Genomic DNA, 71,365 nt, shown 5'->3' with positions numbered 1-71,365 from the left:
TAGCGTTTGCTCCGTTTGTACTACTCCCATTGTATTGAACATTGCTTGTAACAACAACTTTTCAATATCACACTTGATTTTTTGCAACGCCACTTTACTTTGCATATGCTTCATGTACTGCGCGCTTTCCTTTCGTCTCGTTCTTCCAACGATGCATGTCTTCACTTGGGCGACGCCTGCTCAGGGCAACGCCCTTATCTAGGTGGCGCCTTCTTTCTGGGCGACGCCATGACCTAGGCGACGCCTTCTTTCTTGGCGATGCCATGGCCTAGGCGGCGCATCACATAATATAAGTCAACTGAAATAAAATTTTAAGTTGGCTGCATTCCAACTGCGCGGGATGGGCCCTCCATCTAAAGTCTCCAGGTTGTACGAACCGTTGCCCTTAGCCTCAGTAACTCTGAAGGGCCCGGTCCACTTGGGAGACAGCTTATTCTCCAACTCGTATGGGTGAGCTTTCCTCATCACTAGGTCGCCAACCTGAAACTGTCGCGGCTTTACCTTAGAGCTATATTGCCGCTCTACTCTTCTCTTCGTCGCTTCAGCTTTTATTCTGGCTTCTTCCCTGGCTTCTTCTAGCAGATCCAGGTTTACCCGCCTCTCTTCATTGGACTCCTCCACCCCAAAGTTTTGAAAATGTGGTGAGCTTTCATGTATTTCTACTGGAATCATCGCGTCTGACCCGTACTCCAAACTGAAGAGCGTCTCCATAGTAGAGGATTGGGGCGTGGTGTGATATGCCCATACAATCCTTGGCACCTCTTCCGCCCACGCCCCTTTGGCTTTCTCTAACCTTCTTTTTAACCCCCTCAGCAGAACTCTGTTTGCCGACTCTACTTGTCCATTGGTCTGGGGGTGTTCAACCGACGCGAACACTTGTTTGATTCCTACTTCAGCACACAGATTTCTCAACTGCTGACTGGCAAACTGGGTCCCGTTGTCAGATATCAGGCGCCTAGGTACGCCAAAGCGACACATAATGTTTCTCCACATGAAATGCTGAACCTTATGCGCAGTGATTTGTGCCACGGGCTCTGCCTCTATCCACTTAGTGAAGTATTCGATGGCGACGATCAGATACTTCATCTGCCTGATTGCCAGTGGGAAAGGGCCCAGGATGTCAACTCCCCATGTATGGAAAGGCCACGGGCTGTATATGGACCGCAACTCTTCTGGCGGCGCCTTGTGCCAATCGGCGTGCTTTTGGCATTGCCTACACCGCTGGGCGTGCCGTGCGCAATCCTCTTTCACTGTTGGCCAGAAGAAACCTGCGCGTATTACCTTGGAGGCTAAGGATCTTCCCCCTACATGGCTTCTGCAGATGCCTTCGTGTAGCTCCGCCATTATCCTGGTGCACTCATCGCCACTGACGCATGTTAGGATAGGGTGAGTGAAGCCGTGCCTGAACAGCACCCCATCCACCAAAGTATATCTTGCGGCATTTCTTTTGACTTTTTTACCCTCTTCAGGGTCCACTGGGAGAGCCCCATCTGCCAGGTATCTCTTATAGGGCGTCATCCAGGTGTCTCCCTTGGACAAGACACATACCTGCATCTGCTCTTCCTCAGGCACACTCGCGAGCATGCTGATGCGGGGCGCCCTCTGCGTATCTTGGGTCAAAGAGGAATGACTCCTCGGCCTTCCCCTTGATGTATAAATCTGGAGGACATCCACCCTGTTGTCTTCCACGAATCGACGCGGAGCTTTGAGAGTCTCCTGGATCACTGTCCTCTGTCTACCCCCCTTGCCTGAGCTGGCCAGCTTTGCGAGCAGGTTAGCTCTGGCATTCTGCTCCCTCGGGACGTGTATCAACTCAAGACCGTTGAACGCCCCCCTCAACAACTGGACATATTTTAGATACGCCGCCATCTGTGGGTCCTTCGCCTGGAATTCACCCGACACCTGCCCCGTAATCAACTGAGAGTCGCTCTTCACCAGGAGGTTCTGTGCGCCCATCTCCTTGGCCAAGAGCATTCCTGCTATCAGGGCTTCATATTCTGCCTGATTGTTACTTGCCTTGAAGGCGAAACGCAAGGCCTGCTCGATCAGTATGCCGTCGGGTCCCTCCAAGAGTATTCCTGCACCGCTCCCTTGTTGGTTTGAAGAGCCATCAACCGAGAGCAGCCACTGCGAACTCGCTTCCACCTCTTGCTCACCTCTGGGCGAAAGTTCTGCTACAAAATCTGCGTACACCTGCCCTTTGATGGATCCTCTAGGCTCGTACTGGATGTCGAATTCTGACAGTTCCACTGCCCAGCGTACCATTCTTCCTGCCACATCGGGTTTCTGCAGCACTTTCTGTATAGGGAGATTGGTCATCACCACCACCGTAAAACCGTGGAAGTAATGACGGAGCCTCCTAGCAGAGAACACTACCGCCAACGCCGCCTTCTCTAGTGCTTGGTACCTCGTCTCAGCCCCCTGTAAGGCCTTGCTTACGAAGTAGATGGGCTTCTGACTCTGGTCCTGCTCTTGGACCAACACAGAACTGATGGCCCGCTCCGTTACAGTAAAATACAACCGGAGGGGCACGCCCGTTACCGGCTTGCAGAGGACCGGTGGCGTCGCCAGGTACTCCTTCAGCTTAATGAAAGCCGCTTCGCATTCATCAGTCCATGCAAAGCGACTGTTTCTCTTGAGGCACTGGAAGTACGGGTGCCCCTTTTCTCCTCCGGCGGAAACAAACCTCGAGAGGGCCGCGATCCGCCCTGTCAACTGTTGCACCTCCTTTACCCATGTCGGGCTCCGCATGGCGATAATAGCCGCACATTTGTCGGGGTTCGCCTCTATCCCCCTCTCGGTGAGCAAAAAACCCAAGAACTTACCGGCCTCTACCCCGAAAACACACTTCTCGGGGTTCAACTTGAGGCGGTACTTGGATATTGTGTGGAACAACTCCAGGTCTGCCATGTGCTGCACCCTATTTTGCGACGCCACCACCATGTCGACTACATAAGCGTACACATTCCTCCCAAGCATTGGCGCCAGGACCTTGTCCATTAGCCTCTGGTTCGTGGCGCCCGCATTTTTCAGCCCGAAGGGCATCACCTTATAGCAGTAACTGCATGTCTCAGTCATGAATGCAGTCTTGCTCTCGTCTCTTGGGTGCATCTTGATTTGGTTGTACCCTGAAAAGGCGTCCAGGAAACTTAGCACCTTGCTGCCGGACGCACTGTCTACTAAGGCGTCGATGCTAGGCAGCGGATACGAGTCCTTTGGGCATGCCTTGTTCAGGTCCGTGAAGTCAACACACATCCTCCACTTTCCGTTTGCCTTTTTCACCAAGACGACGTTGGCGAGCCACTCAGGGTACTGAATCTCCCTGATGTGGCCAGCGCTCAACAGCTTCTGCGTTTCGTCTTTCACCACCTGTTGTCGTTCCTCATTGAACTTTCTCCTTCTCTGACGCACGGGGCGGACCGTGGCGTCCATGCTGAGGTGGTGACACAGGAAATCGGGGTCGATGCCTGGCATGTCCGAGGCGGACCATGCGAAGGCGTCCAGGTGGCGCGAAATCACTTATGCCACCCCCTCCTGTTCTTCTGGGCTTAGCGAATTTCCTAACTTGAAAGTCTTGCCGCCAATCTCCCTTTCTACGGCGCTAGCCGCAGGCTGCTCCCTGCTATTATCTTCGACAGGCGCCGCCTCTTCCACGGGCGCCGCCTCTTCCATGGGCGTCGCCTCTTCCACGGGCGCCGTGTCGTCAGGGCCTCCCTCCATTTGCACATCTGCTTCGGGCATCACCCTCTCCGCTATGACCTCTTCAGGCGTCAGCCCAGCGGGCGTCACCTCAATCATCGTCGCGTCCACGCTCGGCGGACGTTCATACACCATGAATACGCCTCTCTTCGTTTTCAGGCTGTTTTCATAGCATTTCCTCGCCTCCTCCTGGTCTGACCTGATGACTATCACCCGGCCACTGAGGTCCGGCAGCTTCATCTTCATGTGACGGGTGGAGGACACCGCGCTCAGACGGTTTAACGCCGGTCTGCCCAGCAGAATATTGTAGGCAGAATTAGCGTTCACGACGAGGTACCGGATGCTCTCGGTACGGGAGGCCTCTCCGTCTGTGAACGTAGTCCTCAACTCCAGGTACCCCCGGACTTCTACCTGGTTATCCCCGAACCCATACAAACATCCCGTATAGGGACTCAGCAGTTCGGGGGACAACCGTAACTTATTAAAGGTCGACAGAAACATGACGTCTGCCGAGCTTCCTTGATCAACAAGCACTCTGTGGACCTTCCTTCCAGCTGTGACGACTGAGATGACAACGGGGTCGTTGTCGTGGGGTACCACATCTCGGAGGTCTCTTCTTGTGAACACAATATCTGACTCCCAAGGCTCCCCCGAGAGCCTCTCTTCGATTGAATTCACCCCCCTCGCGTATTTCTTCCGCTGGGAGGCGGTGGGTCCTCCGCCGGAAAAACCTCCAGCAATGGTGTGGACCTCGCCAAGCACAAGCGTCTCGTGTGCTGGCTCATCTGCCGGCGGCGGCAAGGTGGCGGTCGTTGTGGAATCTGCGACATAATCTTTCAAAAACCCAGTCCTCACCAGCTCATCTAGCTGGTAGCCCAACGACAGGCAATTATCAATTTGGTGCCCGAAAGCCTCGTGGAATTCGCACCAAGAGTCTTTACGGGGCCCTAACACCTTGTCGGTCTTCGCCGGTCGCCTCAGCCTCTCAGCTATGTTGGGCACGGCGATCAAATCCTTCAACTCAACCACAAAGTTGTACCTCACCGGTCTTGCTCTTTCTCTGGCGGGGCGTTCGCCTCCTGCTGGGCCCCGGGGCTGGGGCTTTCTGGCCTCGTAGGGGCGTCTCGCCTCTGGCTTCTTTCTCCCCGTCGTGGTCTCATTGACTCTGACGGGTTGAACTCGCGCCGGTCCCCTCGGGCGTGAGGGCACGGCGCTGGTGCGCTTCACACATACCTCCCCTTCCGAAGCAATATGCTCTACCGCCCTGCGCCGTAATTCAGCGAAAGTCCTAGGGCGATTGCGGATAATGGATTCTCCGAAGGGGCCGGGGCACACGCCTTTCACAAATGCGTACACGATCATAGGCTCCTCTGTTGTGCCAACCTTCACGACCTGGGCCCCGAAGCGATTGATATACTCCTTCAGGGTCTCCCCCTGATACTGCTTCACATCGAACAGGTCGTAGGAGACCGGCGGCGGGGCCTTGTTGGCTAAGTACTGTTCTCGGAACAATCGCGACAATTGGCGGAAAGATGTGATATGACCTTCTGGGAGGCTAATGAACCAGTCCATAGCCATCCCGGTCAGGGTGCTCATGAAGAGCTTGCACTTGGCAGCATCAGAACCGCCTATCAGGACCATCTGCGTGTGAAATGCAGCCAGGTGCATCTCTGGGTCCTCCATCCTGGTGAAGATCACCTTGGGTCCCGCGAACGTGTTCAGGATCGCTGCGTCTAGGATCTCCTGTGAGAAAGGAGTGGAAAACTCCCTTGGTGGGGAATGGTTTTCCATCTCGTCATGCCCAGGCCGCCTCCTATCGTTTCTCAGGCCCTGGCGCAACTCCTCATTCACACGGTGGAGCTTTTCGTTCCGCTCATGCGAGGCGTCAAGGTCGGCCTGCATGCGTTCCTGCTCCATTTTCGAATCCGCCATGTCCTGCTGCAGCCCCCTCATTATTTCCAGGACCTGCTGCATGGATAGGTCTACTGGGGCTGCGCGTGCTGCTCTTCGTCTGGTGGGGGCCATTGTCACTCCAACCTCCTTCAGCGCTACTGTAACCTGGTAGATTTTCTCGAACTTGTGATGAGACTGATGTTTTATATCGGCCCCACGGTGGGCGCCAAATGTTCCGTCCGGTTGACCGGGACGTCTTCGTGCGCGACCTCAACCGTCAGCTAGGGACTCCTTCCCACTGGTTGCCTGTGGATTCCTGCAAAAAAGAGGACAAAAAGGCGCCCTAGCGGCCGTGTGCACTCCGACGCTCAAGTCAGCCAGCAAGAAACACCAAAAACTGTCCACCTACGTGTCTGAGCACCGCGTATGGCACTCTGAAGGTGGTAAAAGAACTGTGTATATGTGTGTTGTCTCCTTCAGGTAAAAATATTCCCCAGTCACTTGTACGTAACCTTGAAGCACGAGCAAGCAACTAGAGAGTTCTCTGGTAAATTTGCCGAAAGTTCCAACCTTTTTTCCAACATTCTCTGCGCTATTTAAACTACCCAAGCATTTAAAGCGCCTTAAAGCGCTTTTAATCACAAACGTAACGCACTCATTAAAGCGCTTAATTAGAAAACGTAGTGCATTTAAGACGTTGAAACGCTCGGGAGCCATTATAGTACCTGAATGCTCGAAAGGGAAACTGTATTGAATAACTTTTAATTACCTGGCACCTGACTAAAGGGTGTTTCTATTCTGGCATGGCTGTCGTACACGTGGAGGGCCTCACGACGCCATGACCCCATCTGGGGGCGCTTCGGCCCACCTGGGGACGTTTCTACATGTGAGTCCTCCTGCTGGGAGTGCTACTGCGCTAGGGGTGACTTTTTGGGTGCCAACTCATGCCCCCAAGTATCTAGTCACTTACTTTGAGAGCGTATCTGCCTTCCTTTTGTACTCTGCACCCGGTTGCCCTGGGCGTGACTTTCCTCTTGAGTCGTATCTGCCCCACGGGCGTCTCTGGGGCGGCAGGAGCACTTCACAAGTCAGGCTGCCCTTCACTGGTACTATTACTATGGCCTTGAAGCCACCTTTTCCTTCTCTTTATCGCTGCCCCGTGCTATTGGGACCTGAGGCCTTCCCACGGCGTCGCTCCCTCCATGGTCTTTCCTACCCATGGGTATCGGGGAACCACACCGTGATTACCTTACTTTAGCACTGTTTGATCTGGCGACGCCCTGGTTGGGCGACGCCTTCACCTAGGCTACGCCTTGCCTTGGCGACGCTTCCCCTTGGCGCCTCTCCAACTAGGTGACGCCTCGCATTGACTTTGACTCCACCGCCGTTGACTTTGACTTTGACTTAGTCAACGCCCGGATACGGGACGGTACACATCCAACCCTACACGTGTCGTCATTTGGGTTGGGGCAACTTGAACGTCATTTATGTGTAGTAACTAGTCGCGCGGCTAAGTCCTATACTCAAGGAGTAAACTAACACGCGACATGCTCTAGAACACCACCTGACAAGGCGAGTATCGGGTGCAGCAAAGTGCACCATCTCTGTGATATCACTTGTCGCTTAATGGCACCCTCCTTATCGCAGCGCCATGCATGTTCTGGCTGAGGAAACCTTGCCTTCAACGAATGTCCACTCTGGGAATCCTGTTGCTGATGGGCAAGCTGTCCCCTCAACCCAAACGCCCTTCACGCCCTATGCTGGCGCAACAATCGCCTCACTGGAGTTGTACACTTGAACTTACACTTCTGGGCCTTCGTCAACTTCAATCTGAGCTTGTCGGGAAATCTGGCGACGTGCTTCGTGCGGCGATATCAATCGCCAAACACGTTGATGACAGGAAAACCCGGCGACAACCGGCCATGTTCATCGCAGAATGCCAGCTCCAAGACCGGCGACTACACTCACCTCTGAACCGTCCATCTTTCCCTTGCTCACGTGCTCCGCTGAGCACGCCCCACATAGTCACGTGCAAGACACGTCATCACACTTGACGACCTGGTCGGTACACAAGCCCCCAGTCTCGAGCTGCGACTTGTTCAGCGAGGAGACTAAAGAGGTTTAAATCCGGCGGCTTACGTGGCTTTGCGCGTTGGCGCTAAACTGTTCACTAACTTGATATTTCACCAACTCCTTCGATCATTCGACACGTGGACCCATCAACGGCCATTGTTCACTGTCATTTGCGCTTCTCGCAACGTTCGACATTCTTTGAAACTCTTAAACACTTCGCGCCATTTCACTGTTTCATTATCTTCTACCTCTCTTCGAACTCTCAAAACGCTCCAGCGAACGCTCCGATTCTCCCAACCTCCATCCTTCTGACCACTCTTCTGATCATCTAAAGGTAACCTTTTTAAAACTTCTACTGATATTTGCTGCATTTTAATCGGTTTGCATCGTCCAATACTTGTCTGGAGCATACGTTGTGGGATGTTTCTCTGCTTTGTTTTTCTCTTCTCTGCGTTTAGGATTTCTGAACCTTTCTCTGTGAGCCCCCTTGTTCTTCCCTCTTCTCTTCTTCTGTCGAGTCTTTCTGTTTACGAACACTCACACCTTTTCATCTTCTTGCAGCTTTCTCGATGACTCGTCCAAAAATCACACCAAACCCTCCTCCATCTCCTCGCAACCCTCCGGCGAAAACCCGTAGGGCCAACCCCTCTTCTTCCCGTGACCCCCCAAGGGGTCCCAACGTTCCCTCCGATCGAGTCGCGAGACCCGCGTCCTCTCATCGTAGCCAACCGCAACCAAACCCACCACAAACCAGCGTGGTGGTAAAACCTCTTCCAGATTACAAGCGGTTATACCCGTGGGCCTTCGCAACCTTGTTGGGTGAAACCTCATCCGTTAACTCCGACCTTGACATCTTTCGGCTCAAGAAGGGTGACAAGGAAAACCTCTCTTTCAGTAAAGAGCACGATGACAAAGTGGTTGTGCGGCCTTGTCCTCCCGGTGAGCCAATCTGCACCGATGATCAGGGGAGCGACGACACCCCCTTCTGCTTCATATACACCACTATGTTCAAGAAGGTCAAACTCCGGTTTCCCTTCACACGCTTTGAGAGGGAGCTCCTGACCGAGCTCGACATAGCCCCCGCCCAGCTCCATCCCAACAGCTGGGCGTTCGTGCGAGTTTACCAGATTCTCTGCGCACACTTGAGACTCCCGGCCTCTGTGGATGTATTCCTATACTTGTTCGAGGCGAAGAACCCGGGCGATCGTCTATGGGTCAGCCTTAATGGGATCGCCGGGAGGTCCATTCTTTCTATCTTCCAGCAATCCTATAAGGATTGGAAGGGGAAGTTCGTGTGCATCTGTTGCAGCGATCAAGACCCTTCTCTTCTCGACGGGTTCCCCTTGTACTGGGTGAATAAGGGGAGGAAGGAGTCAAGCTTTAGGAAGGCCAGGGGGCCAGAAAAGATGGGGGCGCTTGACAATGACTTGTGCGATTTTTGGAAAAGAGTCGCCTCCTCCAACGTGGTTCTCCCCACTTCCTCCATCATTTCTTACGAGTTTCTCGAAAGCCAGTTAGACGTCCATATAGGTTTGTCCTTGGGCTCCCTTAGCTTATACTTGTATCGTCCGGCCTTTGCCTTGATGACGTTGTTCTGACTTGTGTGTAGTTTTAGCTTTCCCTATGTATTGTCTTACATTACTTATCTTTCTTTGCATTATTAACCTCCGAACTAATTGTGGGCCACTAATGCAGATATGATGCTGGGAAAGGATAAGATGGCTGAGCTACGTGCCATAGCTAGGCGCCACAAGCTGGTGGCGGGCTCCCAAACAGTTCCGAACTCTGTCGCGGAGATCGCCGCTGCCCAAGGCCAATCTTCGCCAGCCGATCCACCCGCAGCCGCCGCTCTTCCAGCCCCCCAACGCAAGAAACTACCCCTCAAGAAGGCCAAGAGGAAGGCCCCTAGGGTAGTATCTGACGAAGAAACGGATGAAGCCACTGAGGATGGGTTAATCTGCAAGAGGAAAAGGGTGGCGGTGACAGAGCCCCCAGCAATTGAGAGCGTCGCTCCAAACTTCATTGAGAACCTCCCCAGTGCCTCCACACCATTCGAGTCCGGTGGGGATATTCCACTTTCAAACGCTTCAGTTGCTGAGGCCGTTCCTGAGCAACTTGCTGATACGCAAGCCTCCAATCAAGCCGTCGAAGAGCTGCCCGCCTCACTACCATGCCTCGAAGCTTCCCCCGCAATTCAACCTTGTGAAGGTGGTGGTGAGCACCAACCCCCGCCTCCCCCAGCAACCTCAAGCCTCCCAACCGCTCTTAAAGAAGCTCTGAAGTCCTTTACCGTGTGCCTAAGTGCCATGTTCGATGACTGTCTTCCTCAAATCGTCGGCGAAAGGCTCAAGGACTCCTTGGAGAAGTTTGAGCTCGATAACCGGGTCAACCAGGAGGTGGCAAGCACCACGAAAGCCGCGGTCGAGAAGACCAAGTGCAACATGCTGATGCAAGGCCTCGAGTTTTCGCGGGTCGAAAATGCCCTCAAGGACGAGTTCCGGAGCGTGCGCAAAGACAACAAAGAGATGCGCAAAAAGCTTCACGACAAACTCCAAGACGCTGTCGAACTGGAGAGCAAGATCGTCCCTCTGGGAGAAAATTGCCGCGCTGGAGGAGGCAAAGAAGTCTGGCGCCGAGAAGATGGCCAACTTAGAGAAGAGGTCGGTCGAGAGGGAGACTCTTCTGGGGAAGGTTGAGCAAGAGCGGGACAAGGCTTCCCAAGAATTTAGTGAAACTGCTGCTGAGCTTGCCCGAGTTCGCGAGGAGAACAGCGGGCTCAAGAAGAAGGCCGACGAGCTCGCGCTTGAAGTCACCCAGGTTCGAGAAGAGAACAATGGGTTCAAGACGAAGATCGACGAGCTTCAGCTTGAGGCTGCCCAAGTTCTCACCTCCGGCTTTGGCGCCGCTTTGGAGCAGTTTGCTTGCAGATATCCTGACCTTGACCTTTTTGAGTTCTCAGTATACAACAAGGTGGTGGACGACAAGATCGTGCCCCCAATTGACTTATCGCCTTGAGAACTCTTATGTTTTTCCTTGGTCTGTAATAATTTTCATTATGTTCGAACTGTTTGGTACTCATGTACACACACACACACACACACACATATATATATATATATATATATAATTTCTTGACTTATCTGTCGTGCAATCAGCTGGTTTAGCTGCATGGTTTTTTCTCAACTCGACGTGCCTTGTACCAACCGGTACTTAACTTTCTGCAACCCCCCTTAACTTAAACAAACGGTTAACTTGAAACAATAACGTTTAACCCGGAATCACTTACTTGGTAAAAAGGGGTTAGGTCGATCTTAATGTCTGAACCCTCTCTCGCCCGAACTACCGAGGGCCAAAGGCATTTCTACGTCGTCGCCCAGAACTTCGCTGGCGCGGCCCTTGCCATGCAATTCTCTTCTGTTTCAATCTCGCGCAGTGGGATTTTGGCGACATCACCTTCCCCTTAACTGAGAATGTTCCCTGCGGGACCACCTCCCGATTTCATCTTTGCTCGATTGGGAGGAGAGCTGCCTTTCGGATCTCCCTCTGTCTTCCCCGAGTCTTTTCCCTGAAATAACTCGCATCATTGTCCCCTTATCTGGGGGTAGAGGTGCCTTTCGGATCCTTCTCTACCTCCCTGAGGTCCAGAACAATGATTTGGGTGGTGGGGTGCCCTCTGCGACCCTCTCCTACCACCCTTTAACTTCTGACTTAACTGGTCTTACTAGGCCAATATTGGTGCCTCACTAAAGGGGAAAGAGTTTTTTCTCCAACCCTCCTTTCCCGTACTTGAGATCGTTAACACCCCTGGCTTTTCAGTTTCATCTTGCCTGAACTCACTCAAGGGTGAGAAGGACTTTCCCTGATGCCTCAACTTGCCCAGGGGCTACATCTCCTCCTCCCCGGATGCACTGAGGGCTTTCATCTTGCCTCAATTCGCTCACGCAAAGAGGTCTTTTAACCTGTTCTTGCCTGCGCTCGCTCGAGGCGAGGAGGTCTTTTTGATCCTGCCTGTTGACCGGAGCGCTGGAGAATGCCTCGTCAAAGGATCGACGTGCGTGCCGCTTCTCACTTCCGTTCCTCCTCTGGATCTATCTCAAGAACCTGCAAAGAAACGATACGGCGCCGCTGCGGCCGATCGCACTCCGACGCTCAAGTCAGTGACGGTATCACCAAATACTAAGAACTGGAACCGTGCAAACCTCTCTCACAAACAGCTCTGTCACTCGCAAGCGTAAAGTGTATGAACTGAACGTGCGTACCTTAGAAAATCTGTTAGGAACTCTTATATACCTGGTGGTTTTCTCTCTCCTGGCAGTTACAGGCTTGGACACGTGGCCTGCATCCAACCGTACACGTGCCATCATCTGGAGGCTCACTGACTTGGCGCTGCTTCTACTCTCATTTTGGCTAAGTTACCTATGCATGGTACTGCCCAGTGCATAGCTAACTCAGGAGTGCGATCTCTACTGAAACTGGCGAGGTAGGGCCTTCATACACCTTCCCTGTGGTCTCGCCGGCCGCCTTCATAATCTGCTTCTCCTTTAACTTCGGCGATGTGCTTGTTCTGGCGATCTCCGACTGCCTGGTCGCCGGAGTCTGTATCTGGCGACTTCGTCCTCAACCTGGCGATCGCCTATCCTGGTAAGCTAGAGATCGGAACACGCCAACTTAACTATCGGCGACTACACGTGCCTCCCGACTTCCTTCCCAACTGTCAACCTGGCGCCTTGTCAACACGCCTACACTGTAACAGGATGCCACGTCATCGCATCCGACCACCAGGGCGGTACACAAGCCCCCCAGTCTTAAGCGAAGACTTGTCTAGCGAAAAGACTGAAAAAGCCTTCGTTAACACCGGTCTACGTGGCATGGGCACAGAATTCCAAGCGATAGTACTTTCTGCTGCTCTGACGCTCCACCAAACTCTTCGCGCATCCTTCGACACGTGGCTCTCATCAACGACCATCTTCATCTGCCGTTAGCGCTTCCCAAAACCGTTCGAAAACCCTTAAACCCCTTACGCTCCTACTGTTCCATCACTTTCTTCACACTTGCATACACTCTCCCTCTCTTCTGCGAAAGCTCTCGACACTCCTCGACGCTCTAGATCACCAACTCCCCCTAATATTCTCCCGATCATCGAAAGGTAACTACTTTCCTTTATCTGCTGGGTTTTCTTGCATTTTCACCGATTTGCATCATCCTATAACTGTCTGGTGCATACGTTGTGGGCTGTTTTTCCATTTCTCCTTCTGCGTGACTTAGGGCTTTGCCGATTGTCGCAACGAACTCACATTCGTTCGTCTTTCACCTTCCATTCATGATTGAGTCAGCCTTCGTAACCCTCCTGATCATTTTTCCTTCCTCCTTCGTTTGCAGTTGCTACCATGACTCGCACGAAGATCACCCCGAACCCCCCTCTGTCAGCGCGAAACCCCCCTTCACAAGCACACGACTCTTCGCAAGTTCGTGGTGCTCCCTCATCGCAGGCTGTGAGGCCCGTGTCTTCTCAAACCACTCTGGCCCAGGCGACTCCACCAAACGCTGGAGGAGCCCCCACCCCACTGCCAGACTTCAAGATGTTATACCCATGGGCTAACTCGACCCTCTTAAAGGAGACGTCGTCGGTGAACACCGCGGGAGCGGTTCTGCGATTGACCAATGGGGACGAGGCCTACCAATCATTCCACAAGGAGCACGATGAGAGAATGATGGTGCTGCCTTGCCCAGCCACCCTGCCAGTGTGTGTAGATGACAAAGTGAGCGCCGACGGGCCCTTCTGCTTCGTCTACACCACTCTTTTCAAGAAAGTTAAACTCAGGTTCCCTCTTACTCGATTTGAGAGGGAACTCTTAACCGAGCTCAACATCGCCGCCGCCCAGCTTCACCCCAACAGCTGGGCGTTCGTCCGAGCTTTTGAGGTAACATGTGCCCACCTGGGGTTGCCTGCGTCAGTGGACGTATTTTTATTTCTGTTTGAGGCCAAACACCCAGGCGATCGCCTGTGGGTCAGTCTGAACGCCATTGCTGGGAGATCCATCTTCACCATCTTCCAGCAATCGTACAAGGATTGGAAGGGGAAGTTCATCCAGGTCCGTGCAAACGACAAAGACCCTTCCCTTCTCGACGGTTTCCCCTTGTACTGGGTGGACAAGGGGAAAAAAGAGTCCAAGAGCTGCTTCAGGAGGCCCAGAAGTCCTGATAGCATGGGAGCTTTGGACAGAGACCTTTGTCTCTTCTGGAAGAGGGTGGCGGATGCCCACATAACATTCTTGACCCCCACCCTGATTTCCTTCGAGTTCTTTGAGGACCAGTTGGAATTCCAAATAGGTTAGGACGCTACACCCTTGTCTTCACATTGCTTCTGATATTGTTTCTGGGCGTCTTGTGCAATACACACAAGACTTTGGTTTTATCTTTTCTGCATATACCTGCTTTGCTGTCTTATTATCTTGTGTACTTACCCCTTTCTCCTTTGAGCTAACATATGCACTTTCATTTCATGCAGACACCATGTTGGGTAAGAACATGCTCGCCGATTTAAAGGCGCTCGCCCGCAGTCATGGGTTGGCGACCGGCTCCCAGACGGTTCCCAACTCAGCGGTCGAGAAGGCCATTATCCAGGGGCGATCACCGCCTAAGGCGCCCGCCCAACGAAAGAAACTGGTCCTTAAGAGGCCAAAACGGAAAGCCCCCCAAGTTGTCCAAGAGGATGAGGAAGAGGACGACGAGGTCACGGAGGACGGCCTTGTCACAAAAAGGAAGAGGGTGGCACCACCTTCTCCACCTGCCCCACCCCCTCTTCCAGCTTCAACACCACCGTCAACACCTGCCCCTCCTCCCTCATCGCCAACGCCAAGAGCCCCTTCACCACCAGTCCAAGCGGTTCCATTGGCCACTGCGCCACCTGCAACTGAGGCCCCAGAGCCAAACTTCTTAGAGGACCCCCCCGAGCGCCTCTACTCCACATATATCAGCAGGAGGGGGCCCTCCTTCCAACACCTCAGCTGCAGGAGTCATTCCAATCGGGGATGAGGTCGCTCACACCTCTCCAATCCTAATCACCGAGTCCCCGATTGCGTCGCCGCGCCAAGAAGCAAACACCGAAAATATTGCTAAGGAAGGCGGCGACGAGAACCCCCAACAAGCCCCCCTGGCGCCTCTCCAAGCTGCAAATCTTTCCCTCGAGGTGACGAGGATGTGGGAACCTCTGACTGCTAAACTCAAGACCATTGCAGAGGATATCCCATCAATCATAACAAGAGCTGTGGAGAGCTCCACCAGGCGGCTACAGGATGACATCTACAACCTCAAGACCGAGAACAGCACAATGAAGGTCGAGGTGGAGAAGGTGTCATTCAGCCTGACGCTCGCGGAAATGGAACATTCTCGAGTAGAGGATGCCCTAAACACCGAGCTCAGGCTTGCGCGCAAGGAAGCTGTCGACCTGCACCGCAAAGTCCACGAACTTGCCCAAGAAAAGGTCGAACTTGAAAGAAGAATCGTGCCTCTGCGTACCAAGGCGAGCAACCTGGAGGCCCAAATTCAAGCCAATGCCGACAAGGTACAGAAGCTGGAGCAGAGGTCGATCCACCGCGAGAAGCTACTTGGGCAAGTAGAGAAAGCAAGAGACGACGCCATGGCCGATCTCTCCGAGGCAAACAACGAGAAGGTGAAGATGGTTGCCGAGTTGGCTCAGGCTCAAACAGAATCTAAGAAGGTGGCTGACGACCTTCTCCAAGCTCAAGAGACCAACAAACAACTCCAAAAACAGGTCGAAGAGCTGGAGCAGCAGAACAAGGAGCTTAAGCAGCAAGCTGAAGGATTTCAAAAGCAAATCGAAGAACTTAAGCTAAGCTCTGCTCAGATTCTGGTTGCTGGGTTTGATGCTGCTCGAGAACAGTTTGCATGCCTCTTCCCTGATCTTGACCTTAGCATGGTGTCGTTAGACAACGAAGTGGTAGATGGGAAAGTCGTTCCCGCCGAAGGCTCAACCAACTCTACCCCATCTGCCTCTTTATGAATTCACTTGTATTTTATCTTGTAAAAACTCTTGCACATGTATTTTGAACAGCCATTTACTTCAATAGCAAAATTTGGATATGTCTTCTGACTTCTCTTGGGCGCTTTACTTTCTTTGTATGTTAACTCTGCTGCGTTTAACTTAGCGATTTTGCAAACATGACCTTTGGCGTAACTGCTTCGAGCCAATTCAAACTCAAGTAATAATCGCTTTAAACAACTTGTACCCCTGAGGCACTAACCTGATCGTAAGAAAAGTTCCAAGCAATGAACTGTGATTCAATCATTGGTTCAAACAACGTCCCACTTGACCCGCTTTATCAAACAAGTCTTTCAACCTTCTCGCCGCATTTGAACTTTCGCAATCACCTAGACCTCTTGGCGACACCAACTTTCCTTAGCCTCAGGCTTTGGCAGTCATCTCTTTATCTGAGGCAGAAATGCCCTTTGGGACCTTCCTTTACCTCCCCTGAACCTCAGAGCTAAAGACTGGCTGGCTAGGCGTTCTCTTCGAACCTACCCTAGCCACCCTTCAAGCTTCTTCCACCCTCTTCGCCATACCTGAACTCGTTCAAGACGAGAAGGCTTTTACTCGCCTGAACTCGCTCATCGGCGAGAAGGACTTTTACTCGCCTGAACTCGCTCATCGGCGAGATGGACTTTAAACGGCCTTAACTCGCTCGACGGCGAGAAGGACTTTATCCGGTGCCTCAACTTGCCCAGGGCGTACATCTCCTCCCCCCTGGATGCACTGAGGACCTTTCTTTTCTCACGCCTGCACTCGCTCGACGGCGAGGAGGTCTTTGATGGGCCTTAGTTCGCACAACAGCGATAAGGACTTTATCCGGTGCCTCAACTTGCCCAGGGCGTACATCTCCTCCCCCCTGGATGCACTGAGGACCTTTCTTGCCTGCGCCCGCTCAACGGCGAGGAGGTCTTTAACTTGCCTCTACGTTGCCCCGGGAGTTACATCTTCTCGCTCCCAGAAACACGGAGGACTTTTTCTCTTTCTCGCCTGCACTCGCTCAACAGCGAGGAGGTCTTTAACTTGCCTCAAAACGCGCGAGGGCGTTGAGGTCTTCCATCTGGTGCCTCCGATCGCCGAAAAACGATGAGGACTTTAAAACTTCAGAAAACATGCGACATATCTTTTCGTGCCTTAAATCATGTACAAATGACAAGGTCTTTCTTCGAAACCTTTGGAAATAACACATATGCAATCTGAAAACACCTTATACTTCGAAAACTCTTCTTTCATTGGGTGGCCTCATTAAAAACCCTCCTTAGGGAAAAAAGAGTGCCCCCTTAAAACTGTTTTTACAGAGACATTGCGATGTAATATTTGTGTTTGTCTTTACTTACAAAGCTCTTAGCTATAGTACAACTTCAGGTGTGTGGCGTTCCAGGTACGAGGAATCGCCCCCCCTCCAACGTCTCCAAGCGATAGGCTCCGTTCCCGAGTGCCTCGGTGATTCTGAACGGTCCAGTCCACTTGAGTGATAGCTTGTTCTCCATCTCGTACTGGTGGGCCTTTCTCATCACCAGATTGCCTTCTCTAAATTGCCTTGGCATCACCTTTGAGTTGTACCTTCGCTCGACCCTTCTCTTCACCGCCTCAGCCTTCAGCCTTGCCTCCTCCCTGACTTCATCCAGCAGATCCAGGTTCAGTCTTCGCTCTTCATTCGAGTCTTCCTCCACAAAGTTCTGGAATCTCGGCGAGCTCTCCTGAATCTCGACTGGGATCATGGCATCACACCCATAGACCAAGCTAAACGGGGTCTCATGGGTTCCTGACTGCTCGGTGTTGTGGTATGCCCAAACTATTCGGGGTACCTCCTCAGCCCAACTTCCCTTGGCTTTCTCGAGCCTTCTCTTCAAACCTCTCAGCAATACCCGGTTAGCCGATTCCACCTGGCCATTAGTCTGAGGGTGCTCGACGGATGCAAACACTTGCTGAATTCCGACCCCTTCGCAAAGCTTCTTCAACAGGTGGCTCGCAAACTGAGTCCCATTATCTGATACCAGGCGCTTAGGCACTCCAAACCGGCACACAATATTCTTCCATACGAAGCCTTCGATCTTGTGCGCGGTGATCTGGGCCACTGGTTCTGCTTCAATCCACTTGGTGAAATACTCAATCGCCACCACCAAGTACTTCATCTGCCTGATCGCCAGTGGAAAAGGTCCCAGGATGTCGATTCCCCAAGTATGAAACGGCCAAGGGCTATAGATCGACTTCAACTCCTCGGGAGGTGCCTTGTGCCAATCGGCGTGCTGCTGGCATTGCTTGCAGCACTGGGCATACTTCTTGCAATCTTCTCTCATGGATGGCCAGTAGTAGCCTGCACGGAGAGTCCTGGCGGCCAGAGCTCGACCCCCGACATGACTTCCACATATTCCTTCGTGGAGCTCTGCCATAACTCTTGTGCACTTCTCGCCGTGTATACATTCCAGGAGTGGGTGAGTGAATCCAAACCTGTACAGATCGCCATCAATCAATGTATACTTGCTGGAATTTTTCTTTACCTTCCTAGCTTCTGTTGGATCTAGCGGGAGGAGGCCATCCGCCAGGCACCGCTTGTACTGTGTTATCCACGTGTCTGGCTCATGGGTGGCGCAGACCTGCATCACGTCCACCTTCTCTCCTCGACATGCTCTAATCCTTGGCGATCTCAGAGTTTCTTGTGTCAAAGACTTATGGCTTCTCGCTGCTCTCTCCGTCGACCTGCTTATCTGAAGGACCAGGTGATCTGCTACAAATGCCCTCGGCGTCTTCAAAGTTTCTTGAATCACCGTCCTCTGCCTACCCCCCTTGCCTGAGCTGGCGAGCTTAGCAAGCAAGTCAGCTCGGGCATTCTGCTCTCGGGGCACATGCACCACTTCAAAAGAGGCAAAGGAACTCTTCAATTCCTGCACATACGCCAAGTAAGCCGCCATTTGTGGATCTTTAGCCTGGAACTCGCCTGTTACTTGCCCTGTGACTAGCAGCGAGTCACTCTTAGCCATCAGCACTCTGGCTCCCATTTCTTTAGCCAGCAGAATCCCGGCGATCAGCGCCTCATACTCTGCTTGATTGTTGCTGGCTTTGAAGGCGAATCTCAACGATTGTTCGATCAGCACGCCGTTGGGTCCTTCCAATATGACTCCAGCACCGCTACCCTGCTGTTTTGACGATCCATCCACCGAGAGTACCCAACGGAAATCATCTCCTTCGACCCGCGTCGCCTCTGAAGAGAGCTCGACTACAAAATCTGCAAAGATTTGCCCTTTGATCGGTCCTCGAGGCTCATATTTAATGTCAAACTCTGACAACTCGACTGCCCACTTCACCATTCTTCCGGCAACGTCAGGTTTCTTCAAGACCTTCTGGATGGGCAGGTCAGTCATCACCAGTATTGTGAAACTGTGGAAATAGTGGCGCAACCTCCTCGCCGAAAACACCACAGCCAATGCAGCCTTCTCCAGGGCCTGATATCTCGTTTCTGGGCCCTGCAACACTTTGCTCACGAAATAAATAGGCTTCTGAGCCTGATCCTGGTCTTGGGCGAGCACCGCACTCACCGCCCTCTCAGTCACAGCGAAATACAACCTGAGAGGGATTCCCGCCAGTGGCTTGCACAAAACCGGCGGGCTCGCCAAATATTCCTTCAGCTTGACGAAAGCTTGCTCGCACTCTTTCGTCCAAGCGAACTTGTTATTGCGCCGCAGACACTGGAAATAGGGATGTCCCTTCTCTCCGCTCGCTGACACGAAGCGGGATAGGGCCGCCATCCGACCCGTCAGCTGCTGGACTTCTTTCACTGTAGTCGGGCTCCTCATTGCCAAGATGGCGGCACACTTGTCCGGGTTGGCCTCTATCCCCCTTTCAGTCAATAGAAAACCCAAAAATTTTCCAGCCTCCACGCCGAAAATGCATTTCTCCGGGTTGAGCTTCAACTTGAACTTGGCGATCGTCGTGAACAATTCTTCCAAGTCTGCAACGTGCTTGCTTTTCTCCTGCGAGGTCACGACCATGTCATCGACGTAAGCTTGCACGTTCCTTCCCAGCATCGGTGCAAGTACTCGATCCATCAGCCTCTGGTACGTGGCCCCCGCGTTCTTCAGCCCGAACGGCATCACCTTATAGCAGTAGCACGACCTCTCCGTCATGAAGGCTGTTTTTTCTTCATCCATGGGATGCATCTTGATCTGATTATAGCCCGAGAAGGCGTCCAGGAAACTCAGCAGCTTGCACCCTGCAGCACTATCAACCAGGGCATCAATGCTTGGTAAAGGATACGAATCCTTTGGGCAAGCCTTATTCAGGTCGGTGAAATCGACGCACATGCGCCATTTCCCGTTGCTCTTCTTTACCAGCACGACATTTGCCAGCCACTCAGGGTACTGGACTTCCCTGATGTGGCCTGCAGCGAGGAGTTTCTGGGTTTCATCCTTGATCGCCTGCCTCCTTTCTTCATTAAACATCCTCCTTCTTTGCCGCACCGGTCTCACCATGTTGTCCATCGCCAGATGATGGCACAAGAAGTCGGGATCGATCCCGGGCATGTCCGAAGCAGACCAGGCAAACGCGTCCAGATGCCGTTCAATCACCCTGGCGATCTGGTCCTGGAGATCGACCTCCAGAGATCTTCCGAGCTTGAAAACCTTTCCCCCGATCTCCTTCTCGAGCCACTGCTCGACGGGTTTGGGCCTGGACTCTCTGGCGATCACCGCCTTGGTGATTCCGAGTTCCCTTGCTCCCTCCGGGCGATTCCGCGCCTCTTCCTCCTCCAGGGCAGCATTCCTCTCCCCCAGCTCAACATCTACCATCTCTACGTCCCTTCCAGCGGCCTCCTCCATTATCGGCGGTCTGGGCTTCACACCGGGCGGTGGGGTGGTTGTGACGTAGCTCACTGATCTTTTATTTTTCAGGCTATTTTCATAGCACTTTTTCGCTTCCTTCTGATCAGACTTTATCGTGATTACCACCCCTTCCATGGACGGCAGCTTCACCTTCATGTGCCGAGTCGATGGAATTGCGCCTATCCTGTTGAGAGTGGGCCTTCCCAGCAGGATGTTGTATGCTGAAGGGGCGTTTACGATGAGGTACTTAATTTTCTCCGTCCTCGACCCAGCCTCATCGGTAAACGTGGTTCTCAGCTCGATGTACCCCCTGACCTCCACCTGGTCGCCAGCGAACCCATACAAGCACCCTCCATAGGGCCTTAGCTGGTCAAGGGGCAACTCCAACTGCGTGAAAGTCGGCCAGAACATCACGTCTGCCGAACTTCCTTGGTCCACCAGAACTCGGTGGACCTTCCTTCCCGCCGTGATCAACGAAATAACAATGGGATCGTTGTCATGAGGCACAACGTCCCGAAGATCCTGCTTGGTGAACGTAATGTCCACTTCGGGCGAGTGATCTTCAAACATGTCTAATGACATCACCGATCGCGCGTACTTTTTCCTCTGCGACGCGGTGCATCCACCACCCGAGAAACCCCCTGCAATGGTGTGGATCTCCCCATGGATGGGCATCTCGTGTTGCTGGGCTTCTCCCCCTGCCGGCTGGGAACTCGACGCTCCTCCGGTCCTTCTGTCCAGCAGATAGTCGTTTAGGAACCCGCTCTTAACCAGATCGTCGAGCTGGTACCCTAAAGACAAACACGAGTCCAAGTTGTGGCCAAAGCACTGGTGGAACTCGCACCAGACATCCGGCTTCGACCCTAACACCTTGTCACCCACCTTCTCGGGCGCCTTCAACCTAGCAGATATGTTAGGGATAGCGATCAGGTCCGCTAGTCCCATGACAAATTTGTGCTTAGGCGGGCGATTGTATTCCCGGCGTGTTGGTTGTTGGCGTGCTGGCGGTTGGCGCGCTTGGCTTCTTCCCTTGTTTCTCCTATCGTAAGGATAACGAGTCCTTTGATCCTTTCTGGCCGCCGCTGCCGTTTCCAGCACCCTCTGTGGCTGGATCCTGGTCTGGGCGCGTGGCCTGACGGGAGCCACACTGCCTCTCTTCTCGGCGACCTCACTCTCGTCAGCGATGTGAGCCACCGCAAGTCGCCTGACTTCAGCAAACGTCGCTGGATGAGCCCTGATCAAGGCTTCGCAGAATGGCCCTGGCTGCACGCCCTTCTTGAAGGCATAAACCAGCATTTCTTCATCCTTGGCCGGCGACCTGACCATCTGCGCTCCGAAGCGATTGAGGTAGTCTCTGAGGGACTCCCCATGGTACTGCCTTATATCAAACAGGTCATAGGACACCCTGGGCGGTGCCTTGTTCACAATATACTGCTCGACAAAGATTTTCGAGAATTGCTGAAAATTAGTTATGTGGCCATTAGGCAGGCTCACAAACCACTCCATCGCCGTTCCCTGGAGCGTGCTCACGAACATCTTACAATAGACAGCATCCGACCCCCCTGACAGCATCATCTGTGTGTGGAACGTGGTCAGATGAGCCTCTGGATCTTCCACGCCAGTAAAAACAGCTTTAACCGGGACCACGCTCGTGGGAATTGGCGTATCGGTAATCGCCTGAATGAAAGGCATTGGGAAAACACGAGGCGGCGTCGACGGTGCCACCTCTTCAGCGGAAGAACGAACCTGCTGCTCCTGAAGAGCTCGACGTAGCTCTTCAGCTACTTTGCTGAGCTCCTCGTTCCTGGCGCGAGAGGCGACCAGGTCTTCATGTATCCTCGCCTGCTCGACGCGCGAGGCTTCTACAGTAGCCTGCAATGAGCGCATCATCTCTGCCATCTGCGCCATGGTCATGGTGGCGTCGCCTTCAGCTGCGACGGGAGCCACGGGACTGGAACGATTGCTCCTCATCTTTCTCATCAACTTCAGCGAACCACAGAAATACAGCAAATAACACTTCAACCACGAACGAACTAGCGACCGATCGGAGAAGATTCAAGAAACTGCACAAGAACTTCAAGAACACCGCGAACCTTCGAAGAAAATCGCAGCTTCACCAAAAACCACCGTTTCTCCGCGAACCAAACAACCACTCGAAAGCACTCGAATCCACCGATCGAAAAGCCAAACGAACGGTTTAAAACACAAACTTCACCGAACAAAACTCAGAGAAACCAAGAACGACGGTTGCACCAGCACACAACCCGCGCAGAAAACCTCAAAACCTCCACGAACTCACGCTGTGGATGGGAGCACGTTTTACACGGCCCCACGGTGGGCGCCTGATGATCCTGCCTGTTGACCGGAGCGCTGGAGAATGCCTCGTCAAAGGATCGACGTGCGCGCCGCTTCTCACTTCCGTTCCTCCTCTGGATCTATCTCAAGAACCTGCAAAGAAACGATACGGCGCCGCTGCGGCCGATCGCACTCCGACGCTCAAGTCAGTGACGGTATCACCAAATACTAAGAACTGGAACCGTGCAAACCTCTCTCACAAACAGCTCTGTCACTCGCAAGCGTAAAGTGTATGAACTGAACGTGCGTACCTTAGAAAATCTGTTAGGAACTCTTATATACCTGGTGGTTTTCTCTCTCCTGGCAGTTACAGGCTTGGACACGTGGCCTGCATCCAACCGTACACGTGCCATCATCTGGAGGCTCACTGACTTGGCGCTGCTTCTACTCTCATTTTGGCTAAGTTACCTATGCATGGTACTGCCCAGTGCATAGCTAACTCAGGAGTGCGATCTCTACTGAAACTGGCGAGGTAGGGCCTTCATACACCTTCCCTGTGGTCTCGCCGGCCGCCTTCATAATCTGATTCTCCTTTAACTTCGGCGATGTGCTTGTTCTGGCGATCTCCGACTGCCTGGTCGCCGGAGTCTGTATCTGGCGACTTCGTCCTCAACCTGGCGATCGCCTATCCTGGTAAGCTAGAGATCGGAACACGCCAACTTAACTATCGGCGACTACACGTGCCTCCCGACTTCCTTCCCAACTGTCAACCTGGCGCCTTGTCAACACGCCTACACTGTAACAGGATGCCACGTCATCGCATCCGACCACCAGGGCGGTACACTTTTAAATCTCTTTCTCGCCCACACTCGCTCAAGGCGAGAAGGTCTTTTTAAATCTCTTCTCGCCTACACTCGCTCAGGGCAAGGAGGTCTTTTTAAATCTCTTCTCGCCTACATTCGCTCAAAGCGAGGAGGACTTTTAAATCTTTTTCTCGCCTACACTCGCTCAGGGCGAGGAGGTCTTTCAAATCTTTTTCTCGCCTGGTGGCGGTCAGAAAAATTTTAATACTTGTGTCTCCGATCGCCGAGTGGCGGTGAGGACTTAAAAACTTTGTTCATGTGCCTCCGATCGCCAAGTGGCGATGAGGGCTTAAAACTTATCTTGCCCCCCCGGTCGCCGGGTGGCGATGAGGGTTTTTAAGACTTCACGTTTCGAAAGTTTTGTAATGGATGCATGCGATTTGGATTTTCCATTTTTAATCTTACCCCACTAACTTGAAAAACAAACAGCATGCAAACTTAATAACTGGGAATCTTCGATAAACTTCGAAACCTTCTTTATTGGGTGGCCTCATTAAAAACCCTCATCAGGGAAAAAAGAGTTCCCCCTTGAAAAATTGCTTAAACTGATACATCTTAAACTGTTGGAGTTTATTGCTACTTACAATGCTTTAACTGTAGTAAAACTTGAGGTGGGTGGCGTTCCAAGTGCGAGGAATTGCCCCTCCCTCCAGCGTCTCCAAGCGGTAGGCGCCGTTCCCGAGCGCTTCGGTTATTCTGAATGGACCTGTCCACTTGGGTGACAATTTGTTTTCCATCTCGTACTGGTAGGCCTTCCTCATCACCAGGTCACCATCTCTGAACTGTCTCGGCTTTATCTTGGAGTTGTATTTACGCTCGACCCTTCGCTTTACTGCTTCGGCCTTCACCCGCGCTTCCTCCCTGACCTCGTCCAGCAAATCCAAGTTCATCCTCCTTTCTTCGTTCGAATCTTCCGACACAAAGTTCAGGAATCTCGGCGAGCTTTCCTGGATTTCAACCGGAATCATGGCATCACATCCATACACTAAGCTAAACGGGTTTTCGTGGGTTCCCGATTGCTCAGTGGTATGATATGCCCACACTATGCGGGGAACCTCCTCAGTCCAAGACCCCTTGGCCTTTTCCAACCTCCTCTTCAATCCTCTCAGCAGAACCCGATTAGCGGACTCCACTTGCCCATTCGTTTGCGGGTGTTCCACTGAAGCAAACACCTGTTGTGTCCCGATGTCTTCGCACAACTTCTTCAACAGGTGGCTTGCGAACTGAGTCCCATTGTCTGATACTAGACGCTTGGGCACGCCAAAACGACACACAATATTCTTCCATACGAAACTCTGGATTTTGTGCGCGGTGATCTGGGCTACTGGTTCTACTTCAATCCATTTAGTGAAGTATTCGATCGCCACAACCAAATATTTCATTTGTCTGATTGCCAACGGGAAGGGTCCCAGGATGTCGATTCCCCACATGTGGAAAGGCCAAGGGCTGTAGATTGACTTTAACTCTTATGGGGGCGCCTTGTGCCAGTCGGCGTGCTGTTGGCATTGCTTGCAGCGCTGGGCATATCTCTTGCAATCTTCCCTCATCGTGGGTCAGTAATAGCCTGCACGGATAGTCCTTGTTGCCAGCGATCGACCTCCAATGTGGCTCCCGCAAATCCCCTCATGGAGCTCAGCCATAATCCTCGTGCACTTCTCTCCATGTACAAACACAAGAAGAGGGTGTGTAAATCCGAACCTGTACAGCTCGTCGTCAATAAGGGTAAACTTGCTGGAACTCTTCTTTATCTTTCTGGCCTCTGTTGAGTCGACTGGAAGCACGCCATCCGCTAAATAGCGTTGGTATGGCGTTATCCACGTGTCTGGCTCGTGGACAGCGCAAACTTGCATCGTTCTCACCTCTTCTGTTGGGCGCGCTCTGACCCTCGGCGTCCTCAAAGTTTCCTGCGTTAGGGATCTATGGCTTCTCGCCGTTCTTTCCGTCGATCTGCAAACATGAAGGACCTGGTGGTCTGCCACGAATGCTCGAGGCGCTTTCAAGGTTTCTTGAATGACAGTCCTTGTCTGCCCCCCTTGCCCGAACTGGCAAGCTTGGCTAGCAAGTCAGCTCGGGCATTCTATTCTCTTGGCACGTGCACCACTTCAAATAAAGCGAAAGATCCCTTTAGCTCTTGCACGTACTCCAGGTAGGCTGCCATCTGCGAATCCTTGGCTTGGAACTCGCCAGTTACCTGTCCAGTGACCAGCAGCGAGTCGCTTTTGGCCATTAGTACCTTCGCTCCCATCTCTTTTGCCAACAGGATACCGGCGATCAAGGCCTCATATTCCGCTTGGTTGTTGCTTGCTTTGAAAGGAAACCTCAGTGATTGCTCGATCAACACACCGATGGGTCCCTCCAAAATGACCCCAGCCCCGCTGCCCAACTGGTTGGACGACCCATCCAACGAGAGCACCCAACGAAAGTCATCCCTGGGGTTTTGCGCTGTTTCGGAAGACAGCTCGACCACGAAATCAACGAAAATTTGCCCCTTGATCGATCCCTGGGGCTCGTACTTGATGTCGAATTCCGACAGCTCCACCGCCCACTTCACCATTCTTCGAGCTACATTTGGTTTCTTCAAAACCTTCTGGATGGGCAGGTCAGTCATTACCAACACCGTAAAGCTCTGGAAGTAATGGCGCAGTCTCCTCGCCGAAAATACAACCGCTAACACTGCCTTTTCTAAGGCCTGGTACCTCACTTCTGGGCCTTGCAGCACCTTGCTAACAAAGTAAATGGGTTTTTGGACCTGATCTTGATCCTGGACGAGCACTGTAAATGGCAAAATACAGCTTGAGTGGTGTTGCGGCTTGGGGTTTGCATAGAACTGGTGGGCTCGCCAAATATTCCTTGAGCTTTACGAAGGCGTCCTCACACTCCTTCGTCCAGACAAACCTGTTGTTCCTCTTCAAACACTGGAAGTGTGGGTGGCCCTTCTCTCTGCTTGCCGATACGAATCGGGACAGGGCGGCCATCCGCCCCGTGAGTTGCTGCACCTCCTTCACAGTGGCGGGGCTCCTCATTGCCATAATGGCGGCACACTTCTCGGGGTTAGCCTCGATTCCCCTCTCCGACAGGAGAAACCCCAGAAATTTCCCTGCTTCTACACCAAAAACACACTTCTCAAGATTCAGTTTCACTTTGTACCTGGCTATCGTGATGAACAACTCTTCCAAGTCGGCGACGTGCTTGTCTTTCTCCAAGGACGTCACGACCATGTCGTCGACGTATGCCTGTACATTCCTTCCGAGCATAGGTGCAAGCACCTTGTCCATAAGCCTTTGGTACGTGGCCCCCGCATTCTTCAACCCGAAGGGCATTACCCTGTATCAGTAGCATGACCTTTCCGTCATGAAGGCAGTCTTCTCTTCGTCCATGGGGTGCATTTTGATTTGGTTGTACCCCGAGAAGGCATCTAGAAAACTGAGCAGCTTGCACCCTGATGCACTGTCCACCAGGGCGTCTATGCTTGGCAAAGCATAAGAATCCTTTGGGCAGGCCTTGTTCAGGTCTGTGAAGTCGACACACATCCGCCATTTTCCGGTACTCTTCTTGACCAAAACAACATTGGTGAGCCATTTTGGATATTGGATCTCCCTGATGTGGCCTGCTGCAAGGAGTTTTTGTGTCTCTTCTTTGATCGCCTGTCTCTTCTCCTCATTGAACTTTCTCCTTCTTTGGCGGATGGGCCTGACTTGGGGGTCCATTGCTAAGCGGTGGCACAAGAAATCGGGGTCGATTCCCGGCATGTCTGAAGCAGCCCACGCAAACGCATCCAAATGTCTACTTATTACCTTGGCGATTTGGTCTTGCGTCTCGCTATCCAGGGTTCTCCCCAACTTAAACACCTTGCCGCTGATCTCCTTCTCGAGCCATTCCTCCACTGGCTGAGGTTTCCTTTCGCTGGCGATCAACGCCCTCGCGATACCGGTTTCCCTGGCGGTCTCCGAGCAGTTTCTTTCTCCCTCCAACTGAGCGGCGGTTCTTGGATCTCACCTTTATATCCTTCAGTGGCACATCGCCCTCGGCGACCACCTCTAACGCTGTATCCGAAACCCGCCGGGTTTCCTGTGCCGGCTCCGCGCCAGGGGGAGGCGTTGTGGTTACGAGGCACACAGACCTCTTGTTCTTGAGGCTGTTTTCGTAACACTTCTTCGCCTCCTTTTGGTCAGAGCAAATGGTGATGATCAAACCCTCCATAGACGGTAGTTTGACCTTCATGTGCCTTGTCGAGGGCACAACTCTCATTCTGTTGAGCGTTGGCCTTCCCAACAGTATGCTGTATGCCGACGGTGCGTTTACGACAAGATACCTGATCTTCTCCGATCGCGAGGCCAAACCATCTGTGAAGGTCGTCCTCAACTCAATATACCCCCTCACCTCTACTTGATCTCCGGCGAAACCGTACAAGCAGCCCCCATATGGCCTCAGTTGATCGGGGGACAGTTGTAACTTTTCAAAAGTCGGCCAAAACATTACATCTGCTGAGCTTCCTTGGTTGACCAGCACCCGGTAAACAGTCCTTCCTGTCGTGACGAGCGAGATCACAATATGGTCGTTGTCGTGAGGCACAACGTCCCTAAGGTCCCCCTTGGTGAACGTGATGTCCACGTCGGATGAGTGATCCTCAAAAACTTCCACTGACATCACTGACCTCGCGTACTTCTTGCGTTGCGACGCAGTGCACCCCCCGCCGGAGAATCCACCAGCTATGGTGTGGATCTCACCGTGAATGGGCACCTCGTGCTGCTGCCCTTCGCTGCCCGCCGGTTGGGATCCTGACGCTTGGCCCGCTTGCTTCTCCAGCAAGTAATCCTTCAAAAAACCACATTTGACCAACTCGGTGAGCTGGTGTCCCATAGCCAAACACGAGTTGATAGAGTGGCCAAAACTCTTGTGGAACTTGCACCATGCGTCTGGTTTTGGTCCCAAAACCTTTTCCGTCGTTTTCTCAGGCACCTTGAGCCTGGCAGCAATGTTTGGGATGGCGATCAAATCGGCCAACCCCATTACAAACTCATACCTTGGAGGGCGATTAGTCTCTCTGGGCCGCCCTGGCCCTTTGTTCTTACTCTTCTTAGGGTCGTAATGACGGCGCGTCCTTTGGTCTCTCTTTCCCGCCGCCGCCTCCATTACCCTCTGCGGCTAGACCCTCGCTTGGGCGCGCGGTTTAGCTGGGGCCACGTTTCCCCTATTCTCGGAGACTTCGCTTTCTGCGGCGATGTGAGCCACAGCACGTCGCCGGATTTCAGCAAACGTGGCGGGGTGACTCCTGATAAGCGACTCACTAAAGGGGCCAGGTAACACCCCCTTTTTGAAGGCATGCACAAACATTTCTTCATTTTTTCCTAGCAAAAGGACTATCTGAGCTCCGAATCTGTTCAGACTCCCCTTGGTACTGCCTTACATCAAACAGGTCGTAAGACACCAACGGTGGTGCCTTGTTCACTATATACTGCTCAACGAACATCTTGGAAAACTGTTGAAAAGTGGTAATGTGGCCAGTAGGTATGCTGACGAACCAGTCCAACGCTGTTCCACTCAGAGTGCTCATGAACACCTTACAGTAAACCGCGTTTGAGCCCCCCGAGAGCATCATCTGAGTATGAAACGCCGTGAGGTGGGCTTCAGGGTCCTCCACCCTAGTGAAAGACGCTTTCACCGCCACAGTGTTAGCCGGGACCACCGAGTCCATGATCTCTTGAGAAAATGGCATGGGAAAGCTGCGCGGTGGGGATGGGGGTGCAGATCTGTCTCCGACCGCGCACTCCTTTCGCTCCTGAAGGGCTTTGCGCAGCTCTTCGTTGATCCTGTTGAGTTCTTCATTCCTAGCTTGCGAGGCTACCAGCGTCTCATGCATCCTTTCCTGTTCAGAACGCGATGCAGCCACGTTCTCCTGCAGCGTCCTCATCATGTCCATCACTTGTGTCATGGACACAGCATCTTCGTCTGTTAACGGCGCGACTGAACTGGAGCGTGTTGTCCTCATCTTTTCTCAGCAAACTCAGCAACTCAAAGAAACTCCAAACAAACGGTGAAAACTCCAGGAATCGATTGCGACAGCGAGCAGTCGAACAGAAAACACCAAAACCACAACAAACACGAACTATGGTTGAGAATCACCTTTTATACGGCCCCACGGTGGGCGCCAGATGATCCTGCCGGTTGACCTAGTGCAAGAGCGTTGCCTCATCACGATCTTCCTCACCAGCTTGACACCACGTGTCCTTCAAATCCACACCACAGATAGCCTCTCTGAGAACCTGAAAAACACAAGGTGGCACCTCTGCGGTCGGTGGCGCTCCGACGCTCAAGTCAGTGACAAGAACACCCAAGAAACTGAGAGAAAATATGCTTTGTAGAACCGTACTAAAGGCACACAACCCTAGCCGAATGAGCCGTAATGAAAAACGTACCTTTGCAAATTCTGTTAAGTTTACCTTTATAACTAGGTTTCTTCTCTCTCCAGGCCGTTATGCTTTTGGACGCGTGGCTCGCATCCGACCCTGCACGTGTCACCATCTGGGCTGGGGTCGCAGGTTGTACCCAACCCTACACGTGTCATCATCTGAGCAAGGATAACTCGAGCGTCATCTCTTTATTGCTCCCAGCCCTACACGTGTCATCACCTGGGTTGGAGTAACTGATAGCATCCAACCCTACACGTGTCGTCATTTGGGTTGGGGCAACTTGAACGTCATTTTTGTGTAGTAACTAGTCGCGCGGCTAAGTCCTCTACTCAAGGAGTAAACTAGCACGCGACATGCTCTAAAACACCACCTGACAAGGCGAGTATCGGGTGCAGCAAAGTGCACCATTTCTGTGATATCGCTTGTCGCTTAATGGCACCCTCCTTATCGCAGCGCCATGCATGTTCTGACTGGGGAAACCTTTACTTCAACGAATGTCCACTCTGGGAATCCTGTTGCTGATGGGCAAGCTGTCCCCTCAACCCAAACGCCCTTCACGCCCTATGCTGGCCCAACAATCGCCTCACTGGAGGTGTACACTTGAACTTACACTTCTGGGCCTTCGTCAGCTTCAATCTGAGCTTGTCGGGAAATCTGGCGACATGCTTCGTGCGGCGATATCAAGCTACTTGATCGCCAATCGCCAAACATGTCGATGACAGGAAAACCCGGCGACAACCGGCCATGTTCATCGCAAAACGCCAGCTCCATGACCGGCGACTACACTCACCTCTGAACCGTCCATCTTTCCCTTGCTCACGTGCTCCGCTGAGCACGCCCCACATAGTCACGTGCATGACACGTCATCAGACCTGACGACCTGGTCGGTACACAACCTATAGGTCTTCATCCTCCTTATTATATGGTTGTGTGAGGTTGGACGGTTTCCATCACTTCTAGAGGGTAAAGGGAAAACACAAATATAGTGAATATGATGATGAAGGTGCGGAAATAAAGAACATGAAAAGAAGCATAAGATGATGAAGAAAGACAAACATAAATGAATAGAAGTATGGAAGAATGGTGTAAGGAAAAGGAAAGAAAAACAAAAAGGTGAAGAGATTAAAAGATGCTTATGGAATAAGGAATCACGCCACTTAGAGGGGGGGAGGAGACTCCAAGATAAGTGATGAAGAGCCGCTACTTGAAGTGCACCAACACTCAAGATAAGACCCAATTTGTAGGAGACAAAGCTCACAAAACACTCTAGCAGGGTTTCCTTTCTATTTCAAAATTCAATATGTGAAATAGATGAGGCAAGACACTCTATTTATAGGAGAGAGTGTCTTGGACAGTAAGATAGAGGGGTAGGGTTGTCATTTGTGAGAAACCTTCTAAAAGGTAGGTCAAAGAAATCCTAAATCTAGGTGCACATGTCATGAAAGGTGGGCTTGACACAAGCCCAAATTACTAAGCACACCCTACTTAAATTACTAAGCACACCCTGCTTAGTTTATTCTTTTATTTGGCACCCCTAAAGTGAGCGTAATTTATTTTACATAAACTTGTCTTGTGAAAAGAGTAGAAGGAAGAACAACTGATATTCTAGTCCATGTTTGGTTCTTTTTCTATTGTGGCTTTTCAGAGGCCTGGTGGGGTCTGGTCTTGTATGCTGAGATGAATGATCTAGTCGTGAAGTGTGTGTTGTGTCCTTGGCCATCTGTTTGTCGATTTGGGTTGTATCAGGAAGTGTTTAAAGCCCTTCGTGACCACAACATGAGACTTAACCCCGATAAGTGTGTTGAAGATGAAGCTTTGGTGAATCCAAATCCAAGAAGAATGCTTAAAGCTGGATTGCTGCTTGTGGGGCTTTTGTTCTGTGTATTTAGAATTTGTTAAATCACTCTTAGTCCAATCCAAAGCTAAAACTATCACGATTTTTTAATGAAAATTGTTTTTCAAAGTACTTGTTGTTTCTACGTTTGAATCGGTTGTTTTACACTTGGTGTTTTGAAAAGGATTTTGAAAAGATAAAATTGGCCGACTTTACAAGTTAAAGCCAATCAATCAAATGAATCGAGGTTTCAATCTATTTTTTTTTAAAACGTAACAAATTATGTTTTAACTGTCAAAACTGTTTTGGCTTGATATGCATCTATTTTGGGATTTGTATAATTGAATCAAACGACTATTTTTGTGGGCTTATAACTGGGTTTTGAAATTTCAATTAAATACATCAATTAGATTACAGAAAAATAGCTTGAGAATTTTTCAAAACGATTGCAAGATTGTTATATGCTTTGCCTTGGTCAAAAGAGTGAAATAGGAGTTGTGTTTTCCTTCATGTATCAGGTGTAACCTATTCTATTCATTCTTGTATTTCTGTTTACTTTTGAATACTGTAAAGTGTTTTATATTTCAAGTCAGAGGGTGTTCTGACTGTCTGTGGTGGTGGTGCATCAAAGAGGGTGTGTAGTCTTGAAGCTATCAAGATAGGCTCTTTCATGTGTTTGTTTTTGTAATCTGTTGTTGATTACATATTAGATTATCCAGAGGTTATTCTGGGACTGGATGTAGCTCAGGCTATGAGTGAACCAGTATAAAAACATTGTGTGTAAATCTCTCTCTCCCTCTCTGTTTTTTTTTTTAAACCTGTTCAAATTTGTTCTTGTTGAAGTGCTGGTAAGAACAATCGATTGATTCGCAGAAACAACCGATTGTTTTTCTGGAATCAATTTAATTACATTTTGTTTCTTGGCTGATCTGATTGCTTTATTTGTAATTCTACATTTACTTTCATTCTTATCCAGTATTTGCGAAAATCTTTCAAAAACAATTCACCCCCCTCTAGTTTAGCCCTACATTTCTAACAAAGTGTGCATTAAGGGTGGAAGGAGAAAAGTTCTTGGGTTTTATGATCACTCATCATGGTATAAAAGCAAACCCTGAGAAATGTCGGGCGATCACTGATATGCGCAGCCCCAAGAATGTTAAGGAAATTCAGAGACTGATTGATGGAAGAGGCCCAAGCACAAGCGCACATGCAAGCCCACCAAAGGGTAGATTTGGGCCAACCATAGAGTTATGGCCAAGAGGATCCAAGAAGACGTTCTTTTACATGTTCAAATGCCATAAACAGTGTAGAGTAGACTTTAATTTCTTGTCAAAATTAGCATAGAAACTTTATTTGTAATTTTCTTAGAATTAATTTTGGCACCTAAAACACCAACCTAGGTAAACTTAGAGTTTCTAAAAAAACCTCTAAATTTACCAAGGTCGGTCTAGAAAGCCCATGGAGGGGGTGAGCATAAAAACTAGACACACCCCTCCCCATGTGCTCATTTGTGCACCCATGTGCTTCACATTTACATTTCATCTGGCTAGCATTAGGGTTGCATTATGGTCCTCCTTAGCCTATAAAAGGAGGAGCCTACACCTTGTATTTTTAAGTTTATTGTGAGTAAAGTTATGCTGCCATTTTGTGCCAAGCTTTGCTTCTCCTAGAATTCTAGGCTCTAAACTTCACTTCCTTCACATCTCCTTGGGCTGGCCGAACCTCCCTATAATCATACCTATCATGCACCTTCAAGATCAACACCACTCTTAGGAGGATCTTGCACACACACCTTCATAGCTTCCGCACCACTTTCTTACATGATTCAAGAAGACCTTCATGAAAATGCCATCATTTGGTATCATGAGCTTAGGTTCTTCAAGATGAGTTGTTCTTGGTCTTTTCATTTTTAGTTCTTCTTTATTTCATGTTGTTCATCTTATTTCCATAATTGTCTTGCTGTTTTTAACATTTTAATTTGTTTTGGTGTGCTATTTGGAAGATCCAACCGGTGCACTTTGTTCAATTGATCTTGAACAATTCTTGTGCAATTTGTGATAGGATTCCATACACCTTTGAGTTGCTTTTTTCTTTTAGGTTTTTGAGTCTTTATTGCACTTTTATTTTGGTTCATATTATGCTCTTTGAGTCTTTAATTTCTGAATCCATATATGTTTTGTCAAGTCATGTTCATCCACAATGTCATCAATTCATAGTAGTCCTTTGATTGGCTTGATTGTTTCTTGATTTTGGGTATATGTTTTTGCTTTGAATCTGCTGTTCTTTGATCTTTTGGTGCCTTTTTAATTTTAGTTTGAGTTCCTATTTGTGTTTAGATCCTACACAAATTCTATTTCACAAATTCTATTGTGTTTAAATTTTGGTATCTTGCTGTTTTTGTTTCCAGTTTCCAGAATCCCCTGTTTCAAATTTTCTGTGCTGGCTGTTTTGTTCCAGAAAAATATTTTCACTCATAGGAAAATTTTGATTCTGTGGAATATTCAATTTTGAAGTGTTATAGAAAGGACAAAAAAAAGAATTAGTTCAAAAGAATCAACAGAAAAAAAATGATAAATCTTTTAAAATCAGTGTCCAAATCTGAGGCGCTACAGCTGGCGTAACTGAACACCAAAATTGCAAAATTTATTAAAAAACATTGGTGCATGCGTTTTGAGTGATTCCAAAGCCAGATTTTAGCTAAGATCTTGAATATCTTGAATATCAAATTTCAGAATCATATCTTAAAAACACAGCTCAGCATAAATTGGGGAAAAACACGTTTCTGGCCCACAACATTTTCCAGTGGTGCTGTTTTTTTTTATTTTGTCATCTAATTCTAGTGCCATTCTTAGGATTCTTTTGTGTGCCTACCTTTATTTTGGTAACTTTTATTTGCTTGCTTAATATTTCTTGGACCTCTTTCTAGTTGTCATAATCTAACTCCTTTTGGTGGTACTGTTTTATTCAATTAAATTGTTTCTTGCTTTTGTTCTTTGACCTCTAATTTGGTGCTGGAATTTATTCTCCTTTGGTGCTTAATTGAATGGAAACTTGACTTGGGTAAGGTCTAGTCTTTTGATAGGTGCTGGAATTGGAGAATTAAGACCTTCATTCTAAGGGGAAACAAAGCCAAGGCCGAATCAAGCTTTCTTGAAAAACACTACAAACACTTGGAGGGCCAACAAGTAAAGACAACAAGGAAGTGCATTTAGCAAAAAAAAAAAAGAGGATCAACAAAGGGAGTTCTCTTAATTTCCTTGCAACTTAATTTGTGTTAATTACTTCTTAATTACGTTATTAGACGGTGAGTGTGTCTTCAAGGGCTCCAAGTGTCCAAGAAGCCTCACCTAGGGCCGACTAGTATAGAACTCTTTAATTAGCAATTGTTAATTGTTTTTAATTGCTTTTCTTTGCTTAATTAGTTACGTTTTTAATTGTGTTGCTTTGTTTAAGTTTTGTTAACTCTTGCTTGGTTAATTAGTTAGCTTGCATTGTTTTCTTGCATTAAAATCTGATTTCTCAACTTAATTGTGTTCCAAGTGGTTTACTAAGAGAATGCTTTGTGTGAAGACATTGAGGGATAGTTTTTGGCTAAGGCAAAGGCTTGGTATTTAAGTAGTCCACTGTGACTCACCTCCCTTACCAGGAAGACTACCTTCTTTGACTTCCCTAAATTTTTCTCAAGGTAAAATACTTCTACACACAAAGCTTTAGTCATGTCTTCTCACTCCTCTAAATCTCTTAAAAGTGAGGTGAAATCCTTAAAATCTCTTTTGAAACAACTTACTAAGGATATTCAATCAATTTCATCTAAACAGTTGGAGAATGAGATCAAAACTAATGAATTGACTAAAGCAAAGAATGAGAAGTCTCAATTTTCAAAAAAATTACATTCTCATGCATCTAGCTCTAAACATCGTGATTATCTTGGGGAAGAAAGTCTTAGGAAAAATGAATATCATCAACAATTCCCTAGGAGAGCTAGGAAAGAGAGACAAGAAAACCTAACCAAGCATATCTCTCACACTCAAGCTAGAGAAATTCCATGTTTAGAATACCTTGGCAATGATCAATTAGCATCTCAATGTTTCAATGAAAGATCTATGATCTTAAGGGACAAAGATGAGAATAGTAGCCAAGAAAAAGAAGCTAGTGAGAGTGAAGAAAATGTAAAAATAGAAAAGCAAGAGAAAACCCTTGGGAAACAAAAGGCGTGGGAGAAGAGTGTTCCTTCCCACAAGGTCATTCAACAAGAAGGAAAAGTTGAAAATACATTTGAAAATATACCTCTTGTTGAACAACCTAGCCTTACCTTTTGTAAAGGAACACTTGCAAGCCTAGAAAAAAAAGAAGAATCCTTAAAAAAGGCTTGCATAGATAAAAATATAGTAGATTATTTTACATACATGCCAAGATATCACCAAGTGAAGGTCAAGTCATCTATAGGCATCTACAAAGACAATTTTTATGTGAAGTAGTGCCTAAAGAAACTTGTCATGTCTTATTGAGACAACCTTTGCAAAGAATTGAAATTTCCATGAACAAAGGTTGTATCAACGAGACTACCTTCACACATAAAAGAGAAATTCTTCATGAAGGAGAACTCATGGGTCAAATTAGAGTTGATAAAACTCTAGAGCTTTTAAAAGGAAAATTATTGTCACCCATGAGAAAAGATGTTCAAAGACATTACCCTAGATACATTCCGTGTTTTAAAAATACATCTAAGGCGATGTCTCATGAACTCTATACTCCTTCACCTTTTGCAAATGATCCTTGGGAAGACATAAGCCTAAATTTCATATTAGATCTTCCTAGGACAACAAAAGGTTTTGATTCCATTTTCATGGACATGGATAAACTCTTCCTTAAAGAAGTGACAAGTCTTCATGATTTATCTTCAAACTTAGTGTTGGATAGAGCTCCAAAATTTGAAAACCATCATTTGAGGATTCTCTTGGAAAAACTTGCAACTAAGTTGTCCTTTTCAAATTCTTATCATCCTCAAAAGAATGGTCAAAATAAAATTGAAAACATAGCTCTTGTTACTATGCCTAGAGAAATCATGAAAGACAACCACAATTCTTGGGATGAGTATCCTTTTTCTATTGAGCATGCATACAATAGAGTAGTCCACAAGACTACTAATATTTATACATTTGAAGTTGTATGTCAACATAGTCCTCTTTCTCTTTTTGCGTTGTTACCACTTCCTAAAGGAATTATGCCTAAGGAACAAGTAACCACTATTGAAAATTTTACAAAGCATGAGAGGATTAGAGAACACATGCAACCATCAAAAGAGAAATATTGTAAAAAGTTGCCAAAAACAAAAGAAAAACAAAAATGGCAACTTCATAAAATTGATTTGTATATAACTGCTTCAACTAACTCATTTTCTTTATTTGATAATTCCCCTAGGTGGACGTTTGATCCGGGAGGGCAAGCATAGTTGAAGAAGCAAGAGGCTGCTATCCGAGATCAAATCTCTAGATCTGAGGATAGATCTTCTCAAGGAGAAGGAGATGATGGACACCATCCAGCCACATCCATTCCCCTAGCCATGAAGAAGAAGAAGCAATGGATTTGAGGACAAATCCTTTTCAAGAGGGAGGGGATGATGGAAGAGGCCCAAGCACAAGCCCACATGCAAGCCCACCAAAGGGTAGATTTGGGCCAACCATAGAGTTATGGCCAAGAGGATCCAAGAAGACGTTCTTTTACATGTTCAAATGCCATAAACTCTAGTGTAGAGTAGACTTTAATTTCTTGTCAAAATTAGCATAGGAACTTTATTTGTAATTTTCTTAGAATTAATTTTGGCACCTAAAACACCAACCTAGGTAAACTTAGAGTTTCTAAAAAAACCTCTAAATTTACCAAGGTCGGTCTAGAAAGCCCATGGAGGGGGTGAGCATAAAAACTAGACACACCCCTCCCCATGTGCTCATTTGTGCACCCATGTGCTTCACATTTACATTTCATCTGGCTAGCATTAGGGTTGCATTATGGTCCTCCTTAGCCTATAAAAGGAGGAGCCTACACCTTGTATTTTTAAGTTTATTGTGAGTAAAGTTATGCTGCCATTTTGTGCCAAACTTTGCTTCTCCTAGAATTCTAGGCTCTAAACTTCACTTCCTTCACATCTCCTTGGGCTGGCCGAACCTCCCTATAATCATACCTATCATGCACCTTCAAGATCAACACCACTCTTAGGAGGATCTTGCACACACACCTTCATAGCTTCCGCACCACTTTCTTACATGATTCAAGAAGACCTTCATGAAAATGCCATCACTGATCGGGTGACTTACACCGCTCTCCAGGTTCGTCCCAAAACTACCAGAAAAAACCAAGATTATCGTGCACCTACTTTGAAAAGCGGCTAAGTTCCAATGGATGGCCGAGTGCGAAGAGATTTTTCTCAGCTGAAAGATTTCTTGACATCCCCCCGGTTATTTAAAAGCCGATCGCCACGAAATCCATAATTGTTTATCTTACTGTCTTGGAGGATGCGATCAGTTCAACTTTGGTCCAGGAGATGGATAGGGAGGAACAACCAGTTTACTTTGTCAGCCGAGTATTTCATGGTGCCGAGGATTGATACTAGATGATTGAAAAGTTCGGTTTTGCTTTAGTAATTACACAAGACAGATGTGTATGTACTTTCAAAATCATCGCATTATAGTCAAAACCGACTATCCAATAATGAAGATACTAGTAAAGCCAAACTTAGCCAGCTAAATGATCGGATGGGCAGTAGAGTTGTCTGAATTTCAAATCTAGTACCAACCCAGGGGGAATCAAATTGCAAGCTCTAGCTGATTTCGTAGCCGAGCTCAGTCCCTGTTTGATCGAAGATGAAATCTCCCAATGGATTTTACATGTTGATGGGTCATCTAACAGCAGGTCGTGCGGTGTAGGGGTGGTGCTCGAAGGCCCAAGTGATGTTCTCATTGAGTAAGCCCTGAAGTTTGAATTCAAAACATCAAACAATCAAGCCGAGTATGAAGCCATCATAGTCGACCTCAATCTACCGTTAGACCTACAAGTTACAAAACTTATTTGCAGCAGGGATTCTCAACTCATCATCGGCCAACTAAAGGGGGAATTCGAAGTCAAGGAAACTTTGGTCTAGAGATACTATCACTTTGTCCAGAACTTGATTTCCAAGCACAACAGTCTATCGAGACGCTAGTGGTGGCGTGGCGGCTCTCTACTTCTGCATCGAAGGTGTACTCTTTCCTTAAATATATTCTTGGAAATTCTATTGCACACAACCAAAGTTGCCATCTTTTTCATGTAGCCAGTTCTAATTTGTGGTAAAGTCACAATTTTTATCAAAATTTGTGGTAAAGTTAAGATTTTTAGGTGGTGCGACCAGTGGGACGGTGGCGGCTGGCGTGGGCTGGCCAAGAAGATGACCAAGGACTCAAGAGAAAATTCACACTGTGAACAGTCATCTCAGCAATCAAGTCAAGACCCCACCAAAGATCAGACGAACCTCACAAAAAGAAGAACTGAGCATAGACAAAAACACCAAATGCTTTCTTCTGGTCTTTTTAAAAGACAAAAACATGTTTGTAAATAAATTGGGCTCACTTTAGGGTTCCAAATAACAGCATAGGGTATAGTAGGTTCACAAAGCATAAAAGGGAGTGTACTTAGCGAAATGGGCTTGTACCAAGCCCACTTTTTCAAGATAAGGCACATAGAATTAAGGTTTTTAACCCACCTTCTATAAGATGTGCCTAAGGGTGCGGTTTTGACCATTGTCAACACCCTAGACAACCCCTCTCCCTTTGTCCATTTTACCCTTCCCCATCTTCCCACCAAGGCACCCACTCCTATAAATAAGGTGTCTTGCCTCATGTATTCACAACTTGATTTTGAATAGTAAAGAAACATTGCATGAGTGATAACGTGAGACTTGTGAGCTTTCATGTTGGGTCTTATCTTGGGTGAGTAATATCTCAAGTGGCAACTCTTGCATCACTCATCTTGGAGTCCCTCTGCTCCAAGTGATGTGACTTCCTTTCTTCCCATAAGATCTCTTCATCCCTTCCTCTTTTATCTTTTATTTACGTCTCCTTCCATTCCATACATGTCTTCTTATAATCTTTAATTTGTTATTTGCTTTGCTCTTCTTCTTCTTTACTTATTCTTTGTCTTACTTTTCACTGCATCATTTGTCACCTTATAATTGTCTTTTTCTCTTTGCCCTTCTAGAGTGAACCTTCACACTTACTTAACCACTTGGTTAAGTTCGTGTCCAGTGGGAATCTTCTTAGGGTTCTCATCATAATTGCTAAATCAAAAATCATAAACAAAGAGAAACCAATAAAATGTGCAATCCTAAAATCGTCTCACATCAATACATGTGACATTCCTTTGTCCCAATTTCCTACTCCTTGTATTAAGGGAGACATGGTTGTTGTCCAGGTTGATGAGACAGATTACTTGGCTGGTCTTAAGGATTGCAAGACCCATTTACATGGTCGAATTATTCTATCTAAGGGGGATAAAACTCTCACACACCTTGATTTAATAAAAAAGTTGCAATCGGTGTGGAAGGCTCTTGGACTATGGAAAATAATTCCTGATGGAGATCAAGCTCAAGTGGACATGGAGGCCAATCAACAAGATCAAGAAGAGGTAGAGGCGCAAATGGAGGACGCCCATGGAGGTCAAAGCCCATCTCAAAGGCTTACAAGAAGCATGTTCAAAGGTTTAGGAGCTAGGGGACAATTATTTTCTCTTTTTGTAATTTCTTTGGTTGAAGGTGCTTAGAGGGAAACATTAGAAACCTCTATTGTTATAGCATCTTTTAGGCTTTAGTTAGGAGCTTTAGGAGGGGGGGTGCGTTAGTAGATAGGTGTAGGAGTAGAATAGGAGGTGCCAAAGTGAAGGAAGAGGTCACACCTTCCTCATGCATTGTCTTTGGCGCCGGTTCTAGAAGCTTTTTAGGAGGGAGTTTTTTAATTTGTGTAGCTTGCATTTAAGCACCTTAGGCTATAAATAGAGGTGCTCCCTTTCTAAAATTCAGATTGGAATTTAGAGTAAAGAAACTATACTCAAATTTTGAGTGAGCATTGGAGAGCTTTTGAGCCTTCTTCTCTAGTCTTATCTTGATGGATCCATGGTGTCCTCAAGTGGCGGCGGCACACTAATCTTGGAACAGTCATACTCCAAGTGGCGTGATCAATCACCTTCTCTTCCATCTCCATAAGTGTTCTCTTCTCTAGCTTTGTGTCTTCTTCATTTTCATGTCTAATGTGATTGTTCTTGCCTTTTTGGTTCGGTCATTTCCATTTTCCAGCAAGCTTTTCTTCCTGATCTTGCCGGTGACTTGTCTGTTGAAGGCTCCGCAACGTCTAACTCCGCCTTCCGTAAGTCAGCGAACAAAACCACCAAAGAGTAGTTCACTCTAGGATCTCTGCAAGGACCGTGTTCTCTGCGAATTCTCTCTCTTCTCTCTGCGCGTAAACTAGCCACTTATCTGTATGAAAACGTCCCTAGAAATGAGCGTGGCACCCCTTTATATACCTTGTCACACCCCTAAGTTATTCGCGTACAAAGTAACTTAGTGTGTTTCATATGTTGGGTGTCTCGGGCAACCTCAATGTGAGTACCAGGTGCGGTTTGGACCAGCGCGCATACCAGGTATTCCCTGCCGCGTGAACGATCACCCCTTCTGCCCCCGCACGCCACGGGCTACAGAGCGCCGACCGACTACCAACTTCCTCAGACCACTCTTGTGCACGGTACCGAAGGGCGCACGACTTCTCTGACTCCCGACACCATGCCACACAAGGCTTGGCTGCAGCGCTCTCCCCGGGAATCCCCTCTCGTTCCCAGCTTAGCTGCGTGTGACACCACGACCGATCAGCCTCGTGGCTCACCTAATCGACGATCGCGCATTCCCTCTGATCACCGATCTCCGCCTGATTGCTCTCTTCGAGATGCATCAGCTTCCCTGGCCCACGTGTCCCACCAAGAACGGCCCACGTGGCCATCAGTTGCTGACGTCACCCTAAACTGTGACCGACCGGATCACAAGCCCCCTAGTCTCGAGTTGCGTACTCGTTCTCAGCGAAGAGACTAAGTGCTCGTTCTCAGTGGCCACGTGGCAAGTGACGCCACATCACGTGCTACATCACGTGATGCGCTTTAAGTGACGTTACGCTTTCCTTGCTTAATCTTGTGACACGTGTGCGTATCAACGGTTAGCGTGAAGCGTCGCTTGCAGTTCCTTTATTCAAAAACTTTCGCGCCTCTACTGTTCCATTATCTTCCCCAGCACGTTTCTCTGCAATCTCTCGAAACTTCTTCCGCGATTCATCTTCCTCGCTTCCAGGCTCCCAGAAACCATTCGCGATCACAAAAAGGTACTTCTTTTCTCCATCTATGGCGTATTTGGACATTTTCTACCTATTGCATTGCTCAGTAACTGTATTTGTTCATGCATCACGAGTCACTTTCCCTCTTCTGCACTGTATCGTGCCCTCTTCTAACTTTTCTGCGTTCCGCTCCTTCTTCCTCTTCGTCACTGTCATTTCTCTGCCCCTTCGAACCATAGCATTTGCTCCTTCATCTTTCCTAGTTTTTACTGATTCCTCACATTTTCCCTTCTCCATTGTAGTTTACAGACAATGGCTCGCACCAAAACTACTGCGCGCCTTGCCTCGACTTCTGGTGCACAGCCTTCCGCCAGTGCACCTTCATCGCCCTCAACGAGCGCTACCCCCTCGGCGGACACACAACCTAGGGCGACGCTCGCTCCACAAGACTACGCGCAAGCGTACAAGTGGGCTCCCCTCCACCTACTCGCTGAAACATCCAGTCAGCTCCCAGCTGATCACCTCGCCACCCTGCTGAAGGGTGCTGAGGACGAGCCTTCATGTGCCATTGACAGGGAGGATGATCGAAACCTGGGTGTGCGCATCCCCCCCCCAAAGCATGCCCATTTGCATAGATGACAGGGCCACCAACGGGGTGCCCTTTACATTCATCTACTCAGCTATCTTCAAGAGGCTGCGCCTCCGCTTACCCTTCACCTTCTTTGTGAAGGAGCTCCTTACTAAGCTGAACGTTGCCCCTTGCCAACTTCATCCGAACGCTTGGGGCTTCATCCGGGCGTTCGAGATCCTATGCAACCACTTTGGGCACCCTCCATCAGCCGACGTCTTCCTCTACTTCTTCGAGGCCAAGAACCCGGGTGATAGGTCGTGGGTCAGCCTAAACGGTGTGACAGGGAGGGTGATCTTGGGCCTGTATCAACAGTCTTTCAAGGATTGGAAAGGTAGATTCTACATGATCACCTCCAATAGACACAACCCTTCCCTTCTCGAGGGCTTTCCCCTCTACTGGGTTCCTAAAGTGGAATTTAGGAAACCCCGAGGCTTGGAAACCATGGCCCCATACGAGCGCGAGCTGTGCGGCCTTCTTTCTGGCTTAGGCGCCAAGTTTGGCTCTTCCACCATTCTCAAGCACGAGTTCGACGCCGAGAAGCTCGAAAGATACATCGGTTTGTTCCCTCCTTTCTCTTCTACCTGCCTTTACCTAGGGCTTCCGATTCGCTTCTTTCCCCACACGCCCCTCGTGCATATACTTGCCAACTACCTTTATGTTTGAACTGCTTGCTTTTTTGAGCCTTGGCATGCTAACCTTTTGCCATGTTGAACTGATGTAGATATGACTTCTGACAAGGAAAGGCGGCAAAGGCTGCTCGCTCTGGCCAGGAGCCGTCGGGTTGTTGAGGAGCCCCTTGAGGTGGAGGCGATCGCCGAACCCATTCGTGCCTCTCCCATCTCGGTCGCGCCAGCTAAAGGGCGTGAGACCAGGGGTGACAAGAAAAGGAAACGGTTGACGAAGGCCCCCACCACCGTCATAGCCATTGAGGAGGAGAGCTCTGGGTCCCCTTTGGTCCAAAGGAAAAGAAGGGGAACCGAGGGCCCCGAGGATGATGCCAACCCGCTTCCTCGAGCCCATGCCTCTCCCGAGCGCCCTCCATCACCAGCCCCCCTTTCCTCCCCACCCTCAGCAAAGTCACCCCCTCCGACTCAAGCAGCTGGGAGTGGGATTGCGCGCTCGGAGGGAACCCCTCATCCCCAGCCATCGCCGCGCCCCCAAGACTCTGCCACCGCATTTGAGGGTGGTGGTGAGAGCTCCTTCCAGGCGACGGGCCCCAACTCCGAGGGACTCCCCAAGGTTCTCCCCCTGACCAAGCAACTGTTACAAAATCAGGAGCTGGTCAAGTGGAGCTCTAGTGAGGTGGACCTCCATTTGGCCCGTCAGATGGTGCTCTCCTTGGAGTTCTCCACACAACACCGCCGTCTCGAAAAGCTGGAGGGCAAGGTGAAGGAGCTGCTTAGCCAACAGGAGTCGCTGCGAAATGACTATGAGGCTTTGCAAGACACCAACGGTATGTTGAAGGACATGCTGGAGGAATCCAAGATGGCTCGCGTCCAACAAGTCCAGGAGACCATCAAGACCGAGATGCTGATGGGGGATGCCGTCACCGCCCTCGACTTCTAGCTGATGGAGACTACGGGTAAGGCCATCCAACTCGAGGCCGAAAACGCCTACATGCGTCAACAGAATGCTAACTTGACGGAGGCCCTCGCCGAGAGCGACCGGAAGCTCAAAGAAGCCGAGTCGACCATTGTCGTCCTGACCACCGAGAAGGTTGCGCTCGAGACCGATAAAGCTGGGTTCGAGGCCGAGAAGACCAAACTATGGGAAGAGGCAGCCGGCACCTTCGCTGAGGGCTTCGACTTTGCTCTTGAGCAACTCAAGTGCGCTTTCCCCGAGGTCGACCGCTCCCAGCTATCCATTGAATTCGAGGTGGTGGATGGCAAAGTCGTCCGTCCCTGACTGCCTTTGACGTGGCTTTCTTTATTTTGCCCATAAGCATTTGCCTTGTGAAACTCAAACTATAGATTATGAAATTCTTCTTTTGCTATTGCTTGTTTGTTTGTATCTTGTTGCCTTTATTCTCTTTCTACGTATGATTAACTGTTAACCTTCACGTGCTTGATGCTAAACCCTAACCGTATTTGAACTTCTTTAATTTCTTACTTTGATCACAACGAGCAACCCTTGGTAGCTGATGACTGATCACCACGGCTACCACCTTCTCATCGGTCACCGTGGTTCTACCTTACATCTTTCTTCATTGCTTTGTCGCTCCAGCGCTAAATGCATAGAGGACTTCCACACCGATCGGTCTAGGATGGCGCCTTGTTTTTGGGAGGAAGAGTGTTTCTCGACAACCCCTCTTACCTGCCCCAAGGCCACCGCTCCTCAGAGCTTCGGGTGGTTCTACCATCTTCTCACTCCTTGGGTGAGAAAGTTTTTGACTAAGAGTCCTACCGAGCCAATATTGACGCTACGCCCCTTGGGTAAAGGCGTTTCTCGAATCCTTCCTTTCCCTTCTTTGTGCTTACTAGCGCCCCTGGCGTTTCGAACTTAACTGCCTGCGCTCACGCCTGGGGTGAGGAAGATTAAGACCGGTTGCCTTCACTCGCGCCTAGGGCGAGGGAGGCCTAACCGACCACCTGCACTCGCGCCTAGGGCGAGGAGGAATTTAAACTCAAAACTTTGCAAACTTTATACTGATAACCTCTTTTTATTTCTGGGAAAAAAGGGCTTACCCTTAACTTGTTCACATTGTTCACCCTGGCGCGAAAACGCGGCCTCACTACACATTTGAACTAAAATAGAGTTTTAAATGTGTGGCGTTCCATGTCCTGGGGATCGCTCCTCCATCCAAGGTTTCCAGGCGATAAGCGCCATTCTCCAATGCCTCCACTATTCTGAACGGGTCGGTCCACTTGGGAGACAGCTTATTCTCTAACTCGTGCTGATGCGCTTTCCTCATCACCAGATCTCCCTCCTGGAATCGCCTCTGCCTCAACTTGGAGTTGTGCCTTCGCTCCACCCTTCTCTTTATAGCTTCAGCGCTGATCCTGGCTTCTTCTCGTATCTCGTCCAAAAGGTCTAGATTCACCTTTCTCTCCTCGTTGGACCTCTCTGCCACGAAATTCAGAAATCTTGGTGAATTTTCCTGTATCTCCACAGGGATCATAGCGTTTGACTAATAAACCAAACTGAAAGGTGTCTCATGGGTGCTAGATTGCGGAGTGGTGTGATAGGCGCATACGATCTTGGGAACTTCTTCCGCCCATGTTCCTTTGGCCTTTTCTATCCTTCTCTTTAGCCCTCTAAGCAACACTCGGTTGGCTGATTCCACCTGCCCGTTCATTTGAGGGTGCTCTACCGAGGCGAACACCTGCTGTATCCCCACCTCCTCGCATAGGTTCCTCAGCTGATGGCTCGTAAACTGAGTGCCATTGTCGGAGACTAGACACTTGGGCACTCCGAAACGGCACACAACGTTCTTCCATACAAACTGTTGAACCTTGTGAGCGGTGATCTGTGCGACCGGCTCTGCCTCCACCCACTTCGTGAAATATTCGATGGCGACGATCAAGAACTTCATCTGCCTGATCGCCAGGGGGAAAGGTCCCAAGATGTCGATTCCCCACGTGTGGAAAGGCCAGGGGCTGTGGATCGACCTTAGTTCTTCGGGGGACGCCTTGTGCCAATCTGCATGTTGCTGGCATTGCTTGCACCGCTGAGCGTAACCCACACAATCTTCCTTCAGCGTTGGCCAGTAGTACCCTGCACAAAGAATTCTACCCGCCAGGGCGCGACCGCCGACATGGCTCCCGCATATTCCCTCATGGAGCTCTGACATAAGCCTCGTGCACTGCTCTCCGTGCAAGCATACTAAAACCGGATGGGTGAATCCGAATCTGAAGAGGTCCCCATCAATGAGGGTGAACTTGCTCGAGTTCTTCTTTATTCTCTTTGCCTCCGCCGGCTCCAGCGGAAGCACCCCATCTGCCAGATACCGCTGGTATGGCGCTAACCATGTGTCAGCCCTTCCCGCAGCGTCAACCTCCATCACCTCGTTGGATGCCGTCGGTCGAGCTCTCACCCTCGGTGCTCTCAAGGTTTCCTGTGTGAGAGACCAATGCCCGATCACGGCACGCTCGCGAGAATCGCACACCTGCAGTACTTGGTTGTCTGTAACGAACGCACGAGGTACCTTCAGCGTCTCCTGGATGACGGTCCTCTGCCTTCCCCCCTTGCCCGAGCTGGCTTGCTTGGCGAGTAAGTCGGCTCTGGCATTTTACTCCCTTCGCACGTGGATCAATTCAAACGCTGTAAAGGATACCTTCAAGGTGCGCACATACTCAAGGTACGCAGCCATCTGTGGGTCTCTGGCCTGGAATTCCCCGGTTACCTGCCCAGTGACCAACAGGGAATCGGTTTTGGCCGTTAAACTTCTTGCTCCCATCTCCTTTGCCAGCAGCATTCCGGCGATTAGGGCCTCGTACTTCGCCTGGTTGTTGCTGGCTTTGAAGGCGAAATGCAGGGACTGCTCGATCAGTACCCCGTTCGGGCCTTCTAGGATGACCCCCGCGCCACTCCCCTGTTGGTTTGAGGATCCGTCTACCGATAAGACCCACCGGAAGACCGGGCCCTCTGGCGGTGCATCGCCCGATGACAACTCAACGACGAAATCCGCGAACACCTGCCCCTTGATCGGTCCTTGGGGTTCGTATATGATATCGAACTCAGATAATTCTACGGCCCACTTTACCATTCTTCCGGCTACATCCGGCTTTTTTAGCACCTTTTGGATGGGAAGATCAGTCATCACTACAATCATGAAGCTGTGAAAGTAGTGACGCAGCCTTCTTGCTGAGAATACCACCGCCAAAGCTGCTTTCTCCAGAGCCTGATATCTTACTTCAGGGCCCTGCAGCACCTTGCTCACAAAATAGATAGGTCTCTGGGCCTGCTCCTGCTCTTGGACCAGAACCGAACTGACCGCTCTCTCTGTTACAGCAAAGTATAAACGAAGAGGGGCGCTCGTCCGCGGCTTGCACAGCACCGGCGGGCTTGCCAAATATTCTTTAAGCTTAACAAATGCCTCCTCACATTCTTCGGTCCAAACGAACTTGCTGTTTCGCTTGAGACATTGGAAGTAAGGATGGCCCTTCTCCCCCCCAGCGGACATGAACCGCGACAAAGCTGCCAGCCGACCTGTGAGTTGCTGCACTTCCTTCACCGACGTCGGGCTCCTCATCGCCATGATCGCCGCACATTTCTCGGGATTTGCCTCAATCCCTCGCTCTGTTAGGAGGAAACCTAGAAACTTCCCCGCTTCCACACCAAAGATACATTTCTCTGGGTTGAGCTTCAACCCGTACTTGGCGATCGTTGTGAAAAGTTCCTCCAGATCAGCGACATGCTCCTCCTTCCCTCGAGAGGTGACCACCATGTCATCAACGTACGCCTGTACGTTCCTTCCCAGCATCGGCGAGAGTACTCTATCCATCAGCCTCTGATAGGTGGCTCCCGCATTCTTCAAGCCGAACGACATTACCTTATAACAGTAGCAGGACCGCTCGGTCATGAATGCGGTCTTGCTCTCGTCCGACGGGTGCATCCTGATCTGGTTGTAACCCGAAAAGGCGTCCAAGAAACTCATCAGCTGGCATCCTGACACACTATCTACCAGGGCGTCAATGCTCGGCAGGGGATAGGAGTCCTTGGGGCATGCTTTGTTGAGGTCGGTGAAATCCACGCACATCCTCCATTTGCCGTTTGACTTCTTCACCAGCACCACATTGGCCAGCCACTCTGGGTACTGGATTTCCCTAATATGCCCTGCGGCCAAGAGTTTGTGGGTTTCTTCATGGATCACCTGCCTCTTCTCCTCATTGTACTTCCTCCTCCTTTGGCGCACCGGTCGGACCTGGGGATCCATTGCAAGGCGATGGCAGAGGAAGTTCGGGTCGATGCCCGGCATGTCCGAGGCCGTCCACGCAAATGCACCCATGTTCTTCTCAATTACCCCGGCGATCTGTCGTCGCGTGTCCTCGTCGAGCTGTCCTCCCAGCTTGAACCCCGTTCCCCCGATCGCCGCCTCCACCCACCCCTCAGTCGGGTGGGGTCTTCTTTCTCTGGCGATGACCGCCCTCGCTATCCCAGACTCGCGAGGCGCGATCCCTCTCGCCCCCTCAGCTTTACCCCGGGCACTTCCCGTGCCCCCGAGCAGCGCCTCTTCCATTTCCACGTCGCCGTGCGTGCCCCTTACCAACGTCGCAACCTCCGCTCTTCCCTCGTCTGACCTTGGTGGCGGCGTCGTGGTAACATGGCACACGCTTCTCCGCTGCTTGAGACTGTTTTCGTAGCAGCGGTGGACTTCCTTTTGGTCTGATTTAATGGTAACCACTACCCCCTCCATTGAAGGCATCTTTACCTTCATGTGCCTTGTCGATGGTACGGCTCCTAACCTGTTGAGCGTCGGTCTTCCCAACAGTATGTTATAAGCGAACGGGGCATTGACCACCAAGTACTTAATCTTCTCAGTGCGGCCTGTGGCACCATCCGTGAATGTGGTCCTCAGCTCCACATAGCCCCGCACCTCTACCTGGTCCCCTGCGAAACCATACAAACACCCCGGGTACGACTTCAAAAGATCAGGGGACAGCTGCAGTTTGCTGAATGTCGGCCAGAACATCACGTCTGCTGAGCTTCCCTGGTCCACAAGGACCCTGTGCACCTTCTTCCCTGCCGTGACAAGGGAGATGACTATCGGGTCGTTGTCGTGAGGCACAACGTCCCGGAGATCAGCCTTGGTGAAGACAATGTCGACGTCGGGGGAGTGATCCTCCTCCGCCGAGTCGACTGCCAACACCGATCGCGTGTACTTCTTTCTCTGAGAGGCTGTACATCCTCCCCCAGAGAATCCTCCTGCGATCGAGTGCACCTCCCCGTGCACCGGTACCTCGTGCTGAGGATCCCCTGCTGGGGCCCCCGATGTCTGATCGCCCTGTGGCTCTCGCAGGTAATCACTCAGGAAGCCATTTTTTACCAACTCCGCGAGTTGGTGTCCCAATGCCAAGCACGCGCGAAGTGGGTGGCCATAGGCCTGATGGAACTTACACCACACGTCTTTCTTTCGCCCCAGCACCCTGTCGGTCTTCTCAGGTGCTCACAGCCGTGCTGCTATAACCGGAACGGCGATCAGTTCCGCCAGCTCCACCATAAAATCAAACCTGGGGGGTGCGTTACTCTCCCTCGTGCGCCCCCCATTCTGATCCCTTCGAGGCTCGTAAGGGTGGGGTTTCCCCTGAGCCCTCTTTCCCTCCTTGGCCTCGTGCACCCTCATCGGCTGCTGAGTCCTGCTTGGTCCTGCGCGCGACCTGTTAGGGACCGCGCTTTCCCTTTTCTCAGAAACCGCTGTTTCTGCAGTGATGTGCGCCACGGCACGACGCCTAATTTCCGCGAACGTGCTGGGGCGGTGCCTGATCAAAGACTCACTAAAGGGGCCCGCAAGAACCCCTTTCTTGAATGCGTGCACCAGCATATCTTCATCCTTGCTGGGCAGCCTCACTACCTGCGCCCCAAAACGGCTAAGGTAATCCCAGAGGGACTCGCCTTAGTTCTGGCGCACATCGAAAAGATCGTAGGACACCACTGGGGTTGCCCTGTTCACGATATACTGCTCCCTGAACAACTTTGAGAATTGTTGAAACGACGTGATGTGGCCGTCTGGCAGGCTTACGAACCATTCCAGCGCTATCCCACTCAGGGTACTCATGAATAGTTTGCAATATACGGCATCCGAGCCTCCAGAAAGCATCATTTGGGTGTGGAAAGCCATCAGGTGTGCTTCTAGATCCTCTACCCCCGTGAACGAGGCCTTTACCCCCACTAAGCCTGGTGGTACGACTGCACCCATTATTTCAGATGAGAATGGCATGGGGAAAGTCCTGGGGGGGGGATGGTGGTTGCGCCACTCCTTCCTCCGCCACCCTCTCTTTCTGCGCCTGTAAAGACTGGCGCAGCCCCTCGTTAACCCGGTTCAAATCTTCGTTCCTGCCCTGCGATGCAGCCAAGTCTGCTTGCATCCTTTCTTGCGCCATTCTTGACGCCGCCACATCGTCTTGCAGCGCACGCATTATCTCCAAGACTTGCGCCATCGTTACAGCTCCCTCTTCGACGGATGGCGCGAGTGTAGTTTGCCTTGTCTTCCTCATTCTTGCAGCAAAGAATCTTAAGAACACACGAAATCTGGCAGCGCAGTGGATGGGATCACAATTTCACACGAGCCCCACGGTGGGCGCCAAATGATCTTGCCGGTGACTTGTCTGTTGAAGGCTCCGCAACGTCTAACTCCGCCTTCCGTAAGTCAGCGAACAAAACCACCAAAGAGTAGTTCACTCTAGGATCTCTGCAAGGACCGTGTTCTCTGCGAATTCTCTCTCTTCTCTCTGCGCGTAAACTAGCCACTTATCTGTATGAAAACGTCCCTAGAAATGAGCGTGGCACCCCTTTATATACCTTGTCACACCCCTAAGTTATTCGCGTACAAAGTAACTTAGTGTGTTTCATATGTTGGGTGTCTCAGGCAACCTCAATGTGAGTACCAGGTGCGGTTTGGACCAGCGCGCATACCAGGTATTCCCTGCTGCGTGAACGATCACCCCTTATGCCCACGCACGCCACGGGCTACAGAGCGCCGACCGACTACCAACTTCCTCAGACCACTCTTGTGCACGGTACCGAAGGGCGCACGACTTCTCTGACTCCCGACACCATGCCACACAAGGCTCGGCTGCAGCGCTCTCCCCTGGAATCCCCTCTCGTTCCCAGCTTAGCTGCGTGTGACACCACGACCGATCAGCCTCGTGGCTCACCTAATCGACGATCGCGCATTCCCTCTGATCACCGATCTCCGCCTGATTGCTCTCTTCGAGATGCATCAGCTTCCCTGGCCCACGTGTCCCACCAAGAACGGCCCACGTGGCCATCAGTTGCTGACGTCACCCTAAACTGTGACCGACCGGATCACTTCCTTTGTTTGATTTGGTTCGGTGTGTTTAATTTCCAGCACTTCTAATTCAATTTGCTTATCTTTTGTTCCATTCTTTTCGGTTCAATTTGATCAAATTGGAACTTCCATATGAGTTTTGGATTTGGTGCTAGTTTTGGTGAGTTCTTGACTTAGAACATTGATCCAATTCTAAGAAAAGTGCCTAACTATTGTCCAACTCAAGTTGATTCCTAAGAAGATCAAGAATCTTTCTCTTCTATGCTATTGAAATCACGTCATGTGGTATCAAGAGTTTAGGTGTGTTCTTGTTTAATTGTTGAGTTGTGTAGCACTTTATTTCAAGAGCTCTTTAATTTCTTGCAATTTAAGGTTCTGTTTTAGGCTTTATTTTGAGTTTCCTTGCTGTTTTTCTTTGTTACACCAAGTGTTTGTGAAAAGGTTTATGGCACTCATTCTTCATATGAGTTTGGCTGCATTTTGGAACGGCATTCTCCTTCCATAAGCTGACCTTAAGCTTCCTTTCACTTCTTGTTATATCTTGTGATATGTCTTTTAATTTTGTAATCATGTCAAGTTTTGTCTTAGTCATGTTATTCCATAATTGTCATTACTTCTAGTAGTACTTTTATTGCTTTTGATTGTTTCTTGCTTTAGTGTCATATAATTTTCTGAGTTGATATTGATCCTTTGTGCATTTTATGTTTTAGTTTGAGTTCATGCTTGTATTCTAGACCTATACAAGTTCCTATACATCATTTTCCATTATGTCTTTGCTAGTTCATCATTCTGTTTTTCATTCCTATTAGGATTCCTCTGTTTATGAAAAAAAGTGCTTACTGTTTTTCCTTATTCCAATTGATTTACTAACTGGAAAATTCTGAAATTCTGGATTTGTGATATTCAAAGTGTTAGAAAAGATTAGAAAAAAGAATTATTCAAAAATTCAAAGTACACAAAAAATGATAAATAAAATACAAAAAGTGTACATTACTGCCAAAAAAAAATACGGTAATCCGGCAGCGATTTTGAAAAATTTATCTCAATTAATTGGCTTACTGTTTTTATATGATTCCAGTGCCATTATTGAGTTAACATCTTGAAGTTTCTGTGGTTTAAATTTCATAATCCAGTTCGCTCTATATCATTCCAGTTAAATCAGTGAATATCAAGCACAGTTTTGATAATTTTTTTTTTCCAGTAGCTAAATTTTTGTTTTCTTCATCTACTCTAGTGCTTTTCCTTAAGTATTATTTTGTGTGCCTACTTTCTCATTGAGTTCTTTATTTTCTTGATTGTCTTTCATTCCTTACTCTTTGAGTTTGTCTTACATATAGTATTCCTTTTGCAATTACCTTTCTTTGCTTATACCTTTTCTTGTTTGTCTTTATTGTTTCATTGGTTTTGTGGTGGTTGCCTTTGAGATTGGTGTGCTTGCTTTGACATCTTTCATTTGAGGATTCCAAGACCTCAAGATCAGATTGGTGCAAGAACATTATTTCTTTGAGAGTGACCTCTTTTTCTGCCTCAATTCACTTCGACATTTTGATTGAAACACTCACTGTTTTTGTTCATTTTGTTTCTTAACTTGTTTGCTATTTTGTGTGTTTGCTGTTTTTAATTCCAAATGGCTGGATTTTCAAGTGATGCATCCTACAAGCAGAATTCTCCTTCCAAAGCTTCAATCCTTGGTGAATTACATGAAGCACAAAGAACCATTAGACGCTTGGAAGAGAAATTGCAAAAGATGGAGGTGCAACAAGCTAGACCATCTCCTTCAATCCATGATGAGCATCATAGACCTTCAACAAGAGCCTCTTCAAATGATTTTGGCCGTGAAGATGAACATAGGAGAAGGAGAACTCCACCCCAATTACATGGACAAAGACATCATCATCAAGGGGAAAGACATCACTACGACAATGGCTTCTATCAAGATGCAAAGTCTAGGCTTCCTTCGGTCAAGCTTCCTTGTTTTAATGGCTCTAGTGATCCTAATGTATATTTAGATTGGGAGGCTAAGTGTGAACAAATATTTGAGATCCATGAGATCCAAGATGATCATAAGCTTAAGCTAGCCACCCTAGAGTTTAGTGATTATGCCATGAAATGGTGGCATGGAATTGTAAAGGACATTATCTATCACAAGGGTCCTCCCGTGGACTCTTGGAACTCTTTAAAGGATCATATGCGCGCTAGGTTTGTGCCCCCACATTTTAGGAAAGACCTCATGTTGAGACTCCAACGGTTTCAACAAGGCACGCTAAATGTGGATGAATATTATAAGGAGCTAGAGACGCTTGTGCTTAAAATTGAATTAGAAGAAAGTGAGGAAGCTATGATTGCTAGGTTTGTGAGTGGTCTTAGGAAGGATATTCAAGACATTGTTGAGTTACAAGAGTATTCATCATTGGGCTCTTTAGTTCATCTTGCAATGAAGGTGGAAGCCCAACTTGCTAAGAAAAACTCTTTCAAAAATGCTTCCAATGATGGATACTACTCCAAGTCTTGGAGAAACAAAACTTCTTTTTCTAAACATCCTTCCAAAGATTCTTCTTTCAAACCCAAGGAAACTAAGCCATCTACTTCTAGGCCTAAATCTCCCACTAGAACGTCTAATACTAAATACTTTAAATGTATGGGTTATGGTCATATAGCTGCAAATTGTCCTTCTAAACGAAGTATGTACATGCATGAGGGCATTGTAGTTAGTGAGCATGATTCGGATTCTCCTAAGCATTCATTGCATTCTCATGCATCTAGTGAGGAAGAGAACGAATGTCCACTTGAAGGGGATTTGTTAGTTGTGAGAAGACTTCTTGGACAAGTTTCACAATCTTTGGATGAAAGTCAAAGGGAAAATATTTTCCATACAAGATGTCTTATTCAAAACAACATTTGCTCTTTGATAGTGGATGGGGGGTAGTTGTGCAAATGTGGCTAGTACAAGAGTAGTAGATAAGCTTGGATTGCCTACTATCTCTCATACAAAGCCCTACAAATTACAATGGCTTAGTGAGGTAGGAGAAATAGTTGTCAATAAACAAGTCCTCATCCATTTCTCCATTGGAAAATACAAAGATGAGGTATTATGTGATGTTGTGCCCATGGAAACCACTCATGTTCTTTTGGGAAGGCCTTGGCAATTTGATAGAAAAGTTTTACATGATGGCTTTACCAACAAACTATCTTTTGAATTCCATGGTCACAAGGTTACTTTAAAATCTCTCTCTCCAAGAGAAGTCCATGAGGACCAAGTTATCATGAAGAAAAAGATAAAAAAGATAAGAGTTCTAAGCCTACACTCCTTGTGTCTAGGCGTGACATTGAAAGGGAAATAGTGGCTCATCATCCTCTTTTCTTAGCCATCCCTAGAACTCTTAGAGTAGAATCACTTGTTGATAGTCCTCATTGCTTGGAAAATTTGGTAGAAGAGTTCCAAGATGTGTTTCAAGATCCTCCAAATGGACTTCCACCTTTGAGAGGGATTGAGCACCAAATTGATTTGATACCGGGCTCTTCTTTACCAAACCGTCCAGCATATAGGACCAATCCAAGTGAAACCAAGGAAATTCGCCAACAAGTTGAGGCTTTGATTGAAAAAGGGTGGGTGCAAGATAGCATGAGTCCTTGTGCTATGCCTATCATCTTAGTGCCAAAAAAGGATGGCACATGGCGAATGTGTTCGGATTTTAGGGCCATCAATAACATAACAATTAAGTATAGGCATCGCATACCTAGACTAGATGATTTGTTGGATGAATTACATGGTTCAAAAATCTTTTCAAAGATTGATCTTAAAAGCGGCTACAATCAAATTCGTATCAAACCAGGTGATGAATGGAAGACGGCTTTTAAGACCAACTTTGGTTTATATGAGTGGTTAGTTATGCCTTTTGGTCTAACTAATGCACCAAGTACCTTCATGCGCCTCATGCATCATGTTCTTAGACCATTCATTGGTAAGTTTGTTGTTGTTTACTTTGATGACATTCTCATTTATAGCTTATCTTTGAATGACCATAGGTTGCATGTTAGGCAAGTTTTAGAAACCCTTAGGAAGGAACATTTGTATGCTAATCTTGCTAAATGTATGTTTGCTCTTGATCATATAGAATTCCTAGGGTTTGTTGTAAGTTGCAAAGGGGTCCATGTGGACAAAACAAAGGTGATGGCCATTCAAAATTGGCCTACACCGAAATCTTTGAATGAGGTCCGAAGTTTTCATGAACTTGCTTCTTTTTATAGAAGATTTGTCCCAAACTTTGGTACCATTGCCGCACCACTCAATGACATAGTGAAAAAGGATGTGGTCTTTCAATGGGGAGAAGCACAACAAAATGCTTTTGACACTTTGAAAGAAAAATTGACTAATGCTCCCATCTTGGCCCTTCCTAATTTCACTAAGACATTTGAGATTGAGTGTGATGCTTCAAGCAAAGGTATTGGGGCTGTTCTCCTTCAAGAGGGCCACCCCATAGCCTATTTTAGTGAGAAATTGAAGGGAAGTCATCTCAATTATTCCACTTATGATAAAGAATTATATGCACTTGTTAGGGCTTTGTTCACTTGGAAACACTATCTTTTTCCCAAAGAGTTTGTGATACATAGTGATCATGAATCTCTTAAATATTTGAAAAGCCAAAACAAACTTAACAAGAGGCATGCCAAGTGGGTGGAATTCATTGAACAATTTCCTTATGTGATCAAACACAAGCAAGGCAAAGTAAATATTGTGGCGGATGCTCTTTCTAGAAGATACACTTTGTTAAATCTTTTAAGCTCTCAATATCTTGGTTTTGATCACATTAAGAAACTTCATCATGATGACCTTGATTTTTCTCTCATCTATCAAGAGTGTCTTAAGGGAGGACACAAAGACTTTTTTATACAAGATGGCTTTCTTTTTAAAGGAAAACGTCTTTGTGTTCCTCAATGCTCTATTAGATTATCTCTTGTTAGAGAAGCTCATGAGGGGGGTTTAATGGGACATTTTGGGGTTGCTAAAACTTTGGATGTGTTGCATGAACATTTCTTTTGGCCTCATATGCATAAATATGTTCATAGTTTGTGTGATAAATGCATAGCTTGCCGCAAAGCTAAGTCTAAGATGCATCCCCATGGTCTATATACTCCTCTTCCTATCCCTTCAATGCCTTGGGTAGATATATCTATGGATTTCATCTTAGGCTTACCCAAGACATCAAAGGGAAAGGACTCCATTTTTGTGGTAGTGGATCGTTTTTCAAAGATGGCTCACTTTATTCAATGCATGCCACATTGCAAACCTCTTCTTCCAAGAAGTGGTTCGCTTGCATGGGATTCCTAGATCTATAGTGTCCGATAGAGATCCCAAGTTCTTGAGTCACTTTTGGAAGACCTTGTGGGGCAAGCTTGGGACTAAGCTTTTATTTTCTACCACTTGCCACCCACAAACTGATGGTCAAACCGAGGTGGTGAATAGAACTTTGGGACAACTATTGAGATGTTTTATTTCGGGGAATCCTAGAGTGTGGGAGAATTTACTACCCCATGTTGAGTTTGCATATAATCGTGTAGTAAATTCTACCACCTCACATTCTCCTTTTGAGGTTGTCTATGGGTTTAACCCCCTAACACCTCTTGATCTTCTTCCTATTCCCCTTCTTGGAGATGTCTTGTGCAAAGATGGGGATGAAAAGGCTTCTTTTGTGAAAACTTTGCATAAAGACATCAAGAAGAGAATTGAGAAGAAGGTTGGCAAGTATGCTGAACTTGCCAATAAAAGGAGAAAAGCATTGTTGTTTGATGAGGGCGATTGGGTTTGGCTTCACTTGAGGAAGGATCGCTTTCCTACTCAAAGGAAGTCCAAACTAATGCCTCGAGGGGATGGACCTTTCCAAATCCTCAAGAGGATTAATGGCAATGCTTATGAGTTAGATATGTCTGATACATTCTTAGGTAGTCATACTTTTAATGTCAGCGATCTAACTCCTTTTTCTGTAGGTCTCCAGAATTCGTGGTCGAATTCTCTCCAACTCGGGGAGTATGATGGAGATCAAGCTCAAGTGGACATGGAGGCCAATCAACAAGATCAAGAAGAGGTAGAGGCGCAAATGGAGGACACCCATGGAGGTCAAAGCCCACCTCAAAGGCTTACAAGAAGCATGTTCAAAGCTTTAGGAGCTAGGGGACAATTATTTTCTCTTTTTGTAATTTCTTTGGTTGAAGGTGCTTAGACGGAAACATTAGAAGCCTCTATTGTTATAGCATCTTTTAGGCTTTAGTTAGGAGCTATAGGAGGGGGGGTGCGTTAGTAGATAGGTGCAGGAGTAGAATAGGAGGTGCCAAAGTGAAGGAAGAGGTCACACCTTCCTCATGCATTGTCTTTGGCGCCGGTTCTAGAAGCTTTTTAGGAGGGAGTTTTTTAATTTGTGTAGCTTGCATTTCAGCACCTTAGGCTATAAATATAGGTGCTCCCTTTGTAAAATTCAGATTGGAATTTAGAATAAAGAAACTATACTCAAGTTTTGCGTGAGCATTGGAGAGCTTTTGAGCCTTCTTCTCTAGTCTTATCTTGATGGATCCATGGTGTCCTCAAGTGGCGGCAGCACACTAATCTTGGAGCAGCCATACTCCAAGTGACGTGATCAATCACCTTCTCTTCCATCTCCATAAGTGTTCTCTTCTCTAGCTTTGTGTCTTCTTCATTTTCATGTCTAGTGTGATTGTTCTTGCCTTTTTGGTTCGATCATTTCCATTTTCCAGCAAGCTTTTCTTCCTTTGTTTGATTTGGTTCGGTGTGTTTAATTTCCAGCACTTCTAATTCAGTTTGCTTATCTTTTGTTCCATTCTTTTCGGTTCAATTTGATCAAATTGGAACTTCCATGAGTTTTGGATTTCGTGCTAGTTTTGGTGAGTTCTTGACTTAGAACATTGATCCAATTCTAAGAAAAGTGCCTAACTATTGTCCAACTCAAGTTGATTCCTAAGAAGATCAAGAATCTTTCTCTTCTATGCTATTGGAATCACATCATGTCCTCTTGGGAAAGGTTTCTATGAGTTTGAGTTCGCTTCTTTAGAAGACATGCGATGGGCCCTAGGATGAGTTCATTGCAGTTATTTCCTAGTTTCTTGAGATCGTTTGCCTCGGGATGGGTTCATTGCAGTTATCTCCTGGTTTCTTAAGCTTTCTTGAAACTTTGCTTATAACAACATGCCTTGGTCTTTTCTCCTGAAAGCCAAGGTTCTTAAATCAAAATACGAGTTTAGAATGATTTAGAGATCCTCATCTTTTTGGCTTGGAATTAAGCAGTTTTATTCTACTATACTTGATTATACTTTTTGGACTGTTGGTACAAGTACTTTTATTAATTTTTGGAATGATAAATGGTGTTCTACTATTTCTTTAGAAAATATTGTAGGATTATCTGATGGTGCTAGCATTCCGAATACAGTCTCTTAGTTTTGGAAAGGTTGTTATTGGAATATTCCTTTGTCTTTACAGCAGATGCCTCATTTCTTAATCATATCATGGTTAGGGAGGAACATGATATTCCTAATTGGATTCTAGATGAGTCTGGTCGTTTCACTCTTAAATCGGCTAGGACTTTTTTCTTAGAACCAGGAGTTCCCTGTGGTTAGGGTAAATTCATTTGGTCTTCATATATTTTGCCTTCCAAAACTATAGTACTCTGGAAAGTTTTTCGTGGGTGGCTTCCTACAGATCAACATATTCAGAATAAAGGTTTGCATATATGTTCTATGTGTACGCTTTGTGAAAAGCACAAGAAATCTATTCAACATTTATTTTTTTAATGTTCTAATGCTTTGCATATTTGGAGTTTGGTTCGACACATTTTTCTTACTTCTCATTTCTCTAATAAGGATGATCTTCTTTCTTTTATTAAGAGTGATGGTAGTCCTTTGGTTAAATTGATTATGCTTGTTGTGATAACTTTTTCTATTTGGATGATATGGCGTATGAGTAATTATGCTAGATTCCAAGATAAGATTGATGTTTCTAGGACTATTTTGGTAATTAAAGATTTAACTTTTCTAGTGGGAAATCCGTCTAAAACTTCAATGAAAAATAATATGTTGGATTTCTACGTGATTAATTTTTTTGGTATTAATATTCGTACTAGTAAAGTTCTTTGTCCTCTTCCTGTTAGAAGGGAGTTCCCTTCACCAGGTTGAGTAAAAATTAACACTGACGAGGTTGCTAGGGAATATCCTGGTCTTGTTACTTGTGGAGGTATTTTCCGTGAGAGTATGAGGAAGTTTATTAGTGCTTTCTCTGCGTTTCTTGAAGTTCATACTGCTATGTGTTAGAATTAATGACCTTAACAAGAGGCGGGTGAATTGTTTAAAGAAGTGTACCGCCCAGGTAGTCGGAATTGATGACGTGGCCGCAAGCAATAGTATAGGCGTGTTGAACGGGGCACCTGGCTGATAGAAGGGAAGGAAGTCGGGAGCTCGTGTAGTCGCCAGACGTTAAGTTGGCGTGCTCCGATCTCTAGCATACCTAAACCGGCGGTCACCAGGTTTGTGATGTAGTCGCCGGATGCGAACCCAGACGACCAAGTGATCAGAGATCGCCGAAAGGAGGACATCGCCGAAGGGTCAGGAAAGCTTGTTCCAGGCTTTCAAAACAGAGAATGAAGTCGTCTGCTGGTCATTCCCTAGCTAGCCAGAGGTTGAGGTCGGGGAACAACTTACCCGAGCATGCACAGTGGAGTAAGTAAAGTAGAATATAATGGCGGTCGGCGAGACCACAGGGAGGGTGTATATGAAGACACCCGTACTCGCCACACAGAAGAGATCGCGCTCCAAGGCAGCTATACACTGAGTTGCTTCCTGCATAAGTAACTTAGTCGAAAAGCCTGAAGAGTAAGAGGTGACGCTCAAGTCAAGGATGCTCTAGATGGTGACACGTGTACAGCTGGATGCGAGCCACGTGTCCATATGTGTAACTGTCAGGAGAGAGAAAGTGCACAGGTATATAAGAGATTCTAACGAACTTCTGAGGTACGCGCGTTTTAGAATACTTCTTTTACGCTTGAGAAAACTTGAGTACGTTGAGAGAGAACATTGCACGGTTCCTGAAGTTCTTAGTTTTCCTCTTAGTATTTTGGTGGTTCAGTCGCTGACTTGAGCGTCGGAGTGCGATCGGCCGCAGCGGCGCCGTTCTGTCTTTTGCAGGTTCTTGAGGTGAATCAAGGTGAAGGACGGAAGCTGACACGGTGCAAAGCCGATCCTGAGGAAGCTACCTTTGACGAGGCAAGGCTCTTGCGTTCTGGTCATCAGGCAGGATCATCAGGCGCCCACCGTGGGGTCGTGTAAAACCTGTCCCCATCCACAGCGTGAGTTCTTGGAGTTTCTACGGTTTCTGTGTGGTTGTGTGCTGGTGCAACCATTTTCCGCAGTTCGTTCACGCTTTTGTTCGGTGAGTTCGAGTTTCCCACCGTTCGTTCGAGTTTTGTTCGGTGAAATCGAGGTTTCTGCCGTTTGTTTGGGTTTTAATCGGTAGTGTGAGGTTTTCCACCGTTCGTTCAAGCTTTCGATCGGTTTTCTTGGAGTTTCTTGCTGTTCGCGTGGTTTTCAATCGGTTGTTCGGTGCATATTCCGTTCGATTGCGTTTCTGGTTAGGGAATCGGGGGCTTGCTGGAGAAGCGGTGGTTTTGTGGTGAAGTTGCGAGTTTCCGTGAAGTTTTCGACGTCCGAATCTACCGGCGTGCTGTTGCAGTTGCGTTTGCGGAGGTTTTAGAGAGTTTGAGGGTTTCTAACCGGTTGATTGCTGGATCGATCGTTGCTGAAGGAGTTTTTGTTCGTCGAACTTTGGTCTGCTGAGTTTTCATGAGAAAGATGAGAAGCAACCGTTCAAGTTTAGTTGTGCCAGTTGCTGCTGAAGGCGCCATGACCATGGCGCAGATGATGGAGATCATGCGTGCGCTGCAGGCGAATGTGGAGGCCTCGCGCATAGAACAAGCAAAGATGCATGAGGACCTAGTCGCCTCTCAGGCCAGGAATGAAGAACTCAGCAAAGTGACTGAGGAGTTGCGCCAAGCTCTTCAGGAGTAGAGAGGGCGCCCAGTCGCTGAAGAGGTCGCACCGTCGTCGCCACCTCGCGTTTTCCCTATGCCGTTCGCTCAGGCGATCACAGACACGCCTATCCCTGCGAGCGTGGTACCTGTGAAGGCTACTTTCACCGGCGTGGAGGACCCTGAGGCACATCTCACCACGTTCCACACGCAGATGATGCTGTCAGGAGGCTCAGATCCTGTATATTGCAAAATGTTCGTGAGCACGCTCCAGGGAACAGCGCTGGAATGGTTTGTGAGCTTGCCTACCGGTCAGATAACCAATTTCCAGCAGTTTTCGAAGCTTTTCGTCGAGCAGTACATAGTGAACAAGGCACCACCTAAGGTGTCTTATGACCTGTTCAACATAAGGCAGTACCAGGGAGAGTCCCTCAGGGACTACTTGAATCGCTTTGGAGCGCAGATGGTCCGCTCGCCAGCCAAGGACGAAGAGATGCTGGTATACGCCTTCAAAAAGGGCGTGCTGCCGGGACCTTTCTGCGAGGCACTGATCAGGGCTCACCCCGCCACGTTTGCTGAGGTTAGGCGACTTGCGGTGGCCCACATCGCCGATGAGAGTGAGGTCGCCGAGAAGAGAGGGAGCGTGGCCCCTGCTAGGCCACGTGCCCAGACCAGGATCCAGCCACAGAGGGTGCTGGAGACAGCGGCGGCCAAGAGGGATCAAAGGACTCGCCATCCTTATGATCCAAGGAAACACAAGGGCAGGGGCCCAGGGCGCCCCAGGGAGTACAATCGCCCGCCAAAGCATAAGTTTGTCATGGGGTTGGCGGATCTGAACGCCATCCCCAACATAGCGGTCAGGCTTAAGGCACGTGAGAAGGTGGGCGACAAGGTGTTAGGACCAAAACCACACGCCTGGTGCGAGTTCCACCAGAGTTTTGGTCACACCGTTGATTCATGTTTGGCACTGGGATACCAGCTCGACAACCTGGTCAAGAGCGGTTTGTTGAATGATTACCTGCTGGACAGGAGGACGGGGGGCGCGTCGAGCTCCCAGCCGGCGGGTGGTGAGGCTCAGCAGCATGAGATGCCCACTCATGGAGAGATCCACACCATCGCTGGGGGTTTTTCGGGTGGTGGATGCACCGCGTCACAGAGGAAGTAATATGCAAGGTCTGTGATGATGGTGGACATGTTCGAGGATCACTCGCCAGATGTGGACATTACGTTCACGAGAGAAGATCACAGGGACGTTGTGCCTCATGACAATGATCCCATAGTTATCTCGCTTGTCACGGCGGGAAGGAAGGTCCACCGGGTACTGGTGGACCAAGGAAGCTCGGCAGATGTGATGTTCTGGCCGACTTTCACGCAATTGCAATTGCCCCTTGACCAGCTGAGGCCCTATGGAGGGTGCTTGTATGGGTTTGCTGGCGATCAGGTGGAGGTCAGGGGGTACATAGAATTAAGAACTACATTCACGGATGAGGCGGGCTCGAGGACAGAGAAAATCAAGTACCTCGTCGTGAATGCTCCCTCAGCATATAACATTCTGTTGAGAAGACCAACACTCAACAGAATAGGAGTTGTGCCCTCAACCAGGCACATGAAGGTGAAGTTGTCGTCGATGGAGGGGGTGGTGATCACCATCAAATCTGACCAGAAGGAAGCGAAGAAGTGCTATGAGAATAGCCTGAAAAACAAGAGGTCAGTAAGTTACATCACAACGACGCCGCCTCCCGGTGTGAAGCCCAAGCCAACAGAACGGCGAGTTGTTGATGCGGCGATGGAGGTGGCCGCCGGAGGCGACGTCACCATGCTGAATGCTGAGGTTGAGGGAGAGAACGCCGATCGGGAAGAAGAGGCGAGGAACCGCCCAGAGGAAGCGAGGGAACTGGGAATCGCCAGGGCAGTGATCGCCAGGGAAACCCGACCCAAACCCGTCAAGGAGTGGCTCGAAAGGGAGATCAGGGGAAAGGTCTTCAAGCTAGGAAGATCCTTGGAGGCTGAGCTCCAAGACCAGATCGCCAAGGTGATAGAGCGGCATCTGGATGCTTTTGCATGGTCTGCTTCAGACATGCCGGGAATCGACCCCGACTTCTTGTGCCACCATCTAGCAATGGACAACCAGGTCAGACCAGTGCGACAGAGAAGAAGGAAGTTTAACGAGGAGAGAAGGCAGGCGATCAGGGATGAAACACAAAAGCTCCTCGCCGCAGGCCATATCAGGGAAGTCCAGTACCCTGAATGGTTGACCAATGTCGTGCTGGTGAAGAAAAGCAATGGGAAGTGGCGCATGTGCGTCGACTTCACTGACCTGAACAAGGCTTGCCCAAAGGATTCGTATCCTTTGCCAAGCATAGACGCCCTGGTCGACAGTGCTGCAGGGTGCAAGTTGCTGAGTTTCCTGGACGCCTTCTCGGGGTACAACCAGATAAAGATGCATCCCATGGATGAAGAGAAGACCGCCTTCATGACCGAGAGATCGTGCTACTGCTACAAGGTGATGCCCTTCGGGCTGAAGAACGCGGGGGCCACGTACCAAAGATTGATGGATAGGGTACTTGCACCAATGCTGGGAAGGAATGTGCAAGCGTACGTGGATGATATGGTCGTGACCTCGCCAAAAAAGAGCAAGCACGTTGCGGACCTGGAGGAGTTGTTCACCACAATCGCCAAGTTCAAGTTAAAGCTGAACCCCGAGAAGTGCATTTTTGGCGTGGAGGCAGGGAAGTTCTTGGGTTTCCTCTTAACTGAAAGAGGAATAGAGGCAAATCCTGATAAGTGTGCTGCCATCTTGGCGATGAGGAGCCCGGCTACCGTGAAGGAGGTGCAGCAACTTACAGGTCGGATGGCCGCTCTGTCTCGTTTCGTATCGGCTAGCGGAGAGAAAGGCCATCCGTACTTTCAGTGTTTAAGGCGGAACAATAAGTTTGCCTGGACGAAGGAGTGTGAAGAGGCCTTCGTCAAGCTTAAAGAGTACCTGGCGAGCCCGCCGATTTTGTGCAAACCGTTGGTGGGAACCCCTCTCAGGTTGTATTTTGCTGTGACTGAGAGGGCGGTGAGTGCGGTGCTCGCCCAAGACCAAGACCAGGCTCAGAAGCCTATTTATTTCGTCAGCAAGGTGTTGCAAGGCCCGGAGGTGAGGTATCAGGCCTTGGAGAAAGCTGCACTGGCTGTGGTATTTTCGGCGAGGAGGTTGCGCCACTATTTTCACAGTTTTACAATACTGGTGATGACCGACTTGCTTATCCAGAAAGTTCTGAAGAAGCCTGATGTAGCTGGGAGGATGGTGAAATGGGCGGTGGAGCTGTCGGAGTTCGACATCAAGTATGAGCCCCGAGGTCCGATCAAGGGGCAGATTTTCGCCGATTTTGTGGTCGAGCTCTCGTCAGAAGCAGCACGAGTTGAGGGGGACAATTTTCGTTGGGTGCTCTCGGTGGACGGATTGTCAAACCAGCAGGGTAGCGGTGCTGGAGTCATCCTGGAAGGGCCCAACGGTGTGCTGATAGAACAGTCCCTGAGGTTTGCCTTCAAAGCCAGCAACAATCAAGCAGAATATGAGGCGCTGATGGCTAAGAGTGACTCGTTGTTAGTCACGAGACAAGTAACAAGCGAGTTCCAGGCCAAGGATCCACAAATGGCGGCTTACTTAGCGTACGTGCAGGAATTGAAGGTTTCCTTTGTCTCCTTTCAAGTGGTGCATGTGCCCAGAGAGCAGAATGCCCGAGCAGACTTGCTAGCTAAGCTCGCCAGTTCGGGCAAGGGGGGTAGGCAGAGGACGGTGATCCAAGAAACTCTGAAGACGCCTAGAGCATTTGTGGCAAACCACCTGGTTCTTCAAATAAGCAAGTCGACGGAGAAAGCGGCGAGGAGTCACAGGTCTTTGGCTCAGGAGACCTTGAGATCGCCAAGAATAAGAGCATGTCGGGGGGAGAGGGTGAACATGACGCAGGTCTGCGCTACGCATGAGCCAGACACGTGGATAACACAGTACCAGCGATGCCTGGCAGATGGCCTTCTCCCGCTAGATCCGACAGAAGCTAGGAAGATAAAGAAGAACTCCAGCAAGTTCACAATGATTGATGGCGAGTTGTATAGGTTTGGGTTCACACACCCACTCCTGGAATGTGTGCACGGAGAGAAATGTACAAGAATTATGGCCGAGCTCCATGAAGGGATATGCGGAAGTCACGTCGGGGGTCGAGCTCTGGCTGCAAGAACCCTCCGTGCCGGTTACTACTGGCCAACAATGAGGGAGGACTGCAAGAAGTATGAACAGTGTTGCAAGCAATGTCAACAGCACGCCGATTGGCACAAAGCGCCTCCAGAAGAGTTAAAGTCGATTTACAGCCCTTGGCCATTTCATACGTGGGGAATCGACATTCTGGGACCTTTCCCATTGGCGATCAGGCAGATGAAGTACTTGGTGGTGGCAATTGAATATTTCACCAAGTGGATCGAAGCAGAACCAGTAGCCCAGATCACCGCACACAAGATTGAGAGCTTTGTGTGGAAGAACATCGTGTGCCGGTTTGGTGTGCCTAAGCGCCTGGTGTCAGACAACAGGACTCAGTTTGCAAGTCACCTATTGAAGAAGCTGTGCGAAGAGGTGGGAATTCAATAAGTATTTGCATCCGCCGAGCACCCTCAGACAAATGGCCAAGTAGAGTCCGCCAATCGGGTATTGCTAAGAGGCTTGAAGAGAAGGCTAGAGAAAGCCAAGGGATCGTGGGCTGAGGAGGTACCCCGCATAGTTTGGGCATACCACACCACCGAGCAGTCAGGAACCCATGAGACCCCGTTTAGCCTGGTCTACGGATGCGACGCAATGATTCCAGTGGAAATCCAGGAGAGCTCACCGAGATTCCAGAACTTTGTAGTGGAAGACTCGAATGAGGAAAAAAGGTTGAATCTGGATTTGCTGGATGAAGTCAGAGAGGAGGCGAGAGTAAAAGCTGAGGCAATGAAAAGGAGGATTGAACGAAGATATAACTCGAAGGTGATGCCGAGGCAGTTTAAAGAAGGCGACCTGGTGATGAGGAAGGCCCACCAATACGAGATGGAAAACAAGTTATCGCCTAAGTGGACAGGACCGTTCAGAATAACCGAGGCGCTCGGGAACGGCGCCTACCGCTTAGAAACATTGGAAGGAGGGGCGATTCCTCGCACTTGGAACGCCACACACCTTAAGTTATATTACAGTTAAAGCTTTGTAAGTAAAAATAAACACGAAGGGATTTGCAAGCTTTCTGTTAAAATTGTTTGAAGGGGGCACTCTTTTTTCCCTACGGAGGGTTTTTAATGAGGCCACCCAATAAAGAAGAGTTTTCAAAGTTTAAAGTTTCTAAGATTGCATGCTTGTTGTTTCGAAAGTTTTAGAAAAAGACCTTGTCACTCGTATGTGATTTAAGGCAAGTTTGAAGACATGCTGCATGCTTTCTAAAAAGTTTTAAAGTCCCCATCGCTTTTCGGCGATTGGCGGCATCAGTTAAAGTTAAAAGTCCTCATCGTCTTTCGACGATCGGAGGCACTAGCAACGTTTAAAAGACCTTAACGCCCTCGCGCGTCCTGAGGCGAGAAAGAGATTAAAGTCCTCCTCGACTTTGTGCGAGTGCAGGCGAGAACAAGTTAAAAGTCCTCAGTGCATCTAGGGAAGAGGAGATGTAGTCCCTGGGCAAGGTAAAGGCACCAGATAAAGACCTTCTCGCCGTCGAGCGAGTTCAGGCAAGATAAAGACCTTCTCGCCGTCGAGCGAGTTCAGGCAAGATAAAGACCTTCTCGTCGTCGAGCGAGTTCAGGCAAGATAAAGACCTTCTCGCCGTCGAGCGATTTCAGGCAAGATAAAATCCTTCTCGTCTCGAACGAGTTTAGGTATGGTGTGGAGGGTGGAAGAAGTTTAAAGGATGGCTAAGGTAGGTTCAAAGAGAACGCCTAGCTATCCGGCTAATTGTTCTGAAACTCAGGGAGGTAGAGAAGGATCCGAAAGGCGCCTCTACCCCTAGATGAGGGAACAATAGCCCAGTTATGAAGGCAAAAGGAAGCTTACATCGTCGGGACCCTAGGGCGATCAGAAGAATTCCAGGCGATGATAGAAGTAAAGGCTAACCTTGCCAGGCAGATCAGGTAAACTGTATTGTAATACCAGTTTAAGTTAAAGCCTGTTGCCTAGTAAGTAGTTAATTGCCTTAAAGTTTGCAAGTTATGCTAAATGTCGTCGCTTGAAGGTTAATGAGTTGCTCAAGTTTTTACTTTGAGTTAACAGTTGATGAATTGATGTAAGAATGATAGTTTGCTCGAGTTTGAAGCAGTGAGTAAACGGTTGGGCCCGCATAATCGCTAAGTTAATTTGTTTAAGCGGTTTCCACAAGGAAAAGCAAAGTAAATAGAGAAACCATGTGCAAAGGCGGAAGAAGTTATAATAAAAGTTGTACCAGTTCAAACACAAAGGAAAGAAAATTACAAATAAAGATTGTGCAAGAAGAAATAGGCAGATAAATCTCAGGAAATAAGTCATGGAGGGAAGCGGCTAATCTTCAGAAGGCACGATCTTCCCATCCACCACTTCATTACAAATCGACACCATGGAGAGGTCGAGCTCGGGGTACTGGCAAGCGACTTGCTCTAGGGCGGCGTCGAATCCGGCGGCAAGGACTTGGGCGGAGCTTAGTTCGAGCTCTTCGTTTTGTTGTTTGAGCCCCTCGGTTTGCAGCTTCAGCTCGTCAGCTCGTTTCTTTAGTTCTTCAGTTTCCCCACGAGCCTGAGCAAGCTCGTCAGCAACCTTTTTTCCTTCATCCCGCGCCTGGGCCAGCTCTGCAATAATTCTCTTGTTTTCCTCTCTAGCTTCGGCGAGCTCAGCCACGGTGTCATCCCTCTCCTTCTCGACCTTTCCGAGGAGAACCTCCCGATCAGCCGACCTTTTTTCAAGGTTCTCTACCTTGGCTGCATCCGCTTTTATTGATGCCTCCAAGTCGGCCACCTTGAGCCTGTAGGGAACCAGCTTACTCTCTAGCTCGATTTTCTCTTGAGCTAGGAGGTGCAGTTTCTGGCGTAGATCAGAGGCCTCCTTGCGTGCAACCCTCAGCTCAGCATTCATGGCATCCTCCACCCTTGAGTGGTCGATCTCCGCCATCATCAGGTTGCAAGACAGCTTCTCCGCCTCGATCCTTATCAGGCGATTCTCCTCCTGGAGTGTGGAGATCTCGTCCTGAAGCTTTTTGTTGGAGCTCTTCACAACCTTTGTTATGATTGAGGGAAGGTCCTCTGCCATCATTTTAAGTTTAGCCGTGAAGGGCCCCCAGATTTCTTTAACCACGGGGGGAAGGCTTGCAGCTGCTGTTGGTGGAGGTGCTGAAGGAGCCTGGTGTTGACTCTCACCACCACCCTCTTGAATTGGTTGAGCAAGGGGGGCTTCCTGACGTGGTGGTGAAGTGGGGGACTCGGTTATAAGTATTGGTGAGTTGTGAGCGCCTTCATCCCCACCTGGTGCGGCTTCAGCAATTGAGGCGGTTGAAGGAGGACCCTCTCCAGCAGATACAAACGACGTGGAGGCATTAGGAGGGTTCTTCATGAAGTTGGGCCCGTTGCCTTCAACCGCAGGAAGCGCAGCTGCCAAGGGTATTGCTTGGACCGGCGGTGTTGGAGCTGGGGGAGAGGGCGGTGTTGGAGCTGGGGGAGAGGGCGGTGTTGGTGTTGGGAGAACGGGTGGTGAAGAAGGTGCCACCCTTTTCCTTTTAGTGGCAAGGCCGTCCTCAGTAGCCTCATCATCCTCATCTTCATCTTCTTGAACCACTTGAGGAGTTTTCCTCTTTGGTTTCCTTAAGATGAGCTTTTTTCGTTGAGGGGCGGGCAGTGTCTCTGGAGGAGCTGGGCCTTGAGGAGGCGATCTACCCTGGGCAGCGGCGATCTCCACCACCAAGTTGGGCACGGTTTGGGAACCCGTCGCCAACTTATGAGTTCGGGCGAGCGCCCTCAGTTAAGCTAATTTGCCTTTGCCCAACATGAGGTCTGCACAGGGTAAAAATATACAAGTGAGCACAAAAGCAAGAGCAAAATGTATGAGTACGTATACGAATGATGCAAACAAATGCTGCATGAATTAAAAACCAAGTCCAGTACGCAACAAGCAGGACGCCCAATAGTAGATAATAGAGATGCACAATCAATTCCAACACAAGACGAAAACCTAAATGTCAAGGTAAGTGCTAACCTATGTGAGCTTCGAGTTGGTCCTCGAGGAACTCGAAGGAGATTATTGCAGAGGTGGGAAAGGTGATGTTGGCGGCTGCCACTCTCTTCCAGAAGAGGCATAGATCTTTGTCTAGCTCGCCCATGTTGTCGGGACTTCTGGGCCTCCTGAAGCTCTCTTTGGCGTCTTTGTTCCCCTTGTGCACCCAGTACAAGGGGAAGCCGTCGAGCAGGGAAGGATCTTGGTCGTTGGCGCACACCTTCACAAATTTTCCTTTCCAATCTTTGTAAGATTACTGGAAGATGGAGAGGATTGACCTCCCAGCGATCCCGTTCAGGCTAATCCAGAGGCGGTCTCCTGGATTCTTGGCTTCAAAGAGGAAGAGGAAAACATCGACCGAAGCTGGCAGTCCCAGGTGTGCGCACATGATCTGGAACGCCCTCACGAACGCCCAGCTGTTGGGGTGAAGCTGGGCGGGGGCGATGCCGAGCTCAGTTAGTAATTCCCTCTCGAAGCGAGTAAAGGGAAGTCGGAGCTTCACCTTCTTGAAGAATGTCGCGTAGAGAAAGCAGAACAACTCGCCGTTGCTCGCTTTGTCGTCAGCGCAGATTGGTTCATCCGGGTGGCAGGGCAGCACGACCATTTTGCTGTCATGCTCCTTGTAGAATGAAAGATCAGATTGGTCCCCTTTCCTTAGTCGGTGCACGCCCAACGTTGAGTTTATGGAAGAGGTTTCTTTCAACAGAGCAGAGGTGGCCCACGGATGATGGCATTTTCATGAAGTTCTTCTTGAATCAATGTAGAGTATGGGGCGGAAGCAATGAATGAGAGTGAGCAAGATCCTCCTAAGAGTGGTGTTGATCTTGTAGGTGCATGATAAGTATGGGTATTGAGTGGTTCGGCCAGCTCAAGGGAAAAGATGAAGGAATTGAAGTTTAGAGCTTAGGATTCTAGGGAGAAGCAAAGTTGAGCACAAATTGGCAGCATAACTTTACTCACAATAAACTTGAAAATACAAGGTGTAGGCTCCTCCTTTTATAGGCTAAGGAGGACCATAATGCAACCCTAATGCTAGCCAAATGAAATGTAAATGTGAAGCACATGGGTGCACATGGCACATGGGTGCACAAATGAGCACATGGGGAGGGGTGTGTCTAGTTTTTATGCTCACCCCCTCCATGGGCTTTCTAGACCGGCCTTGGTAAATTTAGAGGTTTTTTTAGAAACTCTAAGTTTACCTAGGTTGGTGTTTTAGGTGCCAAAATTAATTCTAAGAAAATTACAAATAAAGTTCCTATGCTAATTT

General features: G+C 48.7%; 2 protein-coding genes across 2 annotated transcripts; both read right to left on the bottom strand.

Moving 5' to 3' along the window:
• Positions 1 to 45,633: 45,633 nt before the first annotated feature.
• LOC137824875 (uncharacterized) lies at positions 45,634 to 46,020 on the bottom strand. The gene has a single exon (XM_068630555.1). It carries the CDS (start codon positions 46,018 to 46,020, stop codon positions 45,634 to 45,636), a length of 387 nt encoding a protein of 128 aa, XP_068486656.1.
• Positions 46,021 to 47,130: 1,110 nt separating this feature from the next.
• On the bottom strand, positions 47,131 to 50,998 carry LOC137824874 (uncharacterized). The gene is made up of 4 exons (XM_068630554.1): positions 50,856 to 50,998; positions 50,519 to 50,747; positions 50,072 to 50,412; positions 47,131 to 49,987 (listed from the first exon to the last, which is right to left on the bottom strand). Exons 1-4 carry the CDS (start codon positions 50,996 to 50,998, stop codon positions 47,131 to 47,133), a joined length of 3,570 nt encoding a protein of 1,189 aa, XP_068486655.1.
• Between the last annotated feature and the right edge of the window lie 20,367 nt (positions 50,999 to 71,365).

This window comes from Phaseolus vulgaris, chromosome 8, assembly GCF_000499845.2.
Source record: "Phaseolus vulgaris cultivar G19833 chromosome 8, P. vulgaris v2.0, whole genome shotgun sequence".
Lineage (NCBI taxonomy): Eukaryota > Viridiplantae > Streptophyta > Magnoliopsida > Fabales > Fabaceae > Phaseolus > Phaseolus vulgaris.
Note: the sequence above shows the minus strand (reverse complement) of the source record. Positions and strands in the feature narration are given on the sequence as shown.

Coding starts and splice junctions, on each gene's coding strand:
- LOC137824875 (XM_068630555.1), bottom strand. CDS start 46,020: ATGATCCCTGTGGAGATACAGGAAAATTCACCAAGATTTCTGAATTTC.
- LOC137824874 (XM_068630554.1), bottom strand. CDS start 50,998: ATGGCGCAAGTCTTGGAGATAATGCGTGCGCTGCAAGACGATGTGGCG. Junction 50,748..50,855: donor GTTAACGAGGGGCTGCGCCA/GTCTTTACAGGC, acceptor TAATGGGTGCAG/TCGTACCACCAGGCTTAGTG. Junction 49,988..50,071: donor GAGAGTAACGCACCCCCCAG/GTTTGATTTTAT, acceptor GAAGACCGACAG/GGTGCTGGGGCGAAAGAAAG.